This window comes from Antechinus flavipes, chromosome 5 (assembly GCF_016432865.1).
Source record: "Antechinus flavipes isolate AdamAnt ecotype Samford, QLD, Australia chromosome 5, AdamAnt_v2, whole genome shotgun sequence".
NCBI lineage: Eukaryota > Metazoa > Chordata > Mammalia > Dasyuromorphia > Dasyuridae > Antechinus > Antechinus flavipes.
The window spans coordinates 187,494,795-187,564,650 of NC_067402.1; the positions used below are offsets into that span (position 1 = coordinate 187,494,795).

Here is a 69,856-nt window from a genome sequence, read left to right on the forward strand (position 1 = left end):
TTTTATTCTTCCATCTTGACTCCATGGCCCTAAAAGTTCACTTTTACTATAAGAATTCATGAATAAAAAGCATAGTGGTAGGTTGGGTTATACCCTTCCCCTTCCAAAAAAATGTATACAAAGACAGCTTTAAGTGCAGTATATTATATATACTTTCTTGAATCTAGTCAATAAGCAGAGCAATAAATCAAATCCTGATTTGTAACAATTACTGATTTCTGAAGGGTAAAAGCTCACCTTGAAATTTTAACAACGGATTCTTACAAGTCAGTTAAAACTGGTTCTAGGATACCCTTGGAGAGGAGAATCAAATAAGGCTTGGGAAGCAGGCCTTGAATGTCAGAATAAAAAATAAATATTATTGAAAGTAATTGAGAGACCTTTTCTCTAGCTTTCTCAGTATATTATAAAACAAGAATATTCTACCAACTTGATATTGGTATGATATGGATTATGGCATTCTCCAACCCTAGACTTAACCAATTAGGAAAGCTCTCAATTGTTGGCAAGGTTTTAAAGTGTTTCACTCACATTCCTAATTACTTAATGATAAGCCAACTTCCACTGCCCCTTGCCAAAGTGAAAACAAGAAAATTTAAACATAAGCCATCACCTCAAAAATAGAATGCAGCACCATTCCAAAAGTATACAGAGACAAGGTACTGAACATTTGTAAGTTTTTGAGCAAAGGAATGATGGGTGAGACTTAAGGAGGATCAATTTGCTGGCCATGTGAAAAAGCATGATAGAAAATGGATGTAGGAAGATCCTATTATCTAATAAGCAAAGAAGCTTACAAAAATTATCAATGACTTTTAAAAATTTTAGATTGTGCTGATTCAGAGTGATTGAGGATGCCCTCGCTAAGGGAGTATAGTCCTGGGCTCACACACATGGACTGGGTTTAGTCTTAAGGAAAGTCAGTCTCTAAAGAAAAGATTGAGATTCTATGTTTTTGTTGTCTCTGCCTCTGGATACATTTTCTCCAAAGATCCAAGGAAAATCACCTTAAGCTTAGGTTGCATTTAGACAATCTATGTGGATATATATAACCTATATGAGTGGCACTCATATACATAAATGTATGTATATATAGTCACATATATACATATATATAGGAACATCTTGAAGATACTGCAGGTTCAGTTCCAGACCACCACAAAAAAGTGAATCACATGAACTTTTTTAGTTTCCCAGTGCATATAAAACTTATATTTATACTATACTGTAGTCTATTAAATGTGTAATATTATTCTTATATCTTTAAAGATGTATAAATTTGACTTAACATATATTTTAACAATTTTAACATACTTAACGTGTATTGGACTACCTGCCATCTAAGGGAGTGGGGGGCGGGGGGGGGAAGGAGGGAAAATTTAGAACAGAAAGTTTAACAAGGGTCAATGTAGAAAAATTACCATGCATGTTTTATAAATAAAAAGCTTTAATAAAATCTACTAAATAAATAAATAAATGTATATTTAATTTAATTTAATTTAATTTTTTTATTATTATAATTTTTTATTGACAGAACCCATGCCTGAGTAATTTTTTACAACATTATCCCTTGCACTCACTTCAGTTCCAACTTTTCCCTTCCCTCCTTCCACCCCCTCCCGCAGATGACAAGCAGTCTTATACATGTTAAGTATGTTATAGTATATCCTAGATACAATACATGTGTGCAGAACCAAACAGTTCTCTTGCTGCACAGGAAGAATTGAATTCAGAAGCTAAAAATAACCTGGGAAGAAAAACAAAAATGCAAACAGTTCACATTCATTTCCCAGTGTTCTTTCTTTGGGTGTAGCTGCTTCTGTCCATCATTGATCAATTGGAACTGAATTAGATCTTCTCTTTGTCGAAGAAATCCACTTCTATCAGAATACATCCTCATACAGTATTGTTGTTGAAGTATATAATGATCTCCTGGTCCTGCTCATTTCACTCAGCATCAGTTCATGTAAATCTCTCCAAACCTCTCTGTATTCATCCTGCTGGTCATTTCTTACAGAACAATAATATTACATAACATTCATATACCACAATTTACCCAACCATTCTCCAATTGATGGGCATCCATTCATTTTCCATATACTTTCAATTTAAAATGCTTTATTCATAAAAAAATCCTATTATCTGTACCTAAGCAAGTTGTAATCTTTTTTTGGATGGAAGGTTTTGTCTCATTGATGGATGCTGACTCATCAGGGTAGTGAATGCTAAAGGTTGGAGTGGCTATTGTCAGTTTCTTAAAATAAAACAATATATCCTTCCTTTCACTTGAACACTTAGAGACCAATGTAGGATTGTTCGTTGGTCTAATTTCAATATTATTGTGTCTCAGGGAATAGGGAGGCCTGAGGAGAGGAAGGGGGAGGACAATCTATGGAGCAATCAGAGCACACACAAAATTTATCAATAAGTTCACTGTCTTATATAGACACAGTTTGTGGGGTCCCCAAATAATTATCATAGTAACATCAAAGATCACTAACCACAGATCATCATGACAGATAAAAATTCAAAATATTGTAAGAATCACCAAATTGTGACCTAGATACATAGTGTGAGTCCATGCAGTTGGAAAAATGGCACCAATAAACTTATTTGATGGGAGGTTGTCACAAACCTTCAATTTGTAAAAAAAAAAAAAAAAAAAAAAAAACATTATCTAAAAAATTCAATAAAGCAAAGCACAATAAAAATAAAATATGTTTGTATATAGATATATGATAGATACACACACATTTGTAGAAATATATATACATTAGTTTTATCTGTGTAGGGAGCTCTTCAGGAAGGAGCTTTCTCTACTAAGATTGTCTCCTGATAGTCATCTTAAAACCTTACAGAGTTAGGTCACTGAGAGATTAAGTAATTTGTCCAGTGTTACACAGCCAAAATGTGTGACAGGCAGGACTTGAATCCAAATTGTCCTAGCTCTGAGGCTGGTGGCCTTCTAAAATACAGTATGTCTTATATGTATATGTATACAAAGTCCAATTTATTCAGAATCTATACGTATGAAAATGAATTTACCAATGGATCCACAAAACAGAGATGTCTATAACCTATAAGGGCCCTGATTCATCCCTTGTCCAAGAATTTCAGCCCTCTTTTTTTTTTTTTAAAATTTATTTATTTATTTTTTTAAATAACTTTTTATTGATAGAACCCATGCCAGAGATACAGCATTATTCCTTGCATTCACTTCTGTTCCGATTTTTCCCCTCCCTCCTTCTACCCCCTCCCCCAGATGGCAAGCAGTCCTTTACATGTTGAATAGGTCACAGTATATCCTAGATACAATATATGTGTGCAGAACCGAACAGTTCTCTTGTTGCACAGGGAGAATTGGATTCAGAAGGTAGAAATAACCCGGGAAGAAAAACAAAAGTATAAGCAGTTTATATGCATTTCCCAGTGTTCTTTCTTTGGGTGTAGCTGCTTCTGTCCATCCTTGATCAATTGAAACAGATCTCTCTTAAAATAAGAGATGATAGAGACAGAAAGAATAAGATGAAAAAGATTTCCACAGAGGAAAAGATCTAGAAATTGCAAGAAAGGAAAAAAAAAAAAAAAGAAATAATAGATTGAGGATAGGAAGGGGATGGAACAGGACAGTAGATCATTATGAACCAGGAAATAAAAGCCAAAAAAAGAGCCTTTGCAGAAAACAAACTGGGAAAGAAAAGCTCTCTTCAGATCCCTATCACACATCTAATTATCACCAGTCCCCCAGACATACCTCAAGCAAGATAGCATAGGATGACAGAAAATGGGTTGGGCTGGGAAACTAGGAAAGTCAAGAAGCTTGATCCTACTTGGTCACTGTTTCCCATGTGAAAATAAGTAACTTATTTAACTTCTCAAGATTTTTTTCCTGGAACTATGAATCTCTATGAATCCTCTGGACTTCTAGGCCAGATTAAAAACATAAAGGAAGAGATAGAGATGGGAATCCTAGGAATGAGTTCTAAATGAGGGCAGAGGTAGGAATAACTGGAAAGAAACAGCCTAGAGAAGTTGAAGAAATAGTATTTGTTTCCTGTCTTCCAAGGCAAACCCAGCTCCCTCCCATACACATAACTCCAACCTTGGACAGAGGATAGGAGAATTAAGTCACGCAATTTCCATAGGTGTGATGCTGAAGGGATGTGGGTCATAACTGGGTAGGGTAGTACGCAATCTGAGCTGGAAAGTCCAGCCTAGACAGAGTAGGGTAATAAGAGGCTGTGACAGTTCTGCCCATATACAACATGAAGGGTTACCTCAGTCAGGCTCTGAGGGGAAAGGGGAAGTTGAGAGGTATCACATCAGTTCCTAGACCTGACCTCCTATTCTTCCCTTTTCCCCTCCCCCTGTCTTCCAGTTGTCTACTTCTCCTTATTTGTACCTCTATTTCTATCAAAATGAGGGCGAATTAGGATTCCCTAAAAACAACGTAGAGAAATGACTAGTAGTCTTGAGTCTCCTGACTAAGAATTGAGGTTTGGTTTGGGGTAGGGCTGGGAGGAAAGTTATACAGTACTAAGTTCTATAGAAATATTAGAACAGGTAAATACAAACAGGTTTGAACATTATCCTCATAGATATGATCTCTGAACCCATATAAATTTATTTACCAAGAGAGAATATATAAAGGAACAAAGCTTAGAACAGTGCCTTGGTTACCCATCCTTAAAAAGTGAGAGATAGATGATGAATCAGGTCAATAAAAATCAGTGGGTAGAATCACAAAAGCATGGGGAAGGAGTGTTAAGAAAGAGGAGCTTACTGACAGTTACAACAATTTTGGAAAGATCAAGAAAAATGAGAACTGAGAAAGGTCACAGGACTTACATTATTGGTTGGTAACTTAAAGGCAGCTAAATGGTACAGTGTATAGAGTGTTTGGGCTTAGAGTCAGGGAGATTCAACTTTATGAGTTCAAATCCAGTCCCAGACACTTCCTAGCTGTGTCACTCTGGGCAAATCACTTAACTTGGTTTGCCTCAGTTTCCTCATCTAAAAATGAGCTGGAAACAGAACTTCAGTATCTTTGGTCGATAAAATCCCAAATGGGGTTACAAAGAGTTAGACATGGCTGGAAATGACTGAACAACAACAAAAATCCTAAAAAGAGTAGTTTCAGTGGTATGTGGGATCAGAAATTAGATTCTACAAGTTTAAGAAATGAATGTATGGTCAGGAAGTGTAGCAGTAAAAATAAACTATTCCCTAGGATGTTGGAAGTGAGGGAGGAGAAATATCAGGTGATATTCTGAAGGGAGAATAGAGTCAAGTGAAAGTTAGTTTTTAAGAATAGGGAGACTAGGGCTTCTCTGCAGGCATCCTGAGAAAAAGAAAGTAGAGCAGAAGAGACTTGAGGGGGAGAGAATGTTTAATAATAGGGTAAGCTCCTAGAAGAGTCAAAATCACAGGTGTAGGGGGTGGCAAGGATAAGGGATAGATACCTCTTTCTCAGAACCTGGAACAAAAGAAATGATATAGAAAGGTTTGAGAAGTAAGTAGAGGAAGTAAGGGATGGTCTCAATTTTCTCTGAGTAATAAAAGCATTCCATACCCCTTCCCCACCTTAATTAATGCAATATAATCAGTAAAACATGAAGTGTTTATGCATTAAACACCATTGTTGATACCTTGTCATCTCTTTCCTCTCAATCTTTGAGAGGAAATCTTTCCTCCTCATCTTTGAGTTTACTGCTACATTTCGTTCTTAAAGTCAGACCTTCAGCCAAAACCAATCTGATTCTCTTTGGCCACCAATGGGGTCCTACACCAAGCCCCATTTGATTATTGTTTGGGTCCTGATTGACTCAGACTGAATATAAATAGTAGTCATTTCTCCTTCAGCCAAAATCCCTGAGAGTGTCCCCCCTCCTAGATTCATTCATACATTTATTTATTTACTTTTTTTTTTTTTTTTGGACTAGGTGAAAGATTCTTCCCCTCAATTACTACCTAGCCTTAATCACTGAATGCTACAGCCTCAGTCAAACTGAGACTTGTTGAAGATTTTAGCTTAAAAAGATCAAGATCTCCCATTTCATCCAGGGCCATCTCCAGTCATCTCGATCTATATCTGGCCACTGGACCCAGGTGGCTCAGGAGGGAAAAGTGCTGAGGCTTCGCACAGCCCTCCCTCCCTCAAATCCAGTTCACTTGCATATCATGTCATAACCTCCCTGAAGTCATGATCCTCTTGGAGAATTAAAGACAAATAACAACAATGAGATGTGAACTTCTTCAGTTGGGTGAAAAAGAGATTGTTTGACGGATTGGCTAACCAAAAATCTAACCATACCTTTGGGTGCTTTAAATGTTATTTGTCATTTTTCAGTCACATCTGACTCTTCATGATCCCATTTGGGGTTTTCTTGGCAAAGATGCTGGAGTGATTTACCATTTCTTTCTCCAACTCATTTTATAGACAAGGAAACTGAGGCAGAGGAAATTGAGGTCACCAAACTGAAGTGACTTGCCCAAGATCATATAACTAATAAGGGTGTGAAGCCAAATTTGAACTAAGTTCTTCCTGACTTCAGCTTAAGCTATTCACTGCTTCACCTAGCTACCAATGGCAGGCGAATTTCAGTAGAAATAGTTAACCATCAGGCTGGATGGTCAGTCATTGTCCTTTTTTCTGACATCTTGTGAGTGCTTGCCCTGTGTAAGCTCTCCACAAAATAGTCTTTTTCCTCAAACATGTGTTTGACATTCAAACAATGTGGCCAGCCCAATGGAGTTGCACTCTCTAAAGTAGAATTTGAATGCTTGGCAACTTAGTTTGGTACTTTATCCTGCCAGATGATCTTCAGAATCTTCCTAAAACAATTCAAATGAAAATGATTCAGTTTCTTGGCTTGGTGCTGGTACGCTGGTATTTCACAGGTATACAATAATAAGGTCAACACAATGACTCTGCAGACCTTCAGTCTGATAGTCAAAATCTAACACCTCTTCCCTCCCACACTTTCCTTCTGAGCCTCCCAAACTAGCTCTGGCAATGCGTGTGTCAATCTCATTATCGACGTGAACATCCCCGGAAAGTATACTGCCAGGTAAGTGAACTTATCCACAGCATTCAAAAACTTTTCCATCTGCTGTAACCAATGGTTCTACATATGAATGGTGTAGTGCTGGCTGGTGGAGAACCTGTATTTTCTTGGCATTAATTATTAGGCTGAAATTAGCACAAGTAACAGAGAAGCGATTCATACTCTCTGTTGGATCTCAGCTTCAGAGGCTGCATTGAGAGCACAATCATCTGCAAATAAAAAACTGCACCCAAACCCCTTCCATTTTAGTCTTGGCTTACAGCCTTTTCAAGTTGAAGAACTCACCATCAGTGCAGTAGCTGCACTGCATTGTAGTGCACAGTGCACAAGTAGCTTAGCTTGAAAGTATTTGACAAAATAGCTTAAAACAGAATACTAATTTGGAATTATGCCCCAAAGGCTATCAAACTGTGCATACCCTTTGATCCAGCAGTGTCTCTACTGGGCTTATATCCCAAAGAGATCTTAAAGGAGGGAAAAGGACCTGTATGTGCATAAATGTTTGTGGCAGCCCTCTTTATAGTGGCCAGAAACTGGAAACCGAGTGGATGCCCAACAATTGGGGAGTGGCTCAATAAGTTATGATATATGAATGTTATGGAATATTATTGTTCTGTAAGAAACGATCAGCAGGAAGATTTCAGAGAGGCCTGGAGTGATTTACGTGAATTGATACTGAGTGAAATGAGCAGAACCAGGAGATCATTATATACTTCAACAACAGGACTATATGAAGATCAATTCTGATGGACGTGGCTCTCTTCAACAATGAGATGATCCAGGCTAGTTCCAATGATCTTATGCAGAGAGCCATCTGTACCCAGAGACTGTGGGAAGTGAGTGTGAACCACAATATAGCATCTTCACTCTGTTGTTTGTTTGCATTTAGTTTTCTTTCTAATTTTTTTCCTTTTTGATCCAATTTTTCTTGTGCAGTAAGATAACTATAAATATGTATACATATATTGGATTTAACATCTATTTAAAATGTTTAACATATATTGAATTACTTGCCATCTGGGGGAGGTGGGGAAAGGGGGGAAATTGGAATGCAAGGTTTTGCAAGGGTCAAAGTTGAAAAAATATCCATTTATGTGTTTTGAAAATAAAAAGCTTTAATTTAAAAAAATCATACTAAAAAGCATGGGAGCAAGCACACAGCCATCCACTGGTGACTGGGAAAGCTTGAGAGCATTGTTTATCATTCAGAACCTGGGCAAAAGTGCCATCATGAAATTGACATATAATACTGATGAACTTTTCTGGGAAACTAAATTTTGACATAATTTTCCATTAATTTTCACGACTGACAACATTAAAGATCCTGATCAGACCTACAAATGTCACACATAGACCTCAGTTCTGCTCCTGCACTTCTCCCAGAATGGTTGGGCAGCAAATACTATATTGATCATTCCTTGGCCCTTTCTGAAGCCATACTGGCTCTCGGGTACATGATCATTTTCCAGGTGAAGGATCAGCTTATGGAGGAAGAATCTTGCCAGAGCAGAGAAGCACCTGCTCTATGATTGTCACAAGACAATCTATTTTCTTTACCTTTATAAAGATGGACAATGGAGGCATCCTTGATTCCTGGAGCATAATCTCTTGCCACATAATTTGGAAATTTTCTGTCAGGTTTTGTATAAGCAATAGATTCCCCATTTTGTAAATCTCAACTGGAACAGAATCAGCACGAGATTCTTTGACACACAAAAAGGAGCCTGATGGTATTCAAAACCTCTTCTTCAGTTGGGACTTCACCTAGGGAAGGACTGACTTCAACCTGAGATAAACAATCAATGGCTTCAACATTGATTGATGATGGTCTGTTGAGCACACTATGGAAATGTTCAGCCTAGCTCTCTAGGATGATGTCCTTATTACTGATCAATGTGACTCCATCAGTACTGAGTAGTAAAGATGCACTATATGTCTTTGGCCCATAAATAGTCTTCAGGGCATCATAAAAATCCTTTGGACTATTACTATCTGCATAAAACTGAATTTCGCCTGTCTTCTTATGGAGCCAAGAATCCTGCATCTCTCTAAGCTTTGCTTGGTTTGTAATAAGGTGTAAGGTATGATCAGTATCTCTGAAGCCCTTTTCTTTCTTTCTTTCTTTCTTTTATTTATTTTTATTTGTTTTTTTAAATACATTTTTATTTACAAGTTATATGTATGGGTAATTTTACAGCACTGACAATTGTCAAACCTTTTGTTCCAATTTTTCCCCTCCTTCCCCCCACCCCCTCCCCTAGATGGCAGGATGACCAGTAGATGCTAAATATATTAAAGTATAAATTAGATACACAATAAGTATACATGACCAAACCATTATTTTGCTGTACAAAAAGAATCGAACTCAGAAATATTGTACAATTAGCCTGTGAAGGAAATCCAAAATGCAGGCAGGTGAAAATATAGGGATTGGAAATTCAATGTAATGGTTCTTAGTCATCTCCCAGAGTTCTTTCACTGGGCATAGCTGGTTCAGTTCATTACTGCTCCATTGGAACTGATTTGGTTCATCTCATTGCTGAGGATGGCCAGGTCCATCAGAATTGATCACCATATAGTATTGTTGTTGAAGTATATAATGGTCTCCTGGCCCTGCTCTGAAGCCCTTTTCATGGCTGCTTTCCACCTCTAAGTCCACCTGATCCATCTATCTCTCAACCTCTAGTTCCAAGAAGTTGAAGCGTACACAGTGGCCATATCCTGATAAACCATTTCATCAGACAGGCTGATGGTAATCAAGGGATCTCTAACCCTTCAGAAAACTACAGAGGTGTCTCTAAGCATGTGAAGACTTCCCCCAGTGGAATGGTTGGAAAACTATCAGGCCAGTCAAGTAGCAGACCTTGGGAATACCTGGAAAAGGCAAACCCATGCATTTGTAACTAGGAAGAGAGGAGGCTGAATCCATAATCTAACTCTCACTTCCAATCCACCATGTCACCATATCACTGACCAGTAGGAACCAATACCTCCAAATAAGAGAAGGGAGATATTCTAAGAGCTCAATAACCAAAAAAATCATAGAAATATAGAAGTAAAGAGATAACCCCAGGGAGGAAGCAACTTTAGAAAGTGAAACCTTTCATGATGATTCAAACAATACAGAGTTACTTTACGGAGCTAAAGTAATAATAACAGTAAAAAAATTCTTCTGGAGGAACAAAAGATTAAGAATCTCAGGAGTAATAATGGAAAAAAAAAACAGAAATGGAAAGGAAGAGAGATCTAGCAGAATCTGATCTTGAACTATACTGCAGAGCAATAATCAAACTATTTCTTGCTAGTTAAAAAAGTAGAAAAGTTGATCATAAAACAGATTAGAAGCACAAAACTCAAAAGAAAAAATTAGCTTTGGGCTCAGTAAATCAAAGTTTCTAATTACTAGGAAAAAAACTCACTTTTTGACAAAAATGGCTAAGAGGAAACAAACAAAACAAGAAAGCAGTCTGAAGGAAATTTGCTTTAGACCAATATTTCACACCATCTGCCATATAGTAAATTCCTAAGTGGATATAAGACCTAAATATGAAAAGGTCACATCAGAGAAGCAAAGAAAGAAGTTACAGCTGTAGTTGTAACTATGGATAGCAGAGTTCTTGGTCAAAAGACTGAAAAGATCATAGGTGATAAAATGGACACTTTTGATTACAGATAAATGGTCAAAGGATTATGAATAGGGAGTTCTCAGGAGAAAACAAAACTACAAGTGTATTTTTAAAACATTTCAAATCTCTAACAATAAAATAAAAAATTAAGACAATTCTGAAGTTTTGTCTCATATCCAGAGGATTGATAAAAATAATAATTGTAGGGGAGGAATGTGGGATATTTTGCTGTTAGGTCATTTCAGTCACATTAGGTTCTTCATGACTCCATTCTGGGATTTTTCTTAGCAAAGATACAAGGAGTAGTTTGCCATTTCCTTCTCTAGTTCATTTTGTAGATGAGAAACTGAGGCAAACGGGATTGAATGATTTGTCTGGGTCACACAACAGCAAGTGTCTGAGGCTGAATTTGAACTCAAGAAATGGAACCTTCCGATTCCAAGCTCAGTACTCAATCCACTGCATCACCTTGCTGCCAACTGCATTATTGGTGAAGCTGTAAATTGGTATAAGCTTTTGTGGAAAGTGATCTGCCACACTATGCCACAAATAAGTAAATTATGTATAATTGTTGCTGCAATACTACTAGTAGACATATCTCAGATTTGAAAGAAAGTATCCACACAGGTAGAAAAATATTCATAGCAATGCTTTTTGTGATAGAAGAAAACCAGCAATTAAGGGGTAGTAATGAAAAAAACAGAAGTGGGAAGGAAAAAAAGATCTAGCAGTCGGATCTTAAACTATACTATTATCAAACTATTTCCATCAATTATTGAATGACCAAATTGCAGTATGTACATAGAATGGAATATTATAATAAAAGTAACTACCAAAGTGACAGATAACAGAAAAAGGCTGAGATGACTTGTATGAGCGATGGAAAATGAATTGAGAACCAAGACATCATACTCTGAAAAACTTAAGAAATTTTCAATGCAATGACCAACCACAACGCCAAAAGACAGAAAATGAAACCTACTTTTTAATCTCTTGGTCCAGAGGTTATGGAATGAGTTGAAAAATGAGCTGTATAATTTTCAGACATGAATCATGCATGGATTGTTTTGCTTAACTATGCCTATTATTAGAGGTTGAGAATTGGGGGGGGGGGGGGAGTAGAGGGCAATGAATACAAGTGGAAAGAAATGATTAATGATACTAAGAAAAAAAAAAGAAGATACCTTATCAGTGAAGTATTTTTTTCTACAGTGCACAGTTCACAGTGAAACATAACTTTATTTTTTCCATCTCAATAGTATTTTATGTTTCCAAATACATGTAAAGATAGTTTTTAATGTTCATTTTTGTAAAACTTTGCGTTTCAAATTTTTCTCTCTACCTCCCTTATATCTGCCCTCCCCAAGACAGCAAGAATCTGATATAGGTTAAATGTGTGCGATTCTTTTAAACTGAAATATAACTTTAGAACTAGTGTGCCATATGTATCATATACTTTTTAAAAAATAAGCTATGTGTAATGAAGATCCATGGTTACATATACAATCCTTTTGGGGTTTTATATGTGGAAATACTTGTTTTGTTTGTCAAGTTCAGAAAAATAAAAATAAACTTATTTAATAAAAAGAAAAAAGAATAGATTTAGGAGGAGCAAAACAAGGAGAAATAGAAGGAAAGGAAATTGTCATAAGGAGGAAGGAGGAGGGATAGTACAAGATCATAGTGGGGTGACATGGAATGGAAGGAAAAGTGCTTGATTTAGAATCAGAAAACCTGGATCTATTAGAGACTAAATGGGCTTTCCCCCTCATCTATAAAATAAGATAAAGAGCTCTATGGTGAAGGGACTAGAAGTGGAAGGCAGTCTGTCTCCAGAGTTCCACAGTAAAAGGGAAGAACAGAAGAAAGGGACTTTTAAAGGGTAAGGTTGAACTGTATAAAGAATGTAGGGGGAATTAGCAAAGGAATAATAAATGCTTTCTGAATTGGATTTCTTTTAAAAATAAGTTATACTTTTTCAGTATTCACCCCCAACCTCTAATTGAATATAATGTAACACAATAAATAAGAATTGACAAAAGAATATGGCTTTTTGGGATTTCAAGCCATTATCTCTGTATTTTCCTCTCTAAGACCACCTCTGATGGTTTAGATCTCTGAAGTAATAATGTTGATGTGGATAAGTTGAATCCCCTAAATATGATCTGAAAAGAAATATCTCCTTCTTCAAATCCTAGACAATATCAGTTAGTTTATTCAGAGAAGTTCTAAAATGTCTAATTCTGCAAACCAGTACCCATTCCAGGCCCAGATACACAAAAGTTACACTGGGGAATGGAATGTGATGAGAAAAGTGTTACTGTTCAAATTGGCTCAAATTTCTCAGAGAGTAAAGGACACGGGGGATGGACAAGAGAGAACATCATAATTGGTTGATGGAATTGGGGGAAGCACACCAATTGAGGTCCGAGGTTGTCTAGGACCAGTGGGAAGACTAGAACTCCCAGCTATTGTCCTGGCTACCATCTTGAGGACTCGGGGTAGCGGAGACAGCTGGTGAGACTGGTGCAGAAGGGCCAGGGCCAAACTATCTGAGGAGGCACCCGAGTAAGCAGGGAAATCAAGAAGGCAGCGACAATTCCCGGCACCCCGCGGATGTCTGGCTGGGAGCCCAGTAGCGGCTTCGGAACTTTCGAAGCATCAAGAAGAAGGTGATCACCAGGAAGTCAAGGATCAGCTCCACCATCTCCACCACAGAAAGCACAGAAGAGCCAAACCACAGGCTCCACTGACTGCCCAAGTTGGACAGGAGGGTGACCATCTGCAAAGGGGAGAGACACGAAAGAAGTCATGATCATCAGGAAGCTCAGGGCAAAGATCGTGGAAGCTGACCAAGGGGGCGATGCTCATCCAATTATTGTAGAAATTGTGAGGGAACTTAAAAGTCATCTGGTCTAGACTCCGCATATTACAGACAAGGGAAATGGGGACTAGAAAGGAGTGACATGGCTAAGGTTACCCTGGTTGTAAGCAGCAAAGTCAGAATTCAAACACAAGTGCTCTGACTACAAATCCAAGGCTCTTTCTACTCCGCCATATTGACTTCTCACGTTTTTATTCACCCACTATCAAAGTGTACTTCAAGCCCAGTTCCAAATACAGCTCCCTATTATCCCTAACTCCAATCCACCACCTGCCCCGGACCTTGGCCCTTCTTCCTCCAACCCATTCTCAGAAGAGGCTTTAGAGATCAGTTAGTTTGCAGAGAAGGAAACTGAGTTCCTTGAATTTCTCTCCCAGAATCCTAACCTCTGCCCCTTCTTTCCCGTGTTCACAGATCAGTCCACCGATCCTCAGTGCCTCCAACTTTTGACCTTTTCCTTATAGGATCTCCAAATTCTATTCCCCCTTTCCTAACCTCTCCTACATGGAACGCCTTTGTCCGATCACTAACTAGTCTACCTTTTCCCACATATTACTTCTGCCCCTCCTCCCACCCCAACCTATCATTACTCTCTTCTGCCCCAGGCTCCACCGTGGAAGCCCATCCCCCTCCCATCCCCCACTACCCTTCAAGAAGCTGTTAAAACTGTCCTCCCCACTCCCACTGCCCAGCATCCCAAAGGAGACTCACCGAAACAGAGGGAGACTCTGAGTTGGTTTTATAGTTCAGCTCTTTGAAGAAGATATTGAGTTTGGCAACACCGCTACATTGGGAGAAGGAAGAAGAAAATAAAATTAGGTGACTGAATCTTTTCAGAAGCCACAGTTGCCCCTCCCCTTCTCAAGTACCAAAGTCTGGGGGGCAGCTAGGTGGGCGCAGTGGATAGAGCACCAGCCCTGAAGTCAGGAGGAGCTGAGTTCAAATCTTATCTCAGACACTTAACATGTCCTAGCTGTGTGATCCTGGGCAAGTCACTTACCCCCAACTGCCTCAGCAAAAAGGAAAATACCAAAGCCTATATCCTCTTACAGAATGTTAGCACAAGGGACTCAGAGATCATTAGATCTATGCCTCCTTGGCCCTTCCTTCACCATTATTCAGATGAGGAATAAAAATAATTATAGTTGACATGAAATGTTTTAAGATTTATAAAGTATTTCATTCCCCACCCTGCTTTCCCCTCAGTCTTTGGATCTCCCCTCCCCAAGACAGGTTTCCTATCCTGAGTCCTGGTGCCAGATGATGGAATACCTTTTGGAGCTGATGGTGTAATTATTCTGTATGGACAACATCTGGAACACCCAGTCCTGAAGAAATAAATTCAACCAAGGTCACTTTTGTATTTGTATCTCTCTCCCCCTCTCCCTCTCTCTCCCTCCTTTTCTTTCCCTCTCCCCCTCTTTCTCTCCCTCTCTCCCCTCATCTATTATCTATTTATCCACCTATCTGACACTTTCATACTTTGACACATCTCCCCCCCCCCAACACAAACATTCACCAATGCAGGGGGTACCCTCGTTAACACGCAGGCACACGCAACTCCCAGCCACTTGCCCCTCCCCCCCGCCCCCCGCTCCTGTTTTACCTGAGACGTAGCGGAGGGCCAGCGGGAGTAGCCAGCAGACAACTGGTAATTGGTTACTCTAGAGACAGAGGAGAAAGATGAGTGAAGAAGCAGGGAAACTACCGCGACGTCTTTCCATTTCACCCACATCGGGGACCCGCGGAGCCCCAAAGCCCCCCTCCCGGCTTTCCCGGTGAGCGCAGTCCCATCCCCCCACAGCATCCCGCCAAAAGGCATATCTGGGTTTGGAAAGAAAAGGCGACACTCACAAACAGGGCTTGCGGCACTTAGCGAAGCAGCCCAAGGAGTCAGAGGAGAAAGCGTCCTGGAGCTTATAATAGCAGTAACCTGGGGAGCCAAGAAAAGGGAAAGTTGTGTGTTTCCGGGGGCAGTTCCCCCGCCTCCTGATTCGCTGACCCACTCCCGATTTTAGCTGATGGAAGTCTCTGCTTATAGAGAAAAACCCAGGAACCTTCTTTTGGCGCAAACCCTCCTTTTAAGGCAGCTCCTACCTCGCTCCTTTGTATGGTAAAAAAAACGAGAACCAAAACCAGCAACCCTGGGTCGGACTCTAGAGCTCTGTTAAGTACTGTGATCTAAAGGAAATAAATTCTCTGGGCTTCAGTTTCATTTGTAAAACGAAGAGATTGGACTGGATGAGTTTAAGGTCCTTCTGACTATAATAATCCTATGTCTAGCCTTCCTGCCTTCCTGCTTTCCTCTTTGGATGCTACTAGCCATTCTGCCAATTATAGCTTATTTTTTCAAATTGAATTTAAAAAAAAAAAACATTTATTTTTTTTTTCTTCCTTCATCCCACCACTGAACCAAAAAAAGGAAAGGAAAGGAAAGGAAAGGAAAGGAAAGGAAAGGAAAGGAAAGGAAAGGAAGGAAGGAAGGAAAGGAAAGGAAAGGAAAGGAAAGGAAAGGAAAGGAAAGGAAAGGAAAGGAAAGGAAAGGAAAGGAAAGGAAAGGAAGGAAGGAAGGAAGGAAGGAAGCAAGCAAGGAAGCAAGCAAGGAAGGAAGGAAAGGGGAGAGAGAGGGAGGGAGGGAGGGAAGAGAGGGAAAGAAGGAAGAAAAGGAAGGAGGGAGAGAGGGAGGGAGGGAAGGAAGGAAAGAAGGGAGGGAAAAAGGGAAGAAGAGGGAAGGGAGGAAGGAAGGAAGACATATATATGTATATGCATGCGTGTGTGCATATGGGGCTGGTGGTGGTATGTGTGTGTACACAGTCAAAATAAAGCAAATTCATGGGAATTTGCCCCCATACCAATATGGGGTAACATCCAAAAATTATGTCTCATTTTGTATCTTGAATCCATCCATTCCCACTCTGTCAGGAGGTGGGAAATATATTTCCTCAGTCATCCTCTAGAATCATGGCTGATTATTGCACTAATTAATTCTTAAGTCTTCCAAAGTTCAAATCTAGTTGTCTTCTCCTGGGCCCACTATGAAATGTAAACATGTACAAACAAGCACCTCTTAGCTTTCCTAACAGATTTTCTACAAATAAACAATTAGTGGTTTAAAAAAAAAAAAGGGAAAGTTGCAAAAATATCTAAAATCTTAAAAGTCTTCGGATCAAAAATAATTTCTCATATTATTGGCTGGAAGTTAGACTGAGTCTTTTCTACTTTCTAGCTTCTATTTCTATTTCTATCAATATACCATGGTCTTTGTTCTCATTGTCCATTCACAGAATTACATGATATCATATCTGCAAATGACCTTCCAGGCCATCCCTCCTATCTAAGAAAAGATCACTTCTATCATCCAGACTGTTGAAAGACCTGACAAGCTAGAATTCACTCGGATAACTCTCATTGTTGAGTTTTCTCTGCATCTCACTGAAATCTGCCCTTTGCTCTTAGGTCCGTTCTCAGGAGGCAACAAAACAAGTTTAATCTTTTTACATGACCATCCTCAAATACTTGAAACTATTTTTTTGTGCTTAATAACTCTTCTCCTATTCAAGGTGAAATGTCCCCACTTCCTTCAACTGATCTTATAGCATGGGCCCATTCTAAATATATTCTAATTTTCTTATCTCCTTCCTTAAAAAAAAAAAAAAAAAAAAAAAAAAAAAAAGGTAGTATAAAGTAATCAAATTTGTGGCCAGACTAGGAGAGAGTATATATAGCAGAATTATCACCACCTTCCTGGTGAAAACTGTGTTTCTCTTAACGAAGTCTAAGATAGCACGAATGTGTTTGATTCCTGTGTTCCACCGAGTTTCTAATTCATTAAAACCTCAGACCTTTTTCACAGAAGCGATTGTGCAGCCATAATCCCTGTACCCTACACTTGTGAAACTGATTTTTTAATCCAAAGTTTAAGATTTTACATTGGCTCTCTTAAATTTCAGCCAGACTATAATTTTAACTTGTGGAGATATTTTAGAAACTGATTATTTATTATCCAATGTGTTAAATATTGCTTCTAGCTTCAAGTCATCAAATCTGTCAAAAAATATTTCATCCAAATTGATAATAAAACAACACAGGACCAAAAAAGATCCCTGGGGCACACCACCAGAGACTGTCTTCCATGTTGTCTATATGTGATTACCGTACCGGTTCAATTATTCAACCAGTCCCAGGTGCACCTAATTGTAAGTTATCCTAGGTTATTTCTTTACCCTATCCTTAAGAATTCTCCATGGAAGGGAATTTCTCATACTCCTTCAAACTTCTGATCTCATACAGTTCTCAGTAAGAAATCAATATCCAAGGGAGAAGGGGATAGAAGAAAGGGCATATTGGGGGAGAGGGTGTTGAGAAGCAAAACACTTTTGAGGAGGAACAGGATGAAAGGAGAGAGAATAAAACAAACAGGAAGGAAATACAGTTAGCAATAGTAATTATGAAAAGAATTCAGGAGCAAATGTCTCTGATAAAGGCCTCATTTTTCAAATGTATAGGGAACTGAATCAAATTTATAAAAAAATAAGAGCCTTTCCCCAATAGATAAGTGATTAAAAGATATGAACTATGCCCAAAAGGTTATAAAATCATGCATATTCTTTAATATCACTACTAGACATGAATCCCAAAAGAGATTAAAAAATAAAAAAGGAAAAAAGATGAGCTCTTTTCTCAGGGCAAAGAACTGGAAATTGAGGAGAAACCCATCAATCAGGGAATGGCTGAATAAACTGTGGTATGTGATTATGATGGAATATTATTGTTCTATAAGAAATGATGAGCAGAATGCTCTCAGAAAAATCTGGATAGTCGCCGATGAGCTCAAGCAAAGAGAAATGTACTAAGTACAAAATAAAATAGCAAAGCTGTGGGATGATAAACTGTGGATGACTTTGCGATTCTCAATAATACAATGATCTAAGACTATTCTGAAGGATTTATGATGAAACATCTATCAATATCCAGAGAAAGAACTGATTGTATCTGAATACAGAATATAGCATACTTTTTGTGTCCTTTCTTTTTCTTGAAAGTTGTTTTTTTTTGGGGGGGGGAGGGGAGTGGAGTGATCTATGTTTTCTTTTACAACATGACTTTTATGGAAATGTTTTGCATAACTTTAATATGTGCCTTTTCAATGAGGGAAGAAGTGGGGAGGAAGGGAGAGAATCTAGAACTCAAAGTTTTGTAAAACATTGTTTTACATGTAACTGGGGGAAATAAAATTACCAATTTTTTAAAAAGAAATCAATATCTAGACACAACTAGTTGGTATAGTGGATTGAGTGCTAGGTCTGGACTCAAGAAGACCAGAGTTCAAATCCATATTCAGATACTAACTAGCTATGTCATCCTAGTCAAGTCACTTAATCTCTGTTTCCCTCAGTTTCCACAACTGTAAAATGGAGATAATAATAGCACCCATCTCTCAGTTTTCTTATGAAGTTCAAATAATATAACATTTGTAAAGCATTTAGCACACTGCCTGGCACATAGTAGGTGCTATATAAATGCTACCTATCATCATCTTCATTATTTTTTAAAAATTTTTTTCATCATCATCATTATTATAAAATCTACATCCCTCCTGCTATCAGTGAACCACCTTTAGGTGATATGAGAAGTCACTGTTTCCCATCCTCCAGATAATGCCTTTAAAAACTCAATAAGCCTCCCTCTCTCAATCTGCCTCTGGGTTCATTTGCCAGTTACTCTCCACATCCTATGAGCCAGTTTCTTATCCTTTTTTTTTTTTTAATTGTTCTCCCCAGTATCTATCCCCTCCATTCTCTATGTTTCATCCCTCATTCATTTTCTCTACTCATATGTCCTGGGTAAGAGACCCATCACTGCTCCTCTCTCCTATACCAATTATCTCCTAATTTGACTCCCATCCTATAATTTTCCCCCTTTTTAATAATCATCAATATAGTGGCCAAAGAGCTATTCCTCGAGTGTGGATTTGACTATGTCATTCCACTGTTTGGGAAGTTCCAGCAGTTCCCTATTGCCATGTCCTTCACAATTTAACTCAACTCCTTTCCCAAGCTTACTAATATATTATATTATTATAGTAATGATATCACATTATATAAATTTTCATATTGTATTATATTACTACATTTTGATTTATTGTATATATTACACTATAATGTTAATATATTGTATTATTGTCATATCACTGTTGTGATATTTTATTAATATATCATCTTATAATATATCCTTTTTAAGAGCTCACATGATCTGACTACTTTTTGTTCTTTCTACATCACATTGCTTCTCCTGTCTCCAAGCCTTTTCACAAGTCCCCATCCCAAGCCTGCAATGTTCTCCTTCATCACCTCCATCCCTTCGAATCACTAGCTTAAGTGTCGCTTCGTATACTAGACCTTTCCTGATCCCTTTCCTATGAATGGTTCTCTCCCAAAATTACTTCACATTTTGTTTAAATACTTTGTATTTTTTGACATGATAATATATTGTTTCCCCTGACCAAGTATAACTTTGTTTTAGTCTGGTTCTCCAGTGCACTTGATACAAAGTATGCATTCAGTAATGTTGGTGCCTGATGGACTGATGGGATTCAATAATGAGGGGAAGAGGGAAGAAGAGGAGGAAGAAGAAAGGGAAGGGGAAGAGGAAGAAGGAAGAAGACTCAGAGGGAGACAACATCAAAAAAAAGGAATAGGATCTGCCTCGATAGGGCAGAGCAACAGATGGAATCTACTAAAATGAGATTTCAAAATTAATAGGGATAAATGCAAATCCCTGTAGTTGGATTCAAAAGATCAGCTACATAAATATAGGACAGACACCACTGCCAAGTAAAAAGATCTCAGGGTTTTCATTATTTCCTGTTTAATATAAGTCAATGTTATGATAGCATTATATAGCATATTTGGCATAATATAAATAACTAAAGCGACTTAAGCTGTATTAAGAGGGTATGGTGTTCAGAGTGGGCAGTAATAGTTCCACTATACTCTGTCCTGGTCAGACACCATCTGGAGTCCACTGTCCAGTTCTGATTTTCTCCTAAGGAAGACAATCAGAGAGGAGAAGGAAAGAATATGCTATAAAAGGATTAGTTGAAGGAGTTGTCGATATTTAGCCTAGAGAAAACATAGCAAGAATGGGATAATGGCCCTTCAAATATTTGAGGACAAAGTATTTGAAAGGCCGTTATTTGGGGAAATAGCAGACCCTTCTGCTGGGCCTTAGAAGGCAGAATTAGGAGCAACAGGAAAAGTTGCAGAAATGGATTTAAGCTCAAGAGCTGCCCAAAAGTGGAATAAGTTATAGTTCCTTCTCCTTCCCTGGAGGTTTTCAAGTGGAAGACGAATGACCAGGGCTTGCAATCTGTCTTATGTGACCTTAATTAAGTAAGCCACAACTTCTTGGAGCCTCAGTCCCCAGCACATATTAATTGCTTAATTCACAATTGTCAATTGACTGACTCCCTTGAGGGAAGTAGACTAAATAACCTCTAAAATTGCCTTTGACTCTAGTATTTTATGAAATTTGTGTTATGTGGGAGATTCCTGTTGAATTGCAAGTTAGATTTGAGGAACTCTTGAGTTCCTCATAACCCTTATATTTTTAAGACTCAAATAGAAACTAAGAGAGAAACCTAGATAGAGCATCAGACATCTGTGGGAAAACAGAATCAAAAACAGAGATCCTGAGAGAGAAACAATAAACCAGAGACGGAACATGTGATTGAGAAAAGAAAAAAGATAACAAGCCCAGAGAGACCACAAAGAAAGAAGCCAAACAGATAGAGATGGAGAAAAATGCCAACTAGGAAAGTGAAAGACAGGAGACCAAAGGGGAGGGACAAGCTGTCAAGGAGCAGGAACAAAAGGGGAAGAAATAGGGGCCAAGGAGAGGGATGCCCATGGGAGCCCCGTGGCAAGCCATAAAGAAAGCAAGCAACTCACCCCATTCTGTGTGTTTCTTGTAGTCACAAAACTCCACATTGTCAGGCTTTGGGTAGGACATATATGCACATCCGCATTTCTGGATCATATTTTCCTGGAAGCAGGAATAGACACACACCTGGGGAGGGAATGGGAGTACAGGGGAATTATAAACTAGATCCCTCCTCTAGTGATAACCTCACTAGAATACCCCAAGGAGGAGAAGAGGTAAGGAAGAAAAGGGCAAATAGTCCTCTGCATCATGTAGCCCCACCCTTTATAACAATCTGGGGAAGGGGAGGGTGGTCCTGGCTACTGAGTTTTGAACTGATTTGGGAAGACGTAGGGAGGGTGGGAGAGGGAAATCACAGATCTGGGAACCTCACCTGCTGTGTATACTTGGAAAAATAGAAATTCTCGACTTTGACATCATTGCTGCCATTCTTGGTACAGTCCCCATAGTTACCCCCAAGTCGGTCCAGGGTTTCCTGTCGATCCCACCAAAACCCAGAAAGGTTTAAGTCAAAACAGTTAGCTTTACCTCTATCCCAGTGCTCTCCTTAGCTGGATCCCCAGGGCTCATACTTAAATCCCCACAACTAACCAATTCACGTATCTTTCAGGATCATCGCTCCATAGGCAGCTGCTTTTGCTTCTCAGGTAAGTCTCTATTCCTTCCCAGCCTCCAAGGGCCAATAGTTATAGCATTTGAGTCTCAGAATGTTCCCGTAACCCCAGTTTCCAATTCCGGGATAACCATGTCCTTAATGTCTGCTTCTCAGGATCCTCCACTCTTAGTCCCCACTCCTGAGAACCCCACACTTCTTACACTCACTATATAGGAACCCTACACTTTAATACTTACTTCTAATGTGTCATTGAGGAGACACAATTCTTCCTCTTCCCCTCCTTGCTGTGACATCCAGTTATTGCTGAGACCTTTCCCAGCCAGCTGGTTGCCATCCATGTCCTTCCTAGACCTGAGACCCTCCTTCCCTGTTTTTTTTAATACTCCTCCCCCCTGCACCCAGGACCTAAACAGAGTACCCACACCTTTCTCATGCTGATAGATGTCTCCACTCCTGGCCGAAGATTGAAACCCCCATCATCCATGAATGCTGGTTCATCTTGCCCATGGACCATCACCCTGGCCCCTGTCACTGTGGACAGCAGGGGAATGAAGTCGTGTCTCTCTGTCCGTAGTGTCAGAGAAAGACCTGGAAGATTTGGAGAGGCAAAATGGAATTTAAGAAAGGATTAAGGATTAAGGAGAAGGAAGCTATCCCTGCCTCACTCTAATATTTTCCAGCTCCCCAAAATTTAAGGGGATAAGGTCAGAAAAAAATGAAATGAGAGAGGTCATAAAATGTGTGAATATTGTCATAGACCCAGACAATACCAATTAGTAAGAACAATTGAAACTAGATTCTTATCAGTTTTGTTATGAATTTTAGGGTGTAACTCAAAGGAAAGAGGGAAAAATCCAAGATGGCACCCTTCTGGAATGGACTGGATTTTTTTGAGAAGAGCTCTTGGAAATCCAGCTGAGGAAACTTGGCATGTGGACTGGGGAAAACAGGATAAGATATGGAGAATGAAGAGAAGATTTAGGGAAGACTCTTACCATTATTGATCCCAGGTGTAGAGGACATCCAGAGGTTAGAGTCATTCTTGCCATTGAAAGTATAACAGTTTCCATAGACGGGGTGATGAAACTGGGAGTAATTCCTTAGCAGTAGATAGAGAATAGGGTTAGAAGAGGAAAAAGAGCCAGGGAAAAGAAATGGGAATTGGGCTGGAGACAAGCTTCTCTCTTTTGTTCTCCTTTAATGTCTAGCACCACTTGTTCAGTGTTATTTGACAACTCACAGTCAATCCAATTGAACAAACAATTGGGTCAATTCACTGTGCTAAGCACCAGGAAAACAAAAATGAGTAAGATAAGGTCTCTACACTCAAGGAGTTTATAATCTAACACAAGCAAAGATAAATTATAAATATATTTTAGAATAAAAGTGCCTGTGAAGGACATAAAGTAGCATTTGAGAGGGGAAAAGAGATCGCTTCCAGCAACTTAAAATTTTTGTCTCGTTAGTTAACTTTTCAAGCAGATAGTATTATATACTTCATCACATTATTAGTTTCCTAAGAGAAGGCACCCAGCATAATCCCTGCACATAGTTCGTAACCTAGATGAACTATGAACTATTATTAGGAAAGATAGAGTCCATAAAGGAAAGGACAAGAGCAAGAAGAGAGGGCTTCAGAACTATTCAAAGTCAGGAGATGAGAGAAGGATTAAAGATGGGGAAAGAAAGAGAAAGGCTGAGATATTAATCAGGAAGGTATGGGCTGATCAAAATCCAGGTGCTCTGATTGCCACACCCTCCAGGTGGGGAGATTTGTCCTTAAACAAACACCACATTAAAGTTAAGAGGAAACATGTGACTTGGAAAAGTGGGGGAATGAGGAGAGAAGAGTGTCACAGGACAGCTGGGGCAGAGCAGCTGGGACACGCATTGCTTTCTGGCAAGCTTAGCAATCCAGGATGAAAGGTATCAGACGCTGCCTTAGAAAAGCTCCTAGTTAGGGATTTGGAGAGGGTAAAGGGGATCATGGGAGGATCCCTCTATTGAAGATTTAATAGAAAATTAAGTGAGTATGAGCAGATCACAGAAGGTTAAGGGTTGGAAAGAACCTCAGATGTTATCTAATGTTCAACTTCTAGAAATATGATTTGTATGGGCTCTTGTAACTAAATGTGGATGTCACAAAATTAAGATTTATTATCAGTAAATGTTTGATTTATGTACCTATATACCCAAGGTCACATGGAAAAATTTAAGAAGCTCTGATCTAATCCATCCTCTACCTACAGCATTCCTGGCAAGAATGGCTTCTGTCATAAGCCAAAATACTGGCAGAGCTAGAGAAGTCTGAACTCACAACATTTTCTCCACACACACCCCTCACATACACACACATAGCTACACACACACACACACACACACACACACACACACACACACACACACACACACACATCACACCCTTAGCCTATACTACTGTGAACAAAGAAACTGTGGTTCAGACCTGGAATAGTGTGAGCTACCTTCCCCTCTTCCCTGCTCTGAGTGGTCTGACCTGGGATCTAGCTGTGAGCCTTGGAGCAAGAATAATTAGTATTTTTTAGTATTTTGGCAGAGGCTGAGACCCCTACTCAGGAAACCTTTCTTATAGGCTGCTCTTAATCTTCTTGTCTATTGCTTTTATTTCCTGAACTGCTTTTAATTGCCTTGAAAACTATTTTTACCCTGGAATGTTGGAACTGTTTTTAATAAAAGGATTATTCACTTGAACCATCAGACTCTGAGGGACCCATTGCATCAGATGCCTGCAGCTTGGTCTGCTTCTTTCTGAGGTCCTCCAGAGGGTGGGAACACACAACATCCCAGGGAGGTCACACCAGCAGGGGACAGCTGTAACTGTCAGGAAATTCTTCTCTACATTGAACCAAAATCTGCCTTTTCTGAAATGTCCACCCACTATCCCTAGTTCACCTCCGTTAAGTCTATGAAGAATATCTTCCATACTGGCCTTTTTAGAGTATTTCACAAAAAAAGACAAAAATCAAATGACACCCTCCCCTCCCAAAAATACCTTTTCTGCCGTCCTATTTTCCTCAATTTATATTCTTATATATATTTATATATTATATACATATAAATTATATTTATAATTCTTAAAGAATTAAGAATAGTCATCTTCCTCTGAATACATTTGGGGTTTAACTGTGAGCCCCCCCCCCAAAAAAAAAAAAGCTAGCATAACACTATGGATATGCCCTTGTCTGACCAGGAGCACCTTACCACAATGCTAGCACCTCCTCCCTTCTGGACCTTCTACAGTCCTTTATGCAACTTGACGGGTGAAGGGCAGGGACACAAGGTACAGAGCAGCTCTCCCACCCACCCATACCTTTCTGCCCCAAATTTTCCCCTTTTGAGTACCCTCAAAAATTGGGTAGCTGCTGGAGTCTTTCTGGGATCTATGCAGAGTCAGGAAATAAAAAGCTCGACAGAAGTTCAGGCAATGAGAGAGAAGTCCACATTTCTGGCAGAGAAAGCCCATTAAATATATAACTCAAGCATTAACCCCAATTGTCTACAACATTCTCAAAGTCTCATCATCCCACAACCCAATTCTCAGACACAATCATAAGATTCAGAGTTAAAAGGGATTTTTATACACAAGTAGTAACTTAAGGACTGCTTAAGGTCATTCAATCAATAAGAAAAGCTGTATAAGGTTGGAATATTGCTGTGTATAGGAAGTGATAAATTGATGGATTTAGTATAATATGTGTGGCAGATATATATATAATGGATAAATTCTATGTGTGTGATTTGCATATGTGTGATATCAATGTATATTTGCATGTATAAATTGTGTGTATATCTATAACATGTATGTCTGTGTATGTGTGTAATATGCATGTATATTTGTGTATAAATTTTGTGTATATATATATATATATGATCATGTATATTTGTGTACTGTATATTGTGTGCCCATATGTATAATGTGCAATATATTTGTGTGTATAAATGTATAGTCATGTGTATATGTGTAATATGTGTGTGCCCATGTGTATATGTATAATATTTGTGTGTATAAATTATATATATATAATATATATACATATTATATATATATACATATGTGTGTATGTATGTATGTGTGTGTGTGTATATATAAACTGTAGCCTTGTGGGGGAAGATAGAAAAGGAAGAGAGGGAAGAATAAAGTAACAATTAGTAGAGAACAAAAGAAAACCTACAAGGAAGCAAAGAAAAGGTGAACAGTTCTGAACACAATGTGTAATGTTTATTATAAAGGTGTTCTTGAAATGAAAATTTATCGCTTTATATCTTGAATCCTTTTTTTATGTCCTGCTATGCACATGGCAATGTGTTTTGTTTTTCTTTACTTACTTTGTATTTAAGTTTAAAATAAATAAATAAAGGGGTGGAAAGAAAGAAAAGCAGGGGTGTAAGTTTAGGTCCTGTTAATGTTACCTAAATCTACAAAGGTTGGGGAAAGTTATTGTCTTTGAGGGTGAACAGGAAGTACTCAAGGGGGAAAAATAGTCAGCCTTAGGGAAAGAGGAAGAGGGACAACCTGGGGGGAGTGGAGGGGAGGAAGTACAAAGAAGTGAAAAGGAACTCACTCTTGGTTGCAGGATACCTGGTTGAAGCGACAGGCAAAGATGAAATTACCCAAAGCAGCCTCATTCAGATCTTGGGAGTCCAGTCGAGCCAGGATATTGATAAAGTGAAATCGATACCATTCTCGGACAGCATCCACCCCTGAGGAATAGGTCTGGTAGAAGCAGTCTGATTTGTTCTTGTTACACTGAAACACAGGTACCGGAGAAATGTTAGAGGAAAGGCGGGAGACAGAGAGGAAAAGAATGAAAAATAAGTAGACTCAGGAATCCTAGGTTCTAAGGCACTAGAGTGGTAACTGAAAACATCAGGTAACCCATAAGAGGGAGGGAAGGAAGAGAGAATAGGAGAGAACAGAAGTCCGTGTGAGAAGCTCCAGACCAAAAGATGTATTTAGATACTGTGATTGAAAACATAATTCTGAGAAATCAGATCAGAGGCTTCAGCACACTGTCTGCCAAAGAGAGTCAAGACACCCAAAAGCCGAAGAATCCTTATTCAAGCACATTGTTTCTTTATAAGGGGATTTTCCAAATCAGATTTAAACCCACAATTCCAAGAGCCAAAGGAATATTTTACAAACTGTAACTATAACAACAGTTATTCACACAGGAAAAAGCAGCAGAGATTTTTGTTTTTAACCAGCAGGAGATGGGGTAGAAGGGCCAGAGAGGAGGCACTAGCATCTGGTAGACTGGATGTTGATTGAGGAGATTAGGAAGCCAGGAGAACTGCCACTGAACAGATTTGAAACTTAGAGTAGAGGAAACCAAAGAAGTAGATAGGAGATGCAAATATGAGCAATTGAGAAGGAGGTAGTACACAGAGACAAAGTCATAAATTGTCATTTTTGCAACTGGAGCAAGCAGTTATGAGATGCATGAAGCGGAGGACTCATGAATAGTCCTAGTACTGTTTCTGGGAAAGCAGATGGGGATGGGGACTGGGGAGAGCTTACCTTGGCTGGGAGAAAGACCCTAATACACTGGGAAATCACTATTGAGAAGGTCAACCACAGATATGGAAACTTAGGATGGAGCTGGATACAAGCTCATCCAAGTTTCAGGCATTTCCAATGGCTCCTATTAAATAACAATTCTGGCTAACAAAGTGCTAAGTTGATCATTCCTACAGTGCTTAAGGACCACAAATACCATCAGAACTCTCTAAATTCTAGCACTCTGAAACAAAGTCCTGTTCGCCATACCATGTTCCACCCCCTACCAATAACAGCAGGGTGGGAAAACTTGTTCATTCTTTAAGGGACATTTTGAAATGTTTTTTATTTCTCTAATGGCACAAATTATGTTCCATAAGTTATTTGTTCATACATCTTTCTTCTTGGGGGTATCAGTTATACGCTCCCTTGTATAAATTATTTGTTCATGTATCTTATACTTCTCTTAAGTCATTTAGTCTTGATTTAAGAAATTCTTAAAATGGTTCAATGCCCCTCAAAGGGAATAACATGGTTAGGTCCCTGAGTTTTACATTCATTTTTATGTGTCCTACAACCTTCAATACAATACCTTTCATATAACACATGCTCAATCAACATTTATTAAATAAATGAACAAATGAGTGAATTTGAGTGAATAGGACCAGAAAATTGCACCTCACCTAGAAAGAGTTTGGAATAGAGACTTGGGATAGGGCAAAGAAACCTGGAAATAGGTGTAACAGGGGAGTGAATGAAGGCAAGAATGTGAGAAGGGTCTTACCAGGATAAAACCGATTGTCCAGTCATTTTTATCCACCTGAGGGTTATTCTCCTGGACTCCGGCGGCTCCACTTCGGTGATGGCCGAAGAACTGGGGGTCCTGAATCTTAACTAAAGGATAGGGTAACGGGTTTGAGGTATCACGTCGGACTCGAGGCTTGTTGGAGAGGCTACGTGATGAGTTGTACTTGTAAAGATCAAAAAGCATCTGTTCTGTGATGCGATCCAGCTCTCCTAGATCCTCTTGAATCTTAGTATACCTGGAAAAGACATAATTTTCTTGTAGGAGGCTTGTCAAGAGACTACCAGTGTTCCAAGAAAAGGCAGGAAGTAAATCGAGTCTCTCTGCTCATATTTACATGAATAGAAGTGACTCCCATGTTCTCAGACTCACAGAATGTTAAAACTAGAAGGGAACAGAAGAATTATTTGGCTCCAGGGAGTCTTTGCATTATCTAAGGTTATGGAAAGATTTTAGTGGTTCTGTGAACTTGAATGGGAAAAAAGTTACATCTTTATTTTCACTAATGTCCAAGTGAAATTTAGTATTTCCTTTGATTATAAATTCCTCTAACAATTTAATAGAAGTCAAAAAGATTAAGAACTTCTAATCCAATCCAAATATTTTATTTTACAAATAAAAACACTGAGGTCCAAGAAGGTCCCGTGAGCCAGATCCAGAATCTTGAATCCAGTTATTCTACTTCCAGCTCCATATTCTGTACTTCATGGATCTTGGTTCTCATATTAGCCCAAAGTTTTCATACTGAAGGCAGACTGGTGGAGAGTGGGGGAAGAGGACAGAAGGGAAGCATGAAAGGTATATGTGTCTTTCAAGGATTAGAATATGGAAACTAGCATTTTTTTTAATAATTAATCGACCAACAACATTTATTGAGCTGCTCTTTACCAAGAAAATCTATCTAACTCCCTCCTATTGAGAGCTGAATTTCTTTAAGGAATAGGGAACACCTGAGGGAGGCAATAGTCCATTTGCCTAAGGGTACATAAAGAAACATTTTCCTTTTCCTACGCTTTTTCCAGGACTGGAAATCCGCAGGGGCCTGAGTCCCTGAACACTTTCCTATCATGAAACACTCTCTCTATACTGTCTAAGGCTAAGTCTGAATATCTCATTTCAGCAGAATTTGTGCAAGTACTTAGGGTGAAGCCTCTATTACTCCTATAGCCCTAAGAAGAGCTTTTCCCCAGCTCAATTAATTTATTATCAAGGGACTTGCTGTGATCTGATCTCCTCTGAGAGCCCTGACCATTTCACTGCAGCTCTATCATCTATGAAGATCTAGACCAAGACCTGAATGACTTATTCCTTTCAGCTCGTGCTGCCCTAATTGATGAGTGCATCTCACTATTACTAAGCTGGTTCCAGCTCATATTTGAAGCGCTGAATGCTTCACTTTACATTTTCTTGACATCCATGCTACAGTCTGCTTGTTTCCCTTCCCTCCTTTTTTTAGTCTAGCTTTTTTCCAGCTCTAGAACCATAAATACATCAATATTCTGATTGCAACTGGAAATGATGGTCGATCTAATTCTGCATTTCATATCAAAACATCCCTCTTAGGGCACGACTTCTATGTGTGAATGTGTGTTTCAGATACTAAATTGTGATACACTGGGAAAGATTTAAGGCAAAAAGAAAAGAACAAGATAGAGGATAAGATGGATAGATAGTTCCAAGGAAACAATGAACAAGAACCTAGACAAACTGTGAGAATGGCATCCTATGGTTCAAGGGGTACCTACTGAGTCAGACACAAGTGAACAAGAGCAACACATTTCCTTGAGGAGAGAGTCAATCTCATTTTGTAGTTGTCTCTCTAATGCTTTGCACAGTGTCTTTCTTTGTTTTTTGGGGGAGAGAGTTGTTTTTTTTGTGTGCATGTGTGTGTGTGTGTGTGTGTGTGTGTGTGTGTGTGTGTGTGTAGCAGTTGGAGTTAAGTGACTTGTCCAGAATCACAAATGTTAAAGGTCTGAGGGCACATTTGAATTCAGTTCCTAATGTTTTTCAAAAGGCATGTGGCCAGGAACATTATAGCATCTTCAAAAAAAAAAAAAAAAGTCTTGTTTTGTGTTTATTTTTAAAGTTTATATTTTAAAGATAATTTAGCTGCTATTTTTAAAAATTAAGCTTCTTTAGTTAAACTTTGTTTCTTTAGTTTGATTGGGGGAAAGTCCATTCACTAAATATTTACCTTGCAAAAAAGCAAATAAAATTCCCTATTTTCATGTGTATATATTCACTACTGAATCCTGAACTGTATACCATGGTCATTCATACTTGGCTCATTGTTTATATTACAATTCTGTTTAATATTTACTTGCCTCTTCTATTAGACTCTGAAAATGACAAAAACAATCTGTTTTTAAAGAAGAACTGCAATTATGTTCACTGACTGCTGATTCCTTGTTGCCTATAATCCTACTCAGCTCTTTTTTCTAGATACCATCTCTTTCCACTTCTCAGACCTCTTTGTAGAACATCCATGTCCAAAGCCCTGGATGTGAATGTACTGTTTGGCTCTATGTGAGAGTCCTTACTAATTCCTCCAATTGTTTGTGTCCTCATCTCTCCAAAAATTATTTTCTATTTAAAAAATTTTTATATCCATTTATCTGCATCCATGTTATTATGTTTCTCTTCATAATAGAATGTAAGCTCCCTGAGGGTGAAAACTTTAGTTCTTATCTTTGCATCTTCAGATTCTATCACATAATTCCCATGGAATCACATAGATGCTTAATCAATTTTTATTTAATTTAATTAAATTAAAAAATGAAATATGGAGTTTGAAAAAAAGTGGAAAATTTAAAATAGTTCCAGTAGAGAATGTGATAAGGAATCAATAAGAAATGACTTTCCATTTGCCCCAGTGGGAGACTGAGATCAAAAAGCATGAAGCAGCAAATCTAATCCAAACAATTTGCCTTTCCTCACTTTTTCTAGCACTGATCAGAAGTGTGGTATTGGGACTGGAGAAATTGAATTGTGATGATAAGGTCCTCTGTGCTAGGAGGCTGTCACCAGAGATGAGATGGTTAAGGCTAAAGTATTGCAAGGGTCATCTACATAGACACTGGTAAGAATATGAAGAAAGAGATGGGGAAGACTAGGCAGCCAGTGCTAAAGTTCTGGAGAAAAGTAGAAAAGCATTCTGAAAGATGTAAATGATAGTGACAAGGATGAAAAGGGGCTAGTACGTAAATGAAAGACTCAGACTTCAAAGAAAGATTGGTGAATGAATGATTGTGAGTTGGTCCTAAAGTAGCAATGAAACACATGGAATTCCATGTGAGAAGAAGGGCAGAAATCAAGTCCTTTTTATCTCATATCTCTTACAGCATGTTTGTTGCTGTTTCAGTCATGTCCAATTCCTCCTGACCCCTTTTGGAGTTTTCTTGGCAAAACTATTAGAATGATTTTCATTTCCTTCTCCAAATTTTACAAATCAGGAAACTAAGGCAAATAGAATTAAGTGATTCACCCAGAGTCACACAGCTAGTAAGTGTCTGAGGCCAGATTTGAACTCAGAAAGATGAATTTTCCTAACTCCAGACCCAGCACTTCATCCACTGCATCACTTAGTTATACTCACCGAACATTTATTTAATGAAATGAATGAATGAGGCAACCCATTCCATTGTAATTTTTTTTTTTAAAATAAAACTCAGTGGTGCCATCTTGTATGAAAAAGAATTTTAAAAGAGGTGAGGGAATCAGCAAAACTGACATATTGGAAAAAGTCTAACTTTATATACAATATTTCACACTTAAAATTCCCTTTCTTCACCATCTTCAGAGAAGTGGGGAAACCACTTCTTTTTTGACAAATATGGTCTTTACAATTTTGTAGCATAAATTTTTTTCAAAGAGTAGAGAGAATATGGATGTAGAATATTGAATATGTTGCCCTCTGTTAATGTATTGGTTAGTTGTATTAAAATTATTTTTTTCTTTTTATTTTTTTCTGGTACAAAGGATGATTTGATGAGAGGAAAGGGGAAATAGAAATATTTTCTAAAATTTTGTAAAAATAAAAAGAAGCAATAAAAATTTTAATTTTTAAAGAACAAAGTTCTTCTTTTGGCGTTGTTGCACTAAAAATTAACCTCCTTATAATTTCCACCTAGTTAATTTCCTTAGAACAAAATCTAATTTTATCTATTGGGAAAAGAAAGAATGCTAGAGGGAAAGGAAGAGGATGTATGAAATTGCAGAACAGAGGTTTCATATCTCACAAGTGAAGGGATTAGAAGAATTGTAAATAAAATGGAGAATGCCTGGGGAGGCAGAGGGCTGAGCCCAAGAGACAATATTGAAAGAGGCTGACTAAAAAAATAATCACTGGCATTGCAGAAACCATGGAAGATGAATGGTCCAAACATTACAATGCCCATTCTGCAGATTAGGAAACTGAGACAATGAGTGAAATGACTTTTCCCAGCGGGTCTTCGGACTCCGCATCCAACTCTCTTGCATGTTTATCAAGGAAGTTGTAGAATGATGTACTGCATGGTAGGGTTTCAAACTAGGTAAGCTCTAAGGTCCCTTCCTACTTTGGGATCGTATGGACTATTCTCCCTATCCTGCCTCATCCCCTAGCAAAGTTGTAGTGATCATAATCCTTGAATCAAGAATCAGGATTCATTGTCTGACTCTTTTGCAAAGCCTCCATTTCTTCCCCCTGAAAGTTGATCCAGGCTCAGAATATTCAGGATATTTAGTGGCAATGAATACAAGGCCCTCCTTAGATCCGGTGGATGTCCAAATCATGGTCCTCAATGATTAGAAAGCCTCTCCCTCTCCTTATGATCTTTTCTCTTTGGGAGTTAAACCCCAGGTTGGATCCAATCCTCAACTTCCTTCTCCCATTGCCTGAGCCTCTCTGCCCTTCTCTCTCCAGCAAAGGAAGCACTATGGATATTTTGGCTGTCATATTTCATTGTCTTAAGGATCCCTGATTTCTTTCTTAAATGTATAGGGCTAAGGCTCCATAGGAACTAAGGAATCATTTCCTCTTATTCTCATTTCAGAGGAAATGGAGCTCATCTAGACTCTTCCTTTAAACTAAAAATAATGTCAATGACAAACAAGAAAAAAAATGTGCTGAAATAATTTCCTTCCCAATCTTCAATCTTCCCTTCTGCAAACTAAAGGATTAAAACTCTTACCTCTTTTCTTAGCTAGAGAATTTTCCCCCTACTTCCAACAACTTCCTGAATGTCTTCATCTCTCCCAGTTCTTTAAGCCTGAGACAGAGATCAGGGGTAGATTTGTTTGGAATTCAATGAGAGGACAGATTCTACATGCCCAAACACCCACAGCACCAGCTTCTCACCCTCCTTATCTTCATATTCCATCCATTACTGCATCCTACTCCTTCTTCCCCGAGGTCTCACCCATCTCTCCCTCCCTCTCTTGCTCTTTCCAATAAACTCTGATTCAGACCCAGGTCATCACCCAAATAACCTGTCTAAACTTGTCCCTACCTACTCTCTGTCTCTCTCTGTGTCTCTGTCTCTGTCTCTGTCTCTGTCTCTCTCTCTCTCTCTGTCTCTCTGTGTCTCTGTGTGTGTGTGTGTGTCTCTCTCTCTGTGTCTCCCTTTCTCTCTCTCTCTCTCTCACTCTCTCTCTCTCTCTCCTTTCTCTCTCTCTCTTTTTCCTCCTTTCTCTCTCTCTCTCTCTCTGTCTCTCTGTCTCTGTCTCTGTCTCTCTCCCTTTCTCTCTCTCTCTCTCTCCTTTTCTCTCTCTCTCTCTCTGTCTCTGTCTCTCCCTTTCTCTCTCTCTCTCTCTCTTTCTCTCTCTCTCTCTCTCTCTCTCTCTCTCTCCCTATAACTCAGGCCAAGATGCCATCACATTCTCTTCTTCTGACACATTTCTCTTCTTTCCTCCCTCTCTATCTCCCTTCCCAGACTCTCCTCCAATTTACCTCCTTAATCTAAGCCTCTACTTATCTTCAGGAGCCTCCACTGCAATCTGACTGGATTCATTGTTCTCCAAGAATATATGCTCTATTCTGGTTTAGGGGACACCACTCCCCTAGTCTGGAATGACTTCCCTCCCTCTGCCCTTTCCACCTTTCCCAGGCTTGCCAGTTTTTCAAGTGCCAGTCCAAATTTCACTTCCTTTGTGAAGCTGTTTTGGACTATCCCAGCCCACAAAGATCTCTCCCTCCCCTTTACCCAACCTAGGTAGCACTTAAGTATTTCTATTTTGAAACCTATAGTCTCATATTGTTATTTAACTTTTTATGTATATGTTTTGATTCTCCAGTGAGGTAATAACTTCCTGGAGGGCACAAGCCCAAAACTTCTTTGTGTTCTCCCTCACCCTCACCTAGCCCAGTACGCAATAAACTAGTAAGCAAGGTGATTGGCCAGGGCCTCTTTCATTTACTTGTTAGTGACAAACACAGTATTTAACTACTCCTCCCAATTTCTTTTCTCTAGCCCTAGCCAAGTAATCTTCCAAGCTAGGAGTGCCTTCTAGTCTCAGAGGCTTTACAGAAGTCCCTGTGACTAAATCTGCAGCTTGAGCTACCTCTAACACTTCATCACCCCACTCCATCTCCAAGAGTTAAGCACCCTGGGGGAAGCATGGTGGGCTGGGCAATTTAGGAACAACAACCAAAAAAAAAAAAAAAACCTCAAGGGATTTGGATACTAAGTAGAGAAGGGAAAGTAAATAGAGACCAAGTAAAGGGACTTAGCATGGTGGATAGAGCCCAGGTTTGGAGTCAGGAGGATTCATTTTCCTGAGTTCAAATCTGGCCTCCAACTCTTATGAGCTGGGTGACTGGGCAAGTAGCTTAATCCTGTTTACCTCTCCTCATCTATACAATGAGCTGAAGAAGGAAATGGCAGAGTATTCCAGTATGTTTATCAAGAGTTGGATGTGACCGAACAACAACAAAAGGACCCAGAAATTGGGTTTAGGAGGGTGGGGGACATGTAAGAGAGGAAGAAAGGACATGGTCCTAGAGGGAATTTTGTTTGTGAGCAGAATATAATATAATGGAAATTAGGTAAGCATAATTCTAAATAGTACTTACTAAGTACACTTTCCTCTTCATGACTCTCCATCCATCCCTTCAATTTCCAGGAAGTTAGTCAAAGACACAGAGGACCCGGACCTTGTTCTACAATTTACTGTTGTTAAGTCATTGACTCTTCACGATGCCATTTGGGGTTTTCTGGGCAGAGCTATTGGGATGGTTTGTCATTTCTTTCTCCAGCTCATTTTACAGATGAAAAAACTGAGGCAAACAGGGTTAATTGGCTTGCCCATCACACAGCTAGTAAGTATCTGGGACCTGATTTTAAACTCAGCCTGGTGGCTCTATATCTACTGCACCACCTAAGTGATGAATGAGTTAACAAATGTACATGTATACACATACACAACATATTCGTCTCCTACTTAACATCTATCGTTCTCTTCAGCCTCCAAGTCAAAAACTGACAATGGGAAATAATGGATTTCAAAGACTTCCAAATAAACTGGGTCCCAAGGATGGATGTATCAGAGGGATTAAAGAGATCATGGGGGAAAGGGATCCGAAGAGATGGAAGGGTCAGTGAAGATGTAAAATCTGAAGTGTGGGAAAGGGATCAAGTCAGATAACATAATATCATATGAAAAAGGACAGAGGAAGTCATAGGAAGACTCTCCTCCAGACTGAAGGAGACAGACCTCTAATCTGGGAAGCAACACTGTAAGTAATGACGGAGTAATACTATAATTTGGGATCGGCCTCTTCCAAGTTAATCCTATAGCATGGGCCAGGCACACTTTAAGAGGGATGCTTTCTTGTTCTTCCTTTTTTCCCCTTTTTTCCTCTCTTCCACCAGTGGGCTCATTCATTGCTTTGCAGTCCCAACTCCACCCGCTCTAAAGAAATCCATTCCCCAAAGTTAATGATCGGTTACACGATTTGTCCAGGGCCACACAACTAACAAGCCCCAGAACTAATATTTGAACCTGCTCAGAACAGGTTGTGAGGGGAATCAGAGCGACAGGTAGGCAGGGCTTAGCTCTAGCTGAGGCTGGGGTCTGTTGAAAGGTTGAGTTCTGAGAGCTATGGGTCACTCCCCTTGGGAATCAGGGTTTTTCAATGACAGAGGAGGGACTGGGATATCCCTCTATCTGATGAGATCAAAGCCCCACGGTTTATGGCTTAACCAGCAGGACTAAGGGCAGACTGACCTGTATGGATTGAGAGTGCAGACAGTGACTGCAGGGAAGACGAGCTTGTCAGAATTGAGGTTGATGTTGAGACTGACCGGGTAGCTGAAGTACTCCCCAAACAGCAGGCCGAATTGCCAGTACATCATCCCGAAGGTACAGAGCCACAACACAGCCCAGAAGGCCGTCTTCATGCGGTTGTGCTTGGAGCAAACCAGTCGGATGGCACCATGGATGGTGGTATTGTTGCAGAAAAACTGGAAGAGCTCTCGGTAGGAATGGTGAAACTCAATCAGGCCCTCCTCCTCCTCCTCCTGGGGTCCTCCTGGCTCGGGATGCTGGCCCCCATGCTCAAGTTTTTCCTCCTTCATGGGGCCTTGGATTAGGAGTAGATAATGTGAGTAAGGGCTAGGCTATTGACTCCCCTACCTCCATGATCATCAACCTAGACTCGTTTTCATCTCCTCAGACTGGGAGTGGACCAAATCTCCTGGAATGGTGAGGGGGGTGGGGGACAGGAGAGAGGACAATTCCACTCCTCTCCACCTATCCACCTTTCCCCGCTTTTCCTCTGGAACCAGCTAATTGGCTGGTTTGGGCGGGTTAGCGCCAGTTCTGAAGTAGTTGGTTCACTTCTTCCTTCTCTATCAGCTCTTTAGAGTGAGGGCTTTTCTAAAGCTTTCTGGCTAATTTTTAGTTTCTCTCTTCTGTCCCAGGTTCTCCTGTCTACTCATTCCAGAATTCTTTAATTTTTCTCTTTTTCACTCCAAGTTAATCTGTCTCTGTCTCTCTGTTTCTGTCCCTTTGTCTCTCTGTCTCTTCCTCACTGTCTCTGCTTCCATCTCTCTCTCTGTGTGTCTCTGTCTCTCTCTGTCTCTGTCTCTGTCTCTCTCTCTTTCTCTCTGTCCCTCTCTCTCTTTTTTTCCTCTCTCTCACTCTCTCTCTCTCTATTTTCCTTCCCCTTCTACCCCACCATTTTAACCTGTCATATCTCTGTCTATCTCTGTCCCATCCTTCTTCTTCACCTCTTCCCCACTTTAACCTGTCATCTCTCTGTCTGTCTGTCTCTCTCTGTGCCATCCTTCTCCACTTCCTCCCCACTTTAACCTGTTATATTTCTACTTTTTCCTCTGTGTTACCCACTCAGGCTTCGTTCTCAGCTTTCTTGAGCCTCAGAGGCTGTAGGTTCCAGAAGGTCTGAGTTGTCTCCTGTTCCCTACTCCCAAGCAATAGCTAGGCAGGGACTGGTTTCTTTCCAGTTGAATCTGGCAGCTGGGTCTCTCCTCCCTCTCACCTGACAGGTGCAGTGGCCTGGCCAGCCAGCCCGCCCAGGATGGAAGTGACAGAAGCCTCATTAGCATCTCAATTAAAGGTGAGCAGGATGTGGGGAGGAGCAGAGGAGGAGCCTGAGTCAGTGGGGAGGAAGGTGGACATGGAATAGAGAGCCCAAAAAAATTTAGTGCTGTAGGAGAAGCTTGGGGGAGGGGGTGCCTCTGGGAGGAGGGACAGTGGGATGAGTGAACTATCAGGAAGAAAAGAAAAGAAAAGGGAAAAAAGAGATAAAAACTAAAAGAAGAGCAGAGAAGGAAAAAAAAAAGGCAGGAACTTTGAATTGAGGGCAGCTAGGGACAGAGAAAGTAAATGGAATGAGAGATAGATAATATCATCATAGGATTTAGAGCTGGAAGAGATTTCACCAGTTATCTCATACGAGCTTTTCATTACATCTTCAGAATATCTAATACACGCCTTCATTTTTCAGATGAGAGAACTGAGACCCAACCAACTTGCCAAGGTCTCCCAGATGGCAAAGGACTGGAAAACTCGGGGAATCCAGATGCTGAAGGGGAGAAAACAGAGAGAAAGGGGAAGTAGGTAAAGAAAATGGACAAAGAACAAAGGGAGTAGGAAAGAAGGGGACAGTAGGGTAAAGGGTGAAAGCAGGGGTGATGGAGTGAGGGAAACTGGCATAACAAGGGGAAGCTAGAGAAATTAGTGGTTAGGGGCACATGAGATTGGAGGGGAAAGGAAACCACAGTAAATAAGTAGCTCCCCATCTTCTGGGAACTGGGCAATAAAGATCGAGACAGAAGTCGCCTTCAGGAATAAGAGGGAAGATTCCCCATGTAGGGGTAGGGTGAAAAGCATCCTTTAGGGTGGGCTGCCAGGGCAGCTGTGCCTGAGGTAGGGGAGAGGAAGTATTAGGAGAATGTGAGCTGTCCTTCCCAGCTGGCTGATGATAACCTTTTCTTGCTCCACCCCTCCCCTTTGCACAGACCATCTCTTTTCCTTCTCCCTCCTCCTCCCAGACACTGCCTTTGCTGGGAAGGAGCCAAGGTGAGGCTTGGGGGATGGGTGAGGGCTCAGGACATTCTGTTCTTTTTTGCACCATTGACTGCCAGGCTAGGAATGTATAATATCCACTGTGGTGATCAGAAAGGGACAAGAATGTGAACACGGGGAAACAGGCCAGGATCAGCAGGGAGAAGCAAAAGATAGGACCCCAGCAGGTGCTACAAGAAGGCTCCTGGGTAGGCAAGGAGAGAGAGGAGGACTAAGGCTGGCAAAAGCAGGGTGGGGACACAGAGAGTGTCAACAACAAGAGCAGGACGGAGCAGGGGGTCACAGGACTTAGCAGGTGGCTGACTCGGTGCAGGGAGTGGACAGAGCTGCTGACCTAAGGAGGAAGGAGACAGAAAGCTCTGCAAGGAAAGCAAAGCTCTTGGGGCTGGGACTGTGTCTCCTCTTATCTCTGCAAGGGATTTAATCCAACCAGAAGGTAAATAGTGAATGTCAGTGGAGATGGGGGAGGTGGGGAGTGGGTAAGGCTGGACTAAGGAGGGAAGAAATGTTTGAGCAGCAGTAAACAGGGGCAAAGGAGAGAAAAGAAAGCTTGACTTTATCTATTGTCTCCACAGACAAAGGGAGTTTACCATAAGATATGGGGAGAGGAAGAAATTTAAAGATCTAATCAGATTTCTTAACATGGGGTGCCTGAATTTTAAAAACTATTTCAACACAATTTATTGCCTTGGCAATATTATATATTTTAGTTTATTCATGTAAAAATCTTATACTGAGAAAGGGTCCATAAGTTTGACTAGAATGCCAAAGGGATCCATAACCCACACAAAAGTTGAGAAATTTTTATGAAATCCAACTGCTTCATTTTAAAGATGAAGGAACTGAGATAAACAAGTGTTCAGGTAAACTCTTATAAAACAACTACCACATGCCAGCACACAAACTTATATGGACTTGCATTATGTGACATGGCACCAATAATCCAATATATTTACATGGGAAAGGCAGCATGGATGGAGAACCAGCCTTAGCGCCAGCAAATCCTGAGTTCATGTCGCTCTCTAACATATTGACTATCATCCTGACTAGTCATTCACCTTCCCAATACTCTGAACAACTTTCTAAAACCAGAAATTGCGGAGAAGATACCAATTTCCATTGGCAAAGGTGACAATTTGCATTGGCGAAGGGAGTTTCCTTTCTGAGAGTTCCCTGAACCAATGAAATGGCTCCTAGCTCTATTTGCACACAAGTTTTTTTCTAGAGATATGGTCTTATTTCCCCTTTATGGCTAATACTGATATCAAAGAAATCTCCAAGGGTTTTAAACTTGGCATTTATTAGAATATCTCTTTTTTTTTTTTTTACTTTAAAAGATTCTTTTATTAATTATAATGAGAATGATGATGATAAATCTACAATGAAAATTGTATTACGGCTAAAATGAAGTATAGAATCTCTCTTCATGATACCTCTAGGAAGTTGGAAAGAGTCTGTTTTCCTCCTATTTGAATGATGAGGAAACCCAGGTCCCAAATTACATAGTGAATTAACCTCAGAGATAGAATTGAAAGCCAGATCTGGTCTATGTTCCCCAGATATCTGTTATCTTTGCTTCTCACTTCCTGCACTAAACCAATCACCAGTCTGTGGTAAAATGATGCTCTGGGTTTGATTCTACAAATGATCAAAGTGGAAATAGGAAGAGCTGGTATCCCAGATAAATCTGTTACTACATCAACACTTCCTCAGTCCAGTTCTGGATCATCAGGCAAGGTATCTTTCTATATCTTTGAACACAATCCCCATTTGATTTTCCCAGTAATCCCAATTCTAACCCCAATTTATCTTATCTGTAAACTAGACATCAACCTAGCTGGTACCATTTTTCTTAGAAGGCACTATTTGCTCTACATCCCCCTTCAAAAAATGCACGACCCCAACGTCATACAAAATACACACCTTATATTTAGCCCCATCTGCTGAATGACACCTGGAATTCTAATTATAAGTTTACTCCATTGACTAAAGCTATGATACCTGTTAAAACTCAAACACTCTGGATAGAAACCAAACTTAAGTATCATCAATCATTTATACTTTGGAGTAAATAGATTTATCAGATTCTTATCAGTAGATTTTAAAGGAGGCAGGTTCTGGGCTCTGGAGCATGAGAAGATAAACTTGAGTATTTCATAACCTTGCCAAGGGGCCCTGCCAGCTCTCAAGGAAACATGGCATAAAATAATGTCTTATTTACCAAAAGGCTGGCAAGTGTCAAAAAATCATTCGGGTACAACTGTTTTGTTCACTGGAAAACATTGCTTGTCTTTTCTGCATAGAGAAGCTATTAAGGACCTTAGAGATTATTTTACAGATGAGAAATCCCAGGCACAGAGAGATTAAAGGATCACACAGACAGTCAATGCTGAAGACAGTTTTTACTACAAGTACTTGTACAACTACTTGATCCCACAATTGTTTAGAAAAACCTAATTTCGCCATTTCACCACTGCTTCTGCCTTTGCTCAGGCTGTATGTCCCACAGGGAGAAAAAAAATCTATTCCCTGCTTAATCTCACTTTCTGCTAATTGAAATTCACCTCTTCAAATTCAATTCAACAAACATTCATTAACTATATTTTCAAGGCACAGTGCTAAGTATTGGAAATATTTAAAAAATAACAATAAAATAGGCTTTCCTTCATGGAGCTTACATTTTACTTGGGGAAAGAGGAGAATAACATGTACATAGAAAAGGATTGTTATAATCAGAGGTCACATTGACTTATCTCGCCAACTAAATTATAAACTTCCAGAGGTCATGGGCCATATTTTACTCATCTTTTCATCTTCTTGTGTGCCTACTATAAATATTTATACATAAACATTCATTGAATTGAACTGATTTGAAGAAAAAGTGCCCTCAGGCTTATTTGGGGGGAGTCAGAACCTAGATATTGCTTGTAATAATGCCCACATATATGTAGCACAGTATATGAGGCATTTTAAGTATTATTTGTGGTCGTCCAGTCATTTTCAGTTGTGTCCAACTTTTTGCAATCACGTTTGGGTTTGTCTGAGTAAATTTATCTGAATTTTTTTGAGCTTGTTTATATTTTCATTCTGCATCCCTCTTTGGAGGTTTTGGCATCATTTCAGCTCAATTAGTTTCAATTCAATCCAACATTTCATGTTTACTGAATGAGTGAATAGAACTGAAGCACATATTCCATAAAGTACTTTCTTTAATTTGTCCTACATTTGATCCCAGGGCTGGCCCCTGACAGAGACAGAGTCTACATGATATGACTTTTGAGGGTGCTGGGAATAACAATAATTCTGTATTTTAAAGGAGTAACAATAATTCTGTATTTTAAAGTCTAGCTCAAACATCAGACTTCTACATAAAGCCTTTCTGGATTCACCCAAATGCCTCCAAGAGTGCCTTGTGCTCATTTCATACATATTTCTATGTATATGTGTTGTCTCCTACCTAGAGAATGCAAACTTTGAAGGATTAGTATCTTTTCATTTTTGTCTTTATACCTTGGACCCCTAATAGTGCCTTATTATTGTTGATGTTCAGTCTTTTTTTTTTTTTTTTTTTTTCATTTATGTGCAATTCTTTGTGAGCCCATTTGAGGTTTTCTTGGCAAAGACAGGGGAGTGGGTTGCCATTACCTTCTCTAGCTCATTTTATAGATGAAGTAGTTGACATCCACAGAATTAAATGACTTGCCATGGGCTAATAAAGGTCTAAGAGTCACATTTGAACTCAGGAAGATGAATCTTGAAGACTTCAGCCCCAGCGCTCTATCCACTGACCTACCTGATCAATAGTGTCTGAGTAGATGGTTAATAAGTGCTTATGGATTAATTGTCAATGACTCAAATTTTAATAATACTTAATGATTACAGTATATTTTGCATAAAACATATCTTGGTTTTTATATATATGTATAGATGTATACATATATATATGCATATATATAAATATATTCCATTCCCTTCCCTCAAAGATTTTCTTCTCTACCTTTGAGCGCCAGTTCTTTGAGTTAAGGCATTGTCTTGATAAATTGGTAACAGTCCTAGGAAGGATGATGCACTAAAAGATAGCATTAAGCTGGTATTTCTTTCTTTCTTTTTTTTTTTTTTTTTTTTTTTGGCGGGGGGGGGGGGGGTAGAGGAGAGATTTAAATCAAGTGACCCAGGTCATTGCTAATGTCTTAGGCAGAATTCAAACTCCAAGTTAGTGCTCTATCCACTATACCACAAAAGTAGAGAGCATTTGGAGTGAGACTCAAATACCTAAGAGAGGAGATCAGTGACTCTGGAGAAAGATTACTTCCAAAATCAGTCCACAGTTACCTGTTCTTAATTCTTTCAAACTTCAAGGATTGCCCCCAAGTCAGTCAGTTGACATTGTAAAACATTGCCCTACCCCTTACCTATGTACACTTTCACTTACTCTCTCCCTCTTTCTCCTCCTTCCCATTTCTTCTGGTATGTCTACCTGGGCTGGCGAGCAGAGTTGAGGAAGATTTCTCCAGGAATTATCTCTAGGCAGGAGCTACGGGAAAAGTCTCTCTCTTATCCTTCCCTCATGCCCCAACACAGAACTGATTCTTTTCAGAGCAGCTCATATAGTTTAGTCCTCTTCAATCAAGTTTTGCTAAGTGATGGAGGACAAAGTTTTCTCATACTCCCCTCTGGGGAGCTTTCACTGACTTTTCACTATCGTGCATCTCCCATTCTGTGGCAGATGTATTTTTTAAGGTCTTTTGATTCTCTCCACTCAAATACTGGAATGGATCCATGATCTTAACAGTTTGTATCTTCCCTCCAGCTAGATATATCATAAACCATCCACAGTGGCCCAGATTATGTTATTCTTGTCCGTATACCTTAGAAAAGGTCTTCCTCTGCTTACCTTGACATCAAAAGGATCAGAGGAGCAAGTGGATGGTCTATATTCCTCACTCTTATCACTTGACCAGTGGATTTTATTCTATCACAAAATCCTTTATACCAGATTGTCAACATTCCCAGCCTTTCCATTGCTCACTATGTGATATTAATTTTCAATTCTTCAAAGGCTGTATATTCTATCTCTTACAGTCAAAAGCAACACTTTGTCTCAGGGAGCAGTTTAGGATCATTAAAGGAGTAATGCATTTTTCTGGAAAAATAAATTTAGCCAGCTTTTCTCTGCCTATTTATTTTTGGGCCTAATGTCCATTTGTACTGTCTATTGCAGATTTATATATTGGTAGATAAGACCTATAGGGTTTTCCACCCAACTGATATTTGTATTTTAGGTAGAAGACATTTTTCATCCACTTGGTTTGTCCTGTGTGGACTTGAAAAATATAACAATAGGTATGAACAATTCTCTGATTATAAATAAGTGAAATATAACAAAGGGAGATGTATACTGATCAAATATTATATCTTTTAGGTCTTGAATGGTTATCAGATATCTTCTAGGAAGCTCTGAAATGTTCCATGAAATCTGAAATCCAGGACTTGAAAAAATCAGTATAATGTCATCTACAAACAAGATCATTTGACTATGCACAAGAATCCCTCTTTAATTTGGACTCTGCACTGATGTTTTTCCATCACAGTGGCAGAGAAATCTGGTAAGCATATATCTCCCTATATCATGCTTCAACCATTCACTATGTTCAGAGGTTTATGATATTGTTATGTCTTTCAAGGAACCATGAATAATTTGGTTGCATAGATGGAGACGCCTTGATGGATGATAACCTTTAAGGCAGTATTTTGCTTTTCCATATCAAAAACTTTTTTTTTTTTTTTTTTTTTTTGATATAAGAGGTTTATTATTAGATAAGCAAAGTTAAAGTATAGGCGAAGGTAGAGATAAGGAGGGCACTGGACAGAAGGTCCTCACATGGTAGCCATGTTTGGAATCTCTGCAAAGAGGGGTTCCCAGTGTGGCCGTTTTATAATAGGAGACTTAGCTCGAGGGGCTTTCGGGTGTAGCCCCAAAGTTGGCTCAGATCCGGGTGGGGCTGGGAACAGGTCAGATCTTCTATTGGAATTCAAAGGGACCAGGATTTGTTAGTTAAAGAGCAATTTACATTATTAATTAGGAGAGGGTGGGAATCTAGAAAGGAATCTTTCCCGCATCATTCCCCCCTCAAGCAGTTGGAACTTAAATTCATTTAGGGAAAAAGAAATAGGGCAAAGTTTCTTATTGAGACAGAATTGAAGATTTTCTCCTTCCAGGATTTTCCAAGTTCAGGGGTCCCCCCTTCATCCCCCCCTCAAGCAGTCACCTCCAAAGGCATGTGGGAAAAGGGGCGCCGATCTCTTAACTGCTTCGAGCTGGCAAGGGTCGTAGAGATTTGGGGGTTCATGCCAGGAGGTGAGGCATGAGGTGTGGGGTTTGGGGGTGGCAGCAGGGCATCTAAGGGGTGTTTGTCCCGGTCATTCGTTCCCAGTCAGTTGTCCCATATTCTCCAGGCTGAAGGGCAGTTGAGAGTCCAAAGGTTGAAGCCCAGATCTCGGGAGCAGGTTAAAACCGGGGTGTCATCCAGGGTGGAGATGGAGACAGCAGGAGATGCATCAGATCCCTTCTGTGGGCTGCCTATAAAAATGCTGATGGCCCATCTAACAAGGAGAAGTAGGAGAAAATGCTGGGAGCAAAAGATTATTTGTCTATAGTAAAAGTGTTAAGTAGCCTGGAGTTTAGCCCTTTCCCTCTTAATTTCCAGGAAAGCTAATTTCTCCTGGTGTTGGTCCAGGGTGTAGACTAAGAAGTCAGGGGAAAACTGGAGGACTATATATGTAATCAAGATAAGAATGCAATTTAAGCTCTTAGAAATCTTTTAACTGTGCTGCCTTTCTTTAAAAAGTTTCCTCAATAAGCAAAGATCCTAAGCCCCCCACTTTCCCCACTCTTATGGGGGAGGGGTGGAAGGGGTCAGAGGGAGTGCAAAGTATCTCAGCACTGCCAACCCGGCTTACCGGCCCCTGAGGTGTTGGGACTGTCCTGGGATAAAAAGGGAAACAGGGCCAGACCCCAATTCCCTACCCGGGAGCAGGACGCCGGGGGCCAATTCAGCCCCTGTGGTGTGACGCAGTTTCTCCGTTGTTCCTCCTGCTCGAACTCAGGACAGAGACTAGGGTCTCCTCGGACAGTTTCCAGGGCACCTATAGGACTAAGTCTGGGAGAGATTTGTATTAAAAGGCGCTTCAGCTCCAAATAAAAACTTTTTTTTAAATCAACAATAAGAACAGTGGGATTTTGTAATTTGTACATCTTCCATTCACTTGTGTATAAATTATAATCATGCATAGCACAGTGCATGAGAGTGTGCATCCAAGGAAGTAAAAAAAAGTTTTAGAAAAATATTTATTGAATATATAATCATAGAGGACGTATTTTTAGTGCTCAATCAATGAACATGTATTTATTATGCACCTTCTATTTTTCACATATTATGCTAGGCATTAGGGATAAAAAATAAATAAAACTAAAACTTAATTCAATTTGGCTTCTTTTAAATTGATTAAAACCCCAAATTTTGCAAAGGGTTCTTTTTTAATTAATTTATTTCCATCACTTCAAAATATAGAACAATTCTCTCAGCCTTTCCTTCTTAACTAAAAAGATCTTTCCATTCACACTCCCATAGCCCTACACTTTTGTTGTGAAGAGAAACTGGTGAAATTTAGGATTATTGACCAAAAATATATTCTTTTAGAATTTTAAACATATTTGTCTACCTTGCTTATACCAACCAGAGCTCCAGATTTACATAATAACCTGAGCCACAGAAACAAAATGTCCAGAGAAATCAAAGATCTGGAAAGGGACTAATTGATTTTTCCCTAAACCAGCTACAACCAGATGGATTTCTTAAGGGGGAAGAAGGAACAGAGAACTCCCAGAGGCAAAAAAAAAAAAGGAAGGGGGCAGAGAGCCAAGAAAGCTCTGCTAGGCAAAAGCATCATGGGAACAGGCAAAGTGTCCCTCCAGAGAAAGCTGGAAGAAAGCTGCAGGGGGGAGGAGGGGGCAGTCCCCTGCAGTGCTGGGACCAGATTCTAGCTGCATCCCCTTCTTCCTGTGTCAGATCCTCAAAGTGTCAGGGGGAAGTGAGTGAGAAGCAGAGGAAGGAAGCAGGCGGGAGGGCAGCTGCTATAGGAATGGGAGTTCCCAAACCCCAAAAAAGCCTCCCCACCCCTACTCCAGCAGGCTCTGCATCCAGAAGTGCATCAAACCCATGAAAAGGCTGTTCCATCTACTCCTAAAATCATGCATAGAAAAGATGCAAAGATCCACCATGCAATAGTTTGCAAAACTCTTGCAGTAGCCGGTTGGCACTAGATGCACTGGGCTTGGAACCAGGAAGGAAGCCTCATCTCCCTGAGTTCAAATCCAGGCTCAGACACTTCCTTGCTGAGTGACCCTGGACAAGCTGCTTTACCCAATTTGCCTCAGTTTCCTCATCTGTAAAATGAACCAGAGAAGGAAATGGCAAACAACTCCAGAGTTGACTGTGGTATCTCTCCTGCCAGGGAAGTCCCCTGGACTCCATCCTGAGCTGCAGTAGTGCTAAAATTGATCAATAGTGATATCATGTCTGGGCAAGATGGGTACATTCTTTAAAAATAAATAAATAAAGTGGGGTGGGAAAGGGTGGATATCCTGAGCCCTTGTGAATCCCAGCCACAGCTACCTCTAACCTTTACGTGGTACTCATTAAAAATGGTGCACAAATGAGAAAATAGTCATTAATGTTGTCTTGTTTATATGTTTTTGTTATTAATAAAAATTAAAGGGTGTAGGGCACTAAATGGAAAGTCAGGATGTTCTGAGTTCAAATCTGACCTCAGCTCTATCTGCCTCTATTTCATCCTCTATAAAAATGGGGATAATAAAAGTACTTACCTCCCAGAGTTGTGAGGCTAAAATGAGATATTTGTAAAGTCCTTTACAATCAATCAACCAACTAGCCTTTATTAAATACCTACTATGTGACAGGCACTTTGCTCAATGGTGAGAATACAAAAAATGCCAAAAGACAATCCTTGTTCATATTCTAAAGGGAGAGACAACATGCCAAAAAAAACAAACAAACAAACAAACAAACAAACAAACAAACAAAAAAAAAAACCTATGTACAAATAAGATATAAATAGGATAAAATGAGATAATATCTATAAAGAGCTTTACAATCAACCAATTATCTTTATTAAGTATCTACTATGTGCCAGGCACTTTGCTCAATGGTGAGAATATTAAAAAATGGCAAAAGACAGTCCTTGTTCATATTCTAAAGGAGGAAACAACATGCACAAAACCATGTACAAACAAGATATAGATAGGAGAAATTGGAGGTAATCAAGAGAGGGAAGTTGCTATTATTAAGGGCAATCAGAAAAATCTCCTTGAAAGAAAGTAGGAATTTAAGTGAGACCTAAGGGAAAATAGGAGGGAAAGAACTGGTAAAAAAAACATTCAGAATTGGGCAATAGAGTGTTGTGTGTGAAGAACAGCAAGGAATGCAGCTTATATTTGATCCTGGAGCCACGGGGGTTTATTGAATACAAGGTAGCATATTTAGGATATGCTTTAGGAAAATTAATTTAATAGGTGAGTGAAGGATGGGTTGGAGTGGTGAGACTTGAGGCAGGGGGATGAATCACATGGCCTCTACAGTTATGAAGGAATGAGGGCTTGTACCAAGATAAAAGTAGTGTCCCAGTTGAGGAATGTTTATGGTTTCATGGATGTAAACCTACAGAATATCTTGAGGTTGGGGTGTTCTCTAGAAGACCTTCAGTATTTCAATTTTGGAGTGTCTTCTAGAGGACTTCCCTTTTTCAATTTTTCGGGTGTCCTTCTCTAGAGGACCTTCCCTATTTCAGTTTTTGGGGTGTCCTTCTCTAGAGGACCTTCCCTATTTCAGTTTTTGGGGTGTCCTTCTCTAGAGGACCTTCCCTTTTTCAGTTTTTGGGGTGTCCTTCTCTAGAGGACATTCACTTTTTTGGTTTTTAGGGTGTCCTCCAGAGGACCTTCCCTGTTTCAGTTTTTGGGGTATCCTTCTCTAGAAGACATTCCCTGCTTCAGTTTTTAGGGTATTCTTCTCTAGAAGACTTTCCCTGTTTCAGTTTTTGTCTTTTTATTTCCAGCATCATAGTAGAAACTTAATATAAACTTAAATAATAAATATAATAATATTATGTGCTCATAAATGTTTGCTTGGTGAATTGAATGGAACCAGATGAGTTAGGATTCATATTATTAGTTCTATTTTATAAATGAAAAAAAAAAAAAAACCAAAACAGAAATACAGAAAGGCCAAGTAGCTTAGTCAAGATTGTTTAGAAAGATTAGAACACAGGTCTTCTAACTTTTCGACAAATCAAACCATGATAACTTACTTCAATTCCCCTCTTCCACGTGGTTTCATGAGTTCATGTGTCTTTGTGACTTCTTTTGCTTTTCAAGGCTGCCCTCTAATGTTCATTTTAACCTGATTTTACCTGTACAAGTAGAAAGGGGGTGTCCCGTTAACTGATATAAAATTATTTACCCCATTCTTTCAGACTCTCTATATTTTAGTTGTGTCCTAAGGATAAAGTGTCCAGAACTACAAAAGATATCTTCCTTCTCACCTACAACTGGGGCCTCAGATAATCACATCCCAATACACTCCCCTTCTCTTTCCTACAGTATGACCCTGTGCATACAGTATAATAAATAAATGGGCAGCAGATACCAAGGAAGTCTATGTTCAAGGGACTAGATTTGTCAATGCTGCACCACAGTGGAATACCCCATGAATTTCAGTAGCTACTTGGAAGGACTTGGAGATAAACCTGAAACTCCAAGACTCATCCATCCCATCTTTTGCCTAACTAAAGGTAAATCTTCTATACATCCTTCCTTTCTCCTATCTCCTCCTGTGGAATAGGCTATTGATGCTTCAATTGAGAACATAATGAAAAGACTCTAGATTTCTGATTAAAAGAACCTGACCAACAGAGTGACCCTGGCCACATCGATTTATTTGTCCAATGACAGAACTCTTCAGTAGGAGTACTCCCAAGACTAATACAGATTGCTACCATTTTGTACCTTCTCTTCCATGCCCTTCCTTCTCGCCCATGAAAACTTTTCCAACACAATGGAGACCCTTCTCTGGGTCTCTGAGGATATAAGCATACCAAACTCTTACTCTGTGACCAATCTTGTCTCTTTTTTTTCTTATCATATATGTTCTTTCAATGATTTCTAGTTTCATTTTAGTGAAAATGGTACAACATGGATGTCATTCATTTCTTCTAGAAGAGTATCAACTCTTCTTTGATTGTCTTTGGATATTTTGAGTAACAACCAGGGATTTGCAGAGAGACAATTGCTTAATTTTCAGGGTGAACATTTACCTGGAAAGGGCAGCTGTGTGGTGTAGGTTGTATGACACTCACAAGTCATTTGACTCTATTTGCCTCAGTTTCCTTATCTATACAATGAGCTGGAGGAGGGACAAACCCTCCAGTATCTTTACAAGGAAAATTCCAAATAAGATCAGGAGTAGTGAGATATGATTGAAAATGATTAAACAACAAAATTTATCTGGAAAATCAGCAAATGCTACAACTCTAGACTTGATTTACTGTTTTGTTGATTATCTACTCTTTAAGAAAATGTTAATAATGCAAATCAAACTTAAAAGTGTGTTGCTTCATTTTTCCCCCATGGGAGAGGTTGTTAAACAATGAGGAAAGGGAAGACCAACAACACAAATTAATGTTTGTAGATGGCCTAAAAATGGAATCACAGAATTTAGGAGTTTGGGGGACATCTGAGGCCATCTAGTCTAATCCATACCACCCCCCAAAAATCAAAATCAGCAAGTGTTTGTCCCACTTTTGCTTAAAGATTTTCAGTGAGAGAAAGACTTTCACTCTCTCTAGAGGAAGTACATTCTACTTACTGATATGTCTAATTATTGAGAAATTATTCCTGGCATTAAATCTAAGTCTGCCTTTTTACAACTTCTTAGTATCCTCTTCCTTCTTTTCTTCCACTTCAATGCTCTTATTAAAGATATAGGAATTTGCCCAATTCTAAAGAAAAATTTGTGTTTTATCTGTTTGGTGAATTATCATGAGTCCAAAATTTATCACTAGCTGGACAGCTTCCTTGGAAAGCAAATGCAGGTTGTTTGTTAAAACAAAACAAAACAAAACATGATAAAATATATGTAAATCCAATATAGGCATACATATTTATATAATTATCTTGCTGCAAAAGAAAAATCATATCAAAAAGGAAAAAAGAGAAATAAAATAAAATTCAAGCAAACAACAACAAAAGAAGTGCGAATGCTATGTGCACACTCAGTTCCCACAGGCCTCTCTTTGGGTGCAGAGGGCTCTCTTCATCATAAGACTATTGAAACCAGTCTGAATCCTCTCTTTGTTGATGAGAGTCATGTCCATCAGAGTTAGTCATTGTATAGTCTTGTACAATGATCTCTTGGTTTTATTCACTTCACTCAGCATCAGTTCATGTAAGTCTCTCCAGGCCTCTCTGTAGTCATCCTGCGGGTTGTTTTTTATAGAACAATAATATTCCATAGCATTCATGTACCGTAACTTATTCAGCCATTCTCCAGCTGATGGGCACCCACCCAGCTTCCAGTTTTTGGCCACTGCACACTGGACATGCTGACTGTTTTTAGACCAGCTCCATTGACACAGACTTGGAGAATTTGGGGTCACCGAGCCTCCCAGTTGTCTGAGTGTCTCCCTTGTAAAGTGTGGATAACACACTCTCCACCTCTTGGGGTTGTTGCCTTTCCCCAGCAGAATGTAAATTACTAAAGACAAGAAATACTTCATCTTTGTCCTTGTATACTCAGTGCCCAGTAGGACCGGACAAATAGTAGGCACTTAATAAATGCTGAATTCCCTCATTATGAGGAAAGCATAATGTATGGACAGATGTACGCTTCTTGGTTTGTGGGCTTCTCCTTCCTCTTCTTCCTGCCCCCAGGCTAGAAGTGAAGTGGACTTCCAAGAGGAGGGGGCCAGCCAAGGCAGCCATTCCCCTTCCCCAGGACTCCCTAGACTGCTGGTCATTCCAACTGGCTTGTTGCCCCAGGCCCCTCCAGCTTAGCCTTCATTTCCCCCATCCTCCTGTGGGTCCAGCTCGTCCCCTCAGATTTGCTGTCTGTCTGTCTGTCCCTGGGCCCCAGGTGGGATAGCCTGGCCCCCTTCTCAGCTGGGCCTGCCCACGCCAGGCAGCCCTGGTTCTCCCTCTGCTCACCCCTCCTTCCTCCCTCCTCCGGCTCAGCCCTGCCCTCACGTGCTTTCCCAGACACATAGCCGCCCCATGTGGGCTCTGGCCAAGCCTGTTCCTCTTCCCGATTGCAACAGGCTCCATGGGCAGCTCCCAGCCCTTCTTGTCCCCGCCCCAGCCCCAGTTCCACTCCCACTTCCTGAGCTAAGCAACAGGAGCCTGGGAGGCCAGGCCCGCCGCTCCCTGCGGCCCCCTGGGGGCACCTCGAGCCCCCCTGCCTTCCCCAACTCAGGGCTCTGAAACCTGCCTGCCCCGGTTGCTCTCCAGGCCTCTGCAAGTCCTGACTTCCCTGGCCCCTCCCTGCCCCTCTCGTATGGACGCCATGCGCCTGTCCCCTGCCTGTTTCCTTCAGGGCCTGGTCTGGGGCCCTCTCATCCTAGGCCTCCTTGGGTTTGTGGCTGGTCTTCAACTCAGACAGGTGAGGCAAGTAGGGCAGAGGGTGGCCCCGGGCGAAGGGAGAAGGGGCAGGTGGCCCACTATCCATCCTTTCCTCCATCCCATCACCTCCCTCCCCCTAACAAGCCCATCTTTTCCTCCACCCTCAGGGGCCTCCGGACACAAAGTGTGGAGATAAGGAATATTATGAGCCCAAACACCAGATCTGCTGTTCCCGCTGCCCTCCAGGTGAGACTGACATGAGGGGAGGAAGCGGGCTTGGCCATGGCCGAGGATGAGCGGAAGAGGGTACAGAGGGGTGGGATCCATGCAGGGCCCCAGGACTCAGGGACTCCCAAATCCTCCCCCCCTTTCACCCTCATGTTCTGTCCCAACTCGGGGTCAGCCCCAGGCGGCAGTGAGCAGAGCAGCTATCTAGGGGAAAAGCTAAAGAGATAGAGATGAAGCCCATGGAGAAATAGATGGCCAAAAATAATTATATCCTGATTTTACACTGTATTTTGCTTCTTTCAAAGAACTGCCATACTTATCAGCTTATATTTTCTCCAAAACACCTTGGGAAGCAGATCGTCTCAGTTTCCATACAGAAAAACTGAGGCTTAAAAATGTTAAGGGTGAGAAATCAGGTTTCCTTAAGAGTCTTAACTCCAGAATTCATGAAATACTGACGGGCAGACAGACCAAAGCTCTATTGCCCTTCTAGGTATGTTTGTCACAAGTCGCTGTGATAAACAACGAAACACCACCTGCGGTGTGTGCCCGCCGGGCTCCTTTAATGAATTCTGGAACCACATTGAACAATGCCAGCTGTGTCGCCAGTGTGATGAAGGTAAGCTGCCGCAAGGCCACATCTGGGAGACATCCCAGGGTAGCGGGGATGAGATACGGGATGCGCAAGTTCTTCTGTTTCAGAGTTTCCCCGTCTCTCCCAGTGCTAGGCTTTGAGGAGGTAACTCCCTGCAACGCCAGCAAGAAAACCCAATGTCGCTGTCGCCAGGGCATGTACTGCCCCAACCAGGGTGCTGAATGTGAGCACTGCGAGCCGCTCAGCCCCTGCCCGCCGGGCACAGAACCTGAACTCACAGGTCAGAGGTTACTGAGAGAAAAAAGGGACAGGGCCCTTGAGGAAGGACGGGGGCTCCAGGGGAAGGGGAGAGGGGTAGTCTCTGGTATTATCCCGAGTCAAGAGTATACCACCTCAGGGGCAGCTAAATGGTGCAGTGGGTAGGAGGAGCACAGTCCTGAAGTCAGGAGGACCTGAGTTCAAATCTAGACACCTAACACTTCCTGGCTGTGTGTCCCTGGGCAAGTCACTTAACCCCAATTGCTTCAGGGAAGGAAAAAAAAAAACACCTCTGTTCTGGACCTATTGGGTACTCCCAGATGCTCCTTCTTGAAAAGAAACTCTTTCTTTTCCCCCATCTGTTCATCTCGCTTCTGATACCAGGGAGGAGGAGAAAACAGGGAAATTGGTGTAAGAAAAATGAGGGGAAACAGCAGGTAAAGGCAAACTTTGTATCCTGGTTGCTGGGAGCCCAAGAAATGAACTTGGAAACTAATGTTGAGAAGAGTTTTCAGGTTGTGACAAATATAACCACCCACTAAGGAACAGGGCAGTGATTAGAAAGTGACTCAGGAGGGCATGAAGATGGATAGACAGATAGACAGACAGATAGATAGATAGATAGATGGATGAATAGATAAACAGATAGATGGATAGATAGACAGATAGATGATAGACAGACAGACAAATAGATAGATAGACATAAAAACAGAGAGATAGAAAGAAATAGAAATATACATGATAGAGATAGATAGACTGACATAGAGATGGATAGATGGAGAGACAGGTAGGTAGATAGATAGATAGATAGATAAACAGATGGATGGATGGATATTATCCAGCTCACATCTACCTCTCTTGCAGGTAGGGCTGGAGAGGCTGACAACAACTGTGTTCCCTGTAAAAATGGCTACTTCCAGAACATATCTTCTCCTGACATTCGGTGCCAACCTCATACCAAGTGAGTGCCTCTTGCCCTAGAATCGGAATTGCCAGCCTTCTCCTCCCTTCCTTCCCCACTGAGTAGGAACTGTCTCTAGTTCATCCCAATCACTTCGTGGAATCCCTTTATTCTCTCCCCACTGTTTTTGGGAGTCCTACTGCACCTGATCTGACACACGAGGTAATAATGGTGGGCAAAAATATTAATGAATATGTCTGCTATTTGTTCTTTTCTCCTCAGCTGTGAGGCACAGGGCTTGGTGACTGCTGTTTCTGGGACCGCCGAGTCGGATGCCAGGTGCCAGATCTCACCATGGAAGATGCCAGGTAAGAGCCCATGGGTCCAGGGATGTGAGAAGAACCTAAGGCAATACTTTTTTCTCCATCTAAAGTTGATTCCCCACTTTTAAAATGGGAAGAAGTTGGTATTCTAGTTCTACCCAAAGTTAGGGTGAGGAAGGAGTGGCAAAGGCTCCTTAAAGGAGAATAGGGAGATGTATTCTTAACTATTTTATATCTACATACACACACATATATTACAAAAATATTACATACAAAATATAATGTGTCAATCTTCCATTATATACACTAATAATAATATTATAATTTATAATAATTTCCTGTTATATATTAATATTATAGTAGCATATATATTATAATTTATAATAATATATTGTTAGGTTATATGTTATATATTACCATAATAACATAATAATAATATAATTTGGGCATCATTATTATCAGATAAGATCCTATATAATGATTTATATATTATACACTATTACATAGAGGTCACATTATTTAACATTTATTGTTACTAGAATCATAGATTTAGCTATACTTATATACATTTATTTATATATATATATATATATCTTTCGTGTGTATGTGTGTGTGTATGTGTGTGTGTGTGCACGCATGCATGCACACTTTTCTCTGGTTATCCTTTCTAGATTTGTGAATTGTTAGTTTCATATCCAAAAGCATAATAGATCTAAGACTAAAGAGCCTCAGAAGCTATCTAGTCTAATTCCCTCATTTTACAAATATGGAAACTGAGACCCAAAAAGGGATTAGTGATTTTTCTAATGTTGCTACTGAATTGTTTTAGTCAGGACTCCATCTCGGTTTTCTTGGCAGATACTAAAGTGATTTGCCACTTCCTTCTCCAGCTCATTTTACAGATGAGGGAAACTGAGGTAAACAGGTTAATTGACTTTGCCAGGGTCACACAAACTAGTAAGTGACTAAGGTAGTTTTCAACCTGGGAAAATGAGTCTTCCTGATTCCAGCTCAGAGCTCTATCCACTCTACTACCTAGATGGGAATCACCATAGAAGGAGATTTGAATCTAGATTTAGTGCTAAAGATTAATAATCAGTAATATAACCTGAAACATAGAAGGAAACTTAATAATCATTTAATCCAATCCCTTTTTTCAGAAATGGAGAAAATGAAACCCTTAAAATTAAGTAGCTTCTTCAAGGTCAAATATCTATTTCACATCAGAATTCAGACAAAAATCTCTTCATTCCAAGTCTTATCTTCTTCCTATTAAACTATGCTACATACTTATTCCACTAAGAATTGAATTCTATTTTCCTTATTCCTTAAGCCATGAGTTAGGATGAGAGAGAATGGGGTAATAAGAATATTTATGTAGTACTTTAAAATTGGCAGAGCTTTACTTATATTATCTCATTGGATCCTCAGAACAACCCTGTGAGGTAGATACTATTATTATCCCCATTTTCCTAGTAAGGAAACAGACTGGGGGAGATTAGGTGACTTGTCCAGAGTCACACAGCTAAGTAATATTTGAGATGAATTCAAACCAGATCTTCAAGTCTAACTCTCTCTTATGGCAAACTGCTTCCAGAGTAATACTCCTGGGTTTTCATTGCTCAAAGTCTTGTGCGTGTGTGTGTGTGTATACATAGATAGATATCCTGGATTTTCAATGCTCCAAGTATGTATAGATGTGTGTGTATTGTGTGTCTATATATGTGTGTATATATGTATGCATTTGTATATGAATCTATTGTGTGTATGTATATATAAATATCCTGTATTTTCAATGCTTAAGGTGTATGTGTGTGTGTTTGTGGGTGTGTGTAGTATATAGTGTATATATTTATCTTTATCAATTTTTATATCTATATAGACAGATAGATATATGCTGGAACTTTCCCTGGAGGGAGTGAGAAGGAATTGTTCTCCTTCAGTTATAGATGGAAGAACTGAACCCCCCAGATGGGTAGGAAATTACCTTCCTACCTCAAGATTATCTCAAGGTGTGAATCAGAATTTGAACCTGTGATTTCTCTTTAAGTATCTGGTAGAAGGGGGAAGATCCATACCTACTCCCTTGCCTGGAGAAAAAAAGATTGAAGATGTTTACCAATGAAGCTAGACAAATATCCACTACCTCAGGAAAGGGTCTTAAATCAGCGATAGCCCTTCTCTCTATCTGTAAAAAAATATAAAACGTATGGGTTCCCCGACAGTCCAGTAGGCTGATCCCACTGCCTTTGGGGGTGATTCCTCCTGTTAAAGAAGATGGCTAAGCTCTCTTATCTGAGGTTTGATCCAACCTAGGAGTCCTGACTTTCCAGATGCTGTAAAGGATGACCAGAGGGAACAGGTGTCAGAATACCTGGATACCAGTATTTAGGGATGCTGGAAGGTCTGAATGGGCCCCATTTGTCTTCTCTGGAGCTGGAAGGGCCAGAGCATGCTGGCCTTAGTCCTTAGGCTGTTTCTATCATGGATAAATGGGGAGGAAGGGATATCTCTCCTATCTTGAAACATCACCACAAAAGGAGATTCTTTCCCTAGCCCTTTTGGGAAATCTCATTCTGATATATCACAACTTTGAATCCACATGATATTGTGGAAAAATGACTGAATTTAATGGCAAATGACCTCAGTCTGCCCTGCCCACAGAATCTTGTCACTTGACCTTATGCCTCCATTGTTTTATCTCTACAGTGAGGGAGTTAGACCTCAAAGTACCTTCCCAGTCTAAGTCAGTTATACTGACCTAATTTCCTTTTGTTCCAATCCAAGACTATTTTCTCTTTTTTCTGTCTTTATAAAGAAGAGGGAAGGGATGGAAAAGAGAAGCTCACCTTTTTCAGGGTAGTTTCTATCAAAGATTCTTCTTGGGATCTCCTGTCTGCTGCTTCTTTTTCAGGATCAGTAATCCCAATTCTGCATTTTTCTCTTGCAGGGACAATTTTGCTGCTATACATCCTGATCCCCCTGGCTTCCATTCTACTCCTTATCATCGTCTTCTCCTATGCCTGGAAGAGGCACCCCTCTCTCTGCCAGAAGCTGGGTAAAAGGGAGTAGGGCTAGGAGAGGGAAGGGAATTGGGGTCTCTGTTCAGATGCACTGATGAATGGTCCATTTCCTCAATGTTCCCCTCCATTCTCCTGTGCTCTCAATGGTCATTCCTCATTTTGCTTTTTGTAAAATTGGAGGGGGAAAGGGACTTATGACCTCTAGGGAGATAGAAAGAGGATCAAGATGGGGAGAAAGGTGGAAACTTTGAAAGGATCTGAGTCACTTTTGTTTTCATTGCAGGAGCACTACTCAAGAGAAGACCTGAGGTAAGGAAAATGTAGGAGGGAGGGAGAGATTGAGGGTGCATGTATCATGGAAAACAGAGGAGAAGGAATAGGAGGAGAGGAGGGAAATATGCAGTGTGAGGTGGAAAGACATTTGGGGCAGTTAATAGGTGGCAAAGGGACATGGTGCCTGTTTAAGTCTTAACACAAAGTCATTGATTGGTCTCTTTCCTACAGAGAGAAGATCTGAATCCTGCCCCAAACCAGGATGTCCCTGGAGCAAATCAGAAGTTCCCTGACTTGGTAGAACCACTCCTAAAAGCTGTAGGAGCTGCCCCTCCGGCCCCCAATGGACTTCCCCCACCAGTGGTGGAAACAGAAATCCTGCATCAACACTGCTCCCTGGGCCAGGGCCGAGAGCAGGGCACAGAGCCCGAGGAGCAGAGCCAGGAGCTGCTCCATGGTAATTGTGGGGAGAGGGGAGGGGAAAGAGATGTATGGAATACAGAGCAAAGGAAAGGGGGGAGCAGAACACCAAGGTGGCCCCTGAACTCTTCAGAATATCCTCAGGCAAACTAAAACATAAAGACATAAAAGAGACAGAGACCCAGAGACCTGCAGAAATTGTTTTAATCAAAGAGAAAAGTTAAAATCCCAAAAAGTGGAAGGGAGAAAGAAACTGGAAAGGAAGGGATTTCTGAGTGGGATGAGACAAAAATTAAAGACCTTTTTTAAGAGCAGCACTGCTAACTTACTTTTGTCCCTTTTTCACAGGTACCAAAGGTATGATTGTGACAGGTGGCTCAGTCACTGTCACAGGCAATATCTATATCTATAATGGACTAATCTTGGGAGGAACACCGGGGCCTGGAGAGCCTCTGCATCAACCTGAACCCCCTTACCCTATCCCAGAGGAGGGTACCCCAAATTCCCTGGGCTTCACTGGACCACACCAAGAGGACGGGAAAGCTTGGCATCTAGCTGAGTCAGAGACCTTGGGACGCCATGATCAATAGCTGGGAATGAAGAAATTACAATTTGCTGACTATTTGTGAAAATGCCTGTGGAAAATGCCAGAGCACTGTGGCACCTGAGGCAGTCTCACTTGCACAGGATTTATAGGGGGTCTGACTCAGAGCCCCCTGGGAGGGCAGAGTTACCACCAGGTGGAATCAAAGGCACTTCTAAAGGTGGAGTGTCTCCTGTGGGTAACGGACAGGTGTGCGTTGTCCTACCAAAGCACCTACTAAGCCTGCAGGGGTCCTCAAACTATGGCCCACGGGCCAGATGCAGCAGCTGAGGACCCCTCACCCAGGGCTATGAAGTTTTTTTATTTAAAAGCCCACAAAACAAAGTTTTTGTTTTTACTATAGTCCGGCCCTCCAATAGTCTGAGGGACAGTGAACTGGCCCCCTATTTAAGTTTGAGGACCCCTGTAACTAAGGCATCAAAGGGCATTCTAGACTTCATCATGCCGGCCATGGACACTGTGACAGCCTCTGATGCCATCCTGTCTACCCAGTGGTTCTGTCCACTATCCACTGCCCAGCACAGAGCCGCTGCGGGCCTTGAGGCATTCTCACCCCAGGCCGCTGGGATGATGGGATTTTCAAACACATCCATCCCAGCCCCTGGACCCAAGTGGTGGGATAAATGCCTCAGGAAATACCAGGGACTGGAAGAGTTAGCCTGGACCTGAGGACAAATGGAAGAAGTCTTCTATAAGAAGAGGTGTTCCAGGAAAATGGGGGTGGGGGGTTTAGATTTGGGATAGGGTTTTGTACAGAGGAGGAGGAGGGAAATATCAGGCATATTTAATTGCTTTGTAACCACTTGGAAATAAAGAAATGACTGAAAACTTGAAAGATTTTATTTATTCATTTGGGATTTAGAAAAATGCTTATCAAAAAAAAAAAAAAAAAAAAACTGCTTATCAGGTAACTAATTGCTTTAGTGGATAGAGCACCAGCCCTGAAGTCTGGAGGACTGAATTCAAATCTGGTCTCAGACACTTAACACTTCCTGGCTGTATGATCCTGGACAAGTCACTTAATCCTGATTGCCTCAGGGAAAAAAATAAAATAAAGGAAAAAAATGCTTATCAAACAGACAATTCTCTAAGGACTCCTTATATAGATATAGGATCACAAGGTAAACATTTCTTCTTCTGAGTTAATCTGGTTCAGGGACTTGTCTTTTTTTTTTTTTTTTTTTTTAAATAATAACTTTTTATTGACAGAATCCATGCCAGGGTAATTTTTTACAACATTATCCCTTGCACTCACTTATGTTTCGATTTTTCCCCTCCCTCCCTCCACCCCCTCCCCTAGATGGCAAGTAGTCCTTTATATGTTGGATATGTTGCAGTATATCCTAGATACAATATATGTTTGCAGAACCGAACAGTTCTCTTGTTGCACAGGGAGAATTGGATTCAGAAGGTAAAAATAACCCGGGAAGAAAATCAAAAATGCAAATAGTTCATATTCGTTTCCCAGTGTTCTTTCTTTGGGTGAAGCTGTTTCTGTCCATCATTTATCCATTGATACTGGGTAAATTAGGTCTCTTTGTCAAAGAAATCCACTTCCATCAGAATACATCCTCATACAATATCGTTGTCGAAGTGTATAATGATCTCCTGGTTCTGCTCACTTCACTCATCATCAGTTCATGTAAGTCTCTCCAAGCCTCTCTGTATTCATCCTGCTGGTCATTTCTTACAGAACAATAATATTCCATAACGTTCATATAACACAATTTACCCAGCCATTCTCCAGTTGATGGGCATCCATTCATTTTCCAGTTTCTAGCCACTACAAACAGGGCTGCTACAAACATTTTGGCACATACAGGAGGGACTTGTCTTTCAAGATAATGAGGAGAGAACTTGGAAACTTTAGATGAATGAATTTTTAACCTCTTTTTTGGGCTGTGTTTCTCAAATATCATCTGTCATAAGTGAGCTTTTGACAGATGCTAGTTGTCCATTAATTCTCATATCCTCTAACAAGTGTTTATGGCTACAAATAATCATTTGTTTTGGTTTGCAGTGGGATCCACATGCTTTACACAGCAGTTTCCAAGAGGAAAAGGTCTTTTGACACTTAAAGAGTTAAACTTGTCTTCTTGCCCACAAAGAAAGACAATCCACTTCATCAAAAATATATACCACAAAGGTTGCCTATAAGGAGAACTTATATTTTGTTTTTCCCAGGAAAGAAAAAGGTTGAGTTTTTTCAAGTTCTTATAATAATGATTAGTTGAGACCACTTACTTTCACCTGAAAAAAAAAAAATGCTCTAGCAGATGGCACCATGTGAGCACTGCCTTAAAGAATTAGTGCTTTGAGCTTTGAATTGAAATGAATAGAATTAAACTGAAATACTGGAATCACCATGATGAAGTACATCAGTAGATGAAAATGATTGAACCTGGTGGATAAAATTGCTTATTTGATAGACATTTTAAAACTATTTTATCATTTTAGCTTATCATTAATTAGATACCTAGGTAAGTTTGGCAAAGTTTGTAGAAATAAGATCTGCCTCTTAAAGGTAAAAAGTTCTTTAAAAAATTTTTTTTGAAACTATTATGTTCTTTTTATTATTTTTAAATTTTTATTTATTTAAAAATTAAATGCAAAAGAAAAATATTGCCATGTACACAACAAAACATGAGAGGATTCAAAATATATCGCAATAAATTTCCATTTCATGTTCAGAGATGCCATCTTTTCTTTGCTTTCTTGTAGGTTTTCTTTTGCTTTCTGCTGTGTACTTTTTACTTTATTCTTTTTTAGCCTTCCCCCATCCCCAGGAAGGCTACAAGTAAGCACAGATATATTTATACATGTATGTGTATATAAAATATACACATACCTATACACATATACATAGATATCTATAATATACATATTACATGTATATACATTTATATAAATCTATGTAAATCTATGCTCATTGGTCCTCTATTTCTCTGAAGGTAGATAACATCTTTCTTCATATGTCCATCTTTTTTTTAATCCACAATTTTTTTTCTAAATCCACTAACTCATCATTTCCTACATCATAGTAATATTACAACTTATATTGTCTAGTTAATTTAATTAGTCTAAAACAATACTGGTTAATATCCCTAACATATAGTTTAGTTTTCCTATTTTTCTCTTTTGATTAAATCTATTTTAGCTTTAATTTTGTCTAAAATCATGAATACTACCCAATTTTTTTTTACCTAATAAATTCTACTCTTGATCTTTATTATTGTTTGTGTTTATCTCATTTCCTAACCATCCTGATTCCTCTACTTTACTTCCACCTGTTACCTTGCCTTCCTATTACTAAACCCACACTCCCCCACCAAGGTTTCCAACCTCACCCTCTCCTTTTCCCTTATCCCATGGCTGTTAAGCTGCACAGCCTTCTATACTCCCCCTTAACTAATTCTCTCACCCTCTTATTTTTTTGTAAATTTAGAAGACTTTAATTCCCTTCTAAATATATATGTTATTCTCTTTAACCTTGCTCTGATATGAAAGGATTCCCTCCAAAAATCCCTTTTTTATCCTTTCCCTTCTCCCTATCTCCTTACCCTCTTATTTCTTTCTGAATTTAGAAGAATTTTATACCCTTCAAAACATCTATGTATTGTTCCCTCTTTATCTCATTCCTGATGAGAATAGGGTTCCAGAACATCTTCTTTTCCATCTAATTCCTCTGTGTTTACTTCATGGTTTTGCTTTTTAGAATCACATCATTCTTAGCTCTATCCCAATCTTTCTTTCAAACTACCCAGCTACTAATGACAATGTTAGACATACGGTTTACATTTCCACATATAAAACATAAATTGTCCTTATTGAGTTCCTTGGAGTTAATCTTTGATGTATATCTTATATTTCTCTTAGATTTTGTATGTCAATTTTTCTTTTAAGTTCAAGTCTTTTTGCAACAAAACCCTGAAAGTCTAGTAATTCATTGGAATTTTTTTTTCAGGATTATGCTTAACTTTGCTAGGGATGATACTTTTGGCTACAACTCAGTTCTTTTGATCTTTGATATATATAGTGTTCCAAAACTTGCAGTTTTTAAATGTAGCCACTGCTAGGTCTAATAGTGGCTATAACATATTTTAATTGTTTTGTTGTTATTGTTGTTGTTGTTGTTGCTTATAATATTTTTTCCTTGACTAAAGGTTTCAGAATTTGGCTTTGATGTTTTGTAGGTTTTCCTTGTAGGATGTCCTTCAAGCGGTGATTAATGGATTTTTAAAAAATTTCTATTTTAAGATCTTATTCTAACACTTCAGGACACTTTATTTTAATTATATCTTGTATTATTGTATCAAGGTTCTTTTTTTGATCATAGCTTTCAAGTAGTCCTATTGTTCTTGTGTTTTCTCTTTTTAATCTATTCTCTATAACTATTGTTTTTCTTGTAAAATGTCTCTTTTATTTTTTCATTCTTTATATTTTGTTTTATTGTTTCTTGGTCTCTTAACTGGCTTTCCCTTGCCCAAGTCTATTTTTCCAATAATCATTTTCTTCCTTAAGATTCTGGATTTTCTTTTCTAGTTAACTGACTTTCTTTTCATTAATTTTGTTTGTTTGTTTGTTTTTTTTGGATTGTTCTTTTTTTCCCTCAATCTTTCTCACTTGATTTTTAAAGTCTTTTTGATCTATGAATTCTTTTTAGACAGGTGACCATTTAGGGTAGATGGGACTTTTTTTTTTTTAAACTTCATTATCCTCCTCTAAAGATGAAGCCAGATCTTCTCTATTCCCATAGTAACTTTCTATAGTTAGGTTCTTTCTCCTTTGCCAATTCATTTTTTTAAATAGAAACTTCTTCTTGTAAACACCTTTAATCCTAAAATATGGGGAATGGTGCCTCTAGCCTAAGTTCTCTTCTCTGCCAGACTTCCTACACTATCTAGGAATTGAAAATTCCTGTGGCTGGGATACAGCTTCCCAACTAACCTCAGAGCTCCCACTTAGTGTTTTAGCAGAGCTAGCCTGGAGGTGTTTATGCTTCCCAAACCCCTATTATCTTTCTTTGGATCTTCTGTATTTGTCCCAGGAAGATCACTGTTCTGGCCCAACTTTTGTGTTTAATTACCCTAAAGCACTATTTTATCTTATTTGTAGGGGAGATCTGGAGAGCTTGGAATTTTCTGACTTATTCTGCCATCTTCCTAGAATCCTTTCTTTTAGCTTTCTTTAAAAATATTTAGACTTGATTGGTCCAAAAGATTAAGATTCAAATTTTCAATCTAATTTCCTGATCACTGGAGTCCAAAGTCAACATGTGAGATATCAAAGATTCCTTTCTTAAATTTAACATGTGTTTCTGAATTGTGGGACACACCAATGTAAGTGTGGAGGCAGACAATCTGCCCAGCTGCATCAATGTTCCATCTTTTGCTAAATATCCTTTCCATGTCATTGTTAAATAAACTTCCTTATAATCCTTATGTGATCTATAGGTATTTCATTTCATTTTAGTTCAAAATCTAAAATGGCCTGAGCCAGACATGGCCTGGAACATTTGGGGTTAATTAACAAGACTGAACCAGAATACCTTCTTGGTTGTAGCTAGGGAAGGCAACATGGAGAAAGAGGAGAACTAGATGATGGGGTGCTCCAATCCATGAAAACCTCAGCTCATGATTCTGACTGAAAGGCCCACTGACCCAAGAGGACTTGGAATTAGTCTATGGGATAAACTAAATGTTTTGGGGATCCTTAAATACTGTGCCCTGACAATGATGTTTTAAAATGACATTTGACAAATTTGTCTAACTTTGCATCTGGGACTCATTGTGATCTCTAGACTACTAGCTGTGGTAGACTGACTCCCTCTTCAAAAATTGTTAATTTAGGGTATGGATGAAAATCCATACTTAATGGACTGCTTGAAACTTCTAAATATGGCATCTAGGAAATCATAAAAAGTAGAGAGCTTAAAGAAAGGAAAGGATCCCACATGTGCAAAAATATTTGTGACAGCCCTCTTTGTAGGAGCAAGGAACTGGAAACTGAATGAATACCCATCAATTGGAGAATGGCTGAACAAATTATGATATATCAATGTTATGGAATATTACTGCTCTATAAGAAACGATTAGAGAGGCCTGGAGAGATTTACATGAATTGATGCTAAGTGAAACAAGCAGAACCAGGAGATCACTGTATACAGCAAGAATATTATATGATGATCAATTCTGAGGGACATGGCTCTCTTCAACAATGAGATGATTCAAACCAGTTCCAATTGTGCAGTGATGACGAGAGCCATCTACATCCAGAGAGAAGACCATGGGAGCTGAGTGTGGAACACAACATAGCATTCTCACTCTTTCTGTTGTCATTTGCTTGCATTTTGTTTTCTTTTGCAGTTTTTTTTTCCTTCTTGATCCTATTTTTCTTGTGCAGCAAGATGACTGTATAAATATGTATACATATATTAAATTTAACATATACTTTAACACGTTTCACATATATTGGTCTACCTGCCATCTAGGGAAGGGGGTGAAGGGAAGGAAGAGATAATTTGAAACAGAAGGCTTTGCAAGAGTCAGTGTTGAAAAATTACTCATGCATATGCTTTGTAAATAAAAAGCTTTAATAAAATTTTAAAAAGAAAAAGAAAAAAAGAAAGTGCTATGTGAAATTTCTTGGGATTCTTTGGTGCAAGAACTGGGTGAGTCACTGAAAAGAAATGTGCTCAGAGCCCTAGAGACCTTTCCAGAATTGGAGTAAATGGACTTTTTTCAAATGCATTCCAGTTGATTTTTGAAGGTAGGGATGGGGACTGTGTCAGTTAAAAAGGAGAGAAAACTTCCCCTCTTGCTCCAGAATTGACAAGTGTAATTCTTTCACACACATACACTGGTCTAGCCGATTCTGGGACTGGACCACTTCTTCTGCTTTGTGCTTCTTTCCCTGAGCATGAGCAATGCTGAGCTGGACATTCCTAACCTGGGTAGCATTCTTGTGGCTTAAAGTAGTCATGAGCTCCTGATCTCTTAATCAGAACTAACTGATAGGAGTTTTCATGGACAGAATGATCACAGACAGGATGAGGAGCTCATATCCTGGTCTCATGGACCAGAAGCCCTGTGGGATTGCCCGAACCATCCCATGTGTGAGCTCCTGATAACATCAATATGATGGTTAAGCCAGGGGAGGAGATTCCTGACATTGAAGCCCTAGCATTGCGTAGCACAGCACACTGGGAGTCAGGGAGTTATTCAGACCCAAGCACAGGATATAAGAGGTAGCAACAACAGCAGGGATAAGGAGTCGGTGTTAATCCTGAAAAAAAAAATCCTGCAAAGAAAAGCAAGTCCTAGCACTAGCCTATGACAGGTCCATGATGGTCCTTTGCTTACTGTAATGTGGAACTGATCAGACAATATTACCAGCATAGTACTCAGTGGCCATTAGATAACTTATCTGGAAGGACTTGGAGTTTAAAAAAAAAAAAAAAAAGGATGGAGTTGTTAAAAAAGGCAGCTAGGTGGTGCAGTAGATAAAGCACCAGGCTTTGAGCTTTATCCACAGAGTTATGAGTAAAAATCTGACCTCCAACACTTACTAGCTTTGTGACCTTCTACTAGCTGGGTGACTTGAGACTGTTTGCCTTATCTATAAAATGAGTTGGAAAATGAAAAAACAAACCATTCCACTATTTTTGCAAAAGTATATAAAAAAACTATTAATTCACAGAATTAAAAATTTTAAAATAATAACAAATTCTTAAAAAGTACTTTGCTTCCTAGAAAAAGGAGGTGAAATTGTCTACCACGCCTCTAAAGGAGAAAGGAGGTAATCCCTCAAAAAAGGGATTTTGCCCCCAAAAGGGTAAAAATTTGGATTCCGCTCCCCCCTCATGGGGCAACCAGAGAGGTCAGTTCTTATTAAAGGAAGTTCCTGAATGACAGTGGTACACAAGTATCGACCTTTGCTCTGGACAGCCAGTTTGGAACAGGCTCCTGACCTCTGGCTCATGCTGAAGATCGGAGACTGCCAAATATGTCATCATCGTCCTATGACGCTGATATTTCTGGTACTGTTCCTGTTTGTTATCATCACTTTACATGGGATGACCCACTACCATAGGGAATCATTTGCCACATAGAACAAATCCTTCCAAAGGATCAAAATGATGAATCCTGGGCTTTGGGGGCTTAGTTTTCCATATTCAGTCACTCCTTCAGTCCTCCAGCTATTGCATTGTTGTCATTTGTGCTGTCTATTTTTGTTTTTCTTTGACTTGTACTAAGTTCCTTTTCCAGGGCCTCCAGTGCCAAACTTATTATCCCCTAAATTAGGGTTGTCCAGTAATGGTCCAAAGACCATTTAAATGCTTTATGTCTTTGCCTATAAGGAATAAATAAGAGCAACATCAACTTCAGACAGATTAAGTTAATTTTTCCTTTAAAAAGAGCAAAACTCCTTTTTGTTGGTATTTGCTTGCTTTTTGTTTTCGTTCTCATTTTTTTTTCTTTTTGATCTAATTTTTCTTGTGCAGCATGATAATTATGGAGATGTATAGAAAAACTAGGCATGTTTAATATATATTGGATGTTGTCTAGGGGAGGGAATAGGAGAAAAAGATGAAGAAAAAATTTGGAACGCAATATTTTGCAAGGGTGAATGCTGAAAATTATTTTTGCATATATTTTGAAAATAAAAAGCTATTTTTTTTAAAAGTGAAACTCTTCAAAATTTGATTGGTCCATTGACATGGAGTACAAAAGCCAGCAACCATGGACTCAAGGATCCTTCCTCAGAATTGATACACTTCTGATCAATAGTTCACCATGTCAAATGCAAAAGCTGAGGAGCTGTGTTCAACTGAGTCCTTGCTGGACATAATGTTAAATGATCTATGAATGAGTGGTTCATTTTGTCCCAATCCTAAACAAGAACTAGCAGACTACCCTGGCTCAAGCTTAACCCAGTTTAGATTTTTCTACCCATTGTGGTAAAGTGCAACAACTCCATGCCCTTACATTCATCCTGTGAAATTATTGTGTACTTATCTTTCCATAAATATGTCCTTTAAGGTCCAACCAGAGGTGCTCCTCTGCCGTTTTATTATCTCAGGGTTCCCAATGTAGTGGTTTGACTACCAGGAGTTTTTTTTCTTTCTCACTATATGATTAGCCCACTTTTTCTTCCAGTTATACTTGTTTTCAAGTTATCTATATCCTATCATGTTATCTACATGCCTTTAGTTATCTATATCAGTGAAATCTAGCAAATTCAGTCCCTATCACTAATCTAAAATCAGCATTGTCCATTGTATTTGATTTGAGTTGTGTTGGCTTTAAGGACTATAATTTACATTGTTATAGTCCTTGTATATATTCTTTTAGTTTTGTTTTCAGTTTGCTTTTTTTTTTTTTTTTTTGAGTCCACCAGGTATCTATTCTGCTAATTTTTTAAAAATTTTATGGATGTTTTATTTTCAAATCTCAATCATTTTGGGATAACAATACAATAACATACTCAGTACTTGTATTAGGAAAAATAGTTGAATAAAAGCTTATGTCTGACAGATTATGCAACATTCCACATTAACAGTTTTCCAATTCTGCAACCAAAAGAAGAAGACATATTTCTCCATCTTTTCTTCAAGATAAAATTCGGCTTGGGATATGGCTGAGATGTTTTATTCTTTTAGGAAACCAAGAAGGTACATCAGAGATGTTGAGGCTAATTAGGACCTCATGATAACTATACTTTGTAGTCTTTCCTCATTAGGAATAGAAGGAAATGTGTCAGAGAAATGCTGGTTCTATCATAACCCTTGGAGAACAAATTCAGAAATTTATTTCATTGGATCAAAGAGTAAAGAACATTTTATTAACTTCTCATATGACTTTAAATTGTTTTCCTTTCCCCAGATGAATCAATTTATAATTCCATTAACAGTAATTAGATGGGTTTTTTTTTCATATTCCCTCCAGTACTTTTTCCATCTTGTCAATTTGTTGATGTGAGGTAATATCTCAGAATTGTTTTAACTTTAAATTTTCTGAATATTAGTGATTCTTACAAATTTCATATAACTACTAGTAGTTTTCATGCTATCTTCAAAAAACTGTTCTGCTTTGACCATTTATTTACTGCAGAATGATTCTTATCCTAATATTTTTATATCAATTTCCTCTAGATTATGGAGGTCTGAGTTTTATCAGGGTTGTTGTGGAGAGAGGAATCTTAAGAGGAGATCTTGATATTCACCAGTTTGCTGATATCTTTGAAACTGGCTTTGGAGGATTCCAGGAAGAGAAAGCCAGAAAAGAGTATATATCCAATTTTGTGCCATTAAGGAGGAAATACCCTCGGGGTACTTCTGATACTCCTACAAATCAGATCTCTAGATGCTACCTCTTTTTCCAACATGATCACCTTTCTGGGATTTTTCAGTGGCGTTTAGAATTGAAAAGACACTTTTTATGAACTTATCATGCATACTGCTCAGCAAGAAGGAAACAGAAGGAAAAAGATTTGAACCCTACTCTTGTATCACTTGATGTAATGTGTTAAAATAAGCTATTT

The 69,856-nt window shown here is 39.5% G+C and overlaps 2 protein-coding genes across 3 annotated transcripts; one reads left to right on the top strand and one right to left on the bottom strand.

The window, feature by feature from the left end:
• Window positions 1–11,656: 11,656 nt before the first annotated feature.
• On the bottom strand, window positions 11,657–38,891 carry SCNN1A (sodium channel epithelial 1 subunit alpha). Its single transcript, XM_051963377.1, has 13 exons — window positions 37,803–38,891; window positions 36,681–37,035; window positions 28,455–28,713; window positions 26,736–26,920; window positions 23,130–23,233; window positions 22,559–22,722; window positions 21,892–21,993; window positions 21,527–21,644; window positions 15,432–15,510; window positions 15,184–15,241; window positions 14,850–14,905; window positions 14,289–14,361; window positions 11,657–13,475 (listed from the first exon to the last, which is right to left on the bottom strand). Exons 2-13 carry the CDS (start codon window positions 37,028–37,030, stop codon window positions 13,275–13,277), a joined length of 1,749 nt encoding a protein of 582 aa, XP_051819337.1. The 5' UTR covers window positions 37,031–37,035; window positions 37,803–38,891; the 3' UTR covers window positions 11,657–13,274.
• Window positions 38,892–44,424: 5,533 nt separating this feature from the next.
• On the top strand, window positions 44,425–60,149 carry LTBR (lymphotoxin beta receptor). Of its 2 annotated transcripts, none has more exons than XM_051963379.1 (10): window positions 44,425–44,608; window positions 52,857–52,935; window positions 53,411–53,536; window positions 53,640–53,792; window positions 54,635–54,731; window positions 54,954–55,039; window positions 57,945–58,052; window positions 58,301–58,326; window positions 58,522–58,747; window positions 59,059–60,149. In XM_051963379.1, exons 3-10 carry the CDS (start codon window positions 53,413–53,415, stop codon window positions 59,298–59,300), a joined length of 1,062 nt encoding a protein of 353 aa, XP_051819339.1. In that variant the 5' UTR covers window positions 44,425–44,608; window positions 52,857–52,935; window positions 53,411–53,412; the 3' UTR covers window positions 59,301–60,149. The 2 variants fall into 2 exon arrangements, with proteins under 2 accessions (XP_051819339.1, XP_051819338.1); XM_051963378.1 differs by lacking the exon at window positions 44,425–44,608 and adding an exon at window positions 52,405–52,729.
• Window positions 60,150–69,856: the final 9,707 nt, after the last annotated feature.

Coding starts and splice junctions, on each gene's coding strand:
- LTBR (XM_051963378.1), top strand. CDS start 52,625: ATGGACGCCATGCGCCTGTCCCCTGCCTGTTTCCTTCAGGGCCTGGTC. Junction 53,537..53,639: donor GTGTCGCCAGTGTGATGAAG/GTAAGCTGCCGC, acceptor CGTCTCTCCCAG/TGCTAGGCTTTGAGGAGGTA. Junction 58,327..58,521: donor TACTCAAGAGAAGACCTGAG/GTAAGGAAAATG, acceptor TCTTTCCTACAG/AGAGAAGATCTGAATCCTGC.
- SCNN1A (XM_051963377.1), bottom strand. CDS start 37,030: ATGAAGGAGGAAAAACTTGAGCATGGGGGCCAGCATCCCGAGCCAGGA. Junction 21,994..22,558: donor CATCTATCAGCATGAGAAAG/GTGTGGGTACTC, acceptor TGGGATCGACAG/GAAACCCTGGACCGACTTGG. Junction 14,906..15,183: donor GGCCCTCCGCTACGTCTCAG/GTAAAACAGGAG, acceptor TTATTTCTTCAG/GACTGGGTGTTCCAGATGTT.